The sequence below is a fragment of the Euphorbia lathyris genome, chromosome 1 (genome assembly GCF_963576675.1).
Source record: "Euphorbia lathyris chromosome 1, ddEupLath1.1, whole genome shotgun sequence".
NCBI lineage: Eukaryota > Viridiplantae > Streptophyta > Magnoliopsida > Malpighiales > Euphorbiaceae > Euphorbia > Euphorbia lathyris.
In genome coordinates this window covers 17,296,379-17,368,467 of record NC_088910.1, presented here as the reverse complement: position 1 = coordinate 17,368,467, position 72,089 = coordinate 17,296,379, and the positions used below count along the sequence as shown (strand labels likewise).

General features: G+C 35.8%; 4 protein-coding genes and 1 non-coding gene across 8 annotated transcripts in view; 3 read left to right on the top strand and 2 right to left on the bottom strand.

The window, feature by feature from the left end:
* The window catches only part of LOC136223278 (ABC transporter G family member 13), an 8,189-nt gene extending 2,482 nt beyond the window's left edge, over positions 1-5,707 (top strand). Inside the window, 9 exon segments of the mRNA XM_066011207.1 lie at positions 941-1,020; positions 1,663-2,002; positions 2,005-2,066; positions 2,101-2,271; positions 2,401-2,532; positions 3,150-3,437; positions 3,606-3,878; positions 3,967-4,074; positions 4,761-5,707. Of these exon segments, the coding sequence (XP_065867279.1) occupies positions 941-1,020; positions 1,663-2,002; positions 2,005-2,066; positions 2,101-2,271; positions 2,401-2,532; positions 3,150-3,437; positions 3,606-3,878; positions 3,967-4,074; positions 4,761-5,117 (1,811 nt within the window). The 3' untranslated portion in view covers positions 5,118-5,707.
* Positions 5,708-5,905: 198 nt separating this feature from the next.
* Positions 5,906-10,524, bottom strand: LOC136223271 (protein TRAUCO). Of its 2 annotated transcripts, none has more exons than XM_066011187.1 (2): positions 9,344-10,524; positions 5,906-7,231 (listed from the first exon to the last, which is right to left on the bottom strand). In XM_066011187.1, exons 1-2 carry the CDS (start codon positions 10,389-10,391, stop codon positions 6,966-6,968), a joined length of 1,314 nt encoding a protein of 437 aa, XP_065867259.1. In that variant the 5' UTR covers positions 10,392-10,524; the 3' UTR covers positions 5,906-6,965. The 2 variants fall into 2 exon arrangements, with proteins under 2 accessions (XP_065867259.1, XP_065867270.1); XM_066011198.1 differs by having other exon boundaries at positions 9,359-10,524.
* Positions 10,525-48,743: 38,219 nt separating this feature from the next.
* LOC136216229 (small nucleolar RNA R71) lies at positions 48,744-48,850 on the top strand. The gene has a single exon (XR_010683222.1). It is a non-coding gene; the product is annotated as a small nucleolar RNA R71 (small nucleolar RNA).
* An 11,089-nt stretch (positions 48,851-59,939) lies between these two features.
* LOC136223253 (NAD(H) kinase 1) lies at positions 59,940-67,601 on the top strand. Of its 3 annotated transcripts, none has more exons than XM_066011159.1 (13): positions 59,940-60,117; positions 60,909-61,077; positions 61,167-61,286; positions 62,526-62,710; positions 62,805-62,846; positions 63,144-63,257; positions 63,444-63,538; positions 63,682-63,788; positions 64,021-64,094; positions 64,202-64,280; positions 64,430-64,737; positions 65,493-65,829; positions 66,918-67,065. In XM_066011159.1, exons 1-13 carry the CDS (start codon positions 60,091-60,093, stop codon positions 66,998-67,000), a joined length of 1,740 nt encoding a protein of 579 aa, XP_065867231.1. In that variant the 5' UTR covers positions 59,940-60,090; the 3' UTR covers positions 67,001-67,065. The 3 variants fall into 3 exon arrangements, with proteins under 3 accessions (XP_065867231.1, XP_065867234.1, XP_065867232.1); XM_066011162.1 differs by lacking the exon at positions 66,918-67,065 and adding an exon at positions 67,452-67,601 and having other exon boundaries at positions 59,941-60,117; XM_066011160.1 differs by lacking the exon at positions 62,805-62,846 and having other exon boundaries at positions 59,941-60,117.
* On the bottom strand, positions 67,175-71,740 carry LOC136223263 (protein RETICULATA-RELATED 4, chloroplastic-like). The gene is made up of 8 exons (XM_066011174.1): positions 71,066-71,740; positions 70,116-70,184; positions 69,791-69,922; positions 69,635-69,688; positions 69,491-69,535; positions 68,344-68,483; positions 67,570-67,695; positions 67,175-67,492 (listed from the first exon to the last, which is right to left on the bottom strand). The coding sequence occupies exons 1-8, from the start codon at positions 71,630-71,632 to the stop codon at positions 67,426-67,428; spliced, it is 1,200 nt and encodes a 399-aa protein (XP_065867246.1). The 5' UTR covers positions 71,633-71,740; the 3' UTR covers positions 67,175-67,425.
* Positions 71,741-72,089: the final 349 nt, after the last annotated feature.

Here is a 72,089-nt window from a genome sequence, read left to right as displayed (position 1 = left end):
TCATTACCATGTTTGATTGACAAATAAAAAAATATGATGAAATGTAATTACCATTATAATACTTATGTTGATTTCATTATAATACTTAGTTAAATGAAATCGTAAAATTTTATTTACATAATTAAAATCAACAAAAAAAAACATGAAATTAGTATATAGTTTTCCGTGTTTTCGTAGGATTTTTTACATTTTTCTCGTTTTTCCGATTTCCATTTTCACCGTTTTTTCCTATTTTTCATTTTTCACTTTTTTGTTGTTGTTGTTGTTTGTTTTTTCGTTTTCAGTTTTTCTAGTTTTTGCGTTTTTGAGAATGATGAGAAGTGAGATTTAACAAATGAAAGGTTAGATTGAACTTTAAAGATAAAAATTAGGATTACATGCTTTGGATGTAATGAAAATTCAAACCATTTTTTATGTAATTTACAATAGTTGTTAAACAAAATTTAATCTATGGATTTCTCATTCCATTACATGTGCAACCAAACATGGCAATGACCCTTTAATGTAATGGGCATTCCATTACGAAACCCATTATGTTTTACCAAACGGGCTCTATATGAAACCTTAAAAATGATTTTCCAAAATATAAAACGGGTCAAATACATAAATATCATAATTAAGTACAAAATTACAACTAAGTCATATCATCAAATTTAATTCTTAATATGTCATTATTCTCTATATATTATGATTTTACACCATAATTTAAAAAAATCTAGACTACAATTCATAAATCATAAACACTAGAAAATATATTCTAGACTTTTAATTTATAAATTCTAATCTTTAAAATGTATTAAAAGTACTGATTTTACTAGTTTGATATAATCCAAACTTATGACTTGATATAGTTGTAAATAGTTTTTAAAACATGAATTTCTGTGTAATTTTCCCATATAAAAACATAGGGACATATTTAATGAAATCCATGGTGGTGCAGGTAGACTTTCAACCAATGTTATTATGACTGGAAATGTTCTAATTAATGGCAAGAAGAAAACAAATCTCTATGATGGAATTGTAAGTTTTTTTTTTTTTTTTTTTTAAGAATTGCAAGTTATTGTTTCATGACATAAGTACCAAATTTAATCCAAACATTTTCGATGAAATGCAGATTTAGACTGAATATATAAAATAGTCTAAATTTAATCCTAATGTTTTCAACAAATATCAATTTTAGCTCTATATTACCGAAATTTTAAAAAGACTAGTTTAACTGTTATTTAATTGTCACATCAGACTTCCAAATATCAATTATGTTTAAGATATTTAATGTGATACTAACACGGTTAAAAAAAACATGTTGAAATGCTAACAACTATACTTTTTTTGTCAAACTTTTTTTTTGTCAAACTGTTTTATATATTTACTGTGTATTATTAATATATAGTTACAAATATCCAACCAAAAATACATAAAACTGTTTCAATTTATCGACAAACTTGTTTGGAAGTGAGTTAAATAACAATCAAACCCGTTTTTTCAAATTTTCGGTAAGATAGAGCTAAAATTGATCTTCCTTGAAAACGTTAGGGTTAAATTTGAACCATTCACTACCTTAGAGCTAAATTTGCACTTGACAAAAAACGTTAGGGCTAAATTTGGTCATTATCCCTTATTTAATACTACTTTTTTGGTATATGAACAATAATTAAATTTCAGGCATATGTAACACAAGAAAATACATTGCTGGGAACTCTTACAATCAGAGAAACACTAATGTACTCAGCTCAATTAAGGCTTCCAAGCAAGATGAACAAACAAGATATTTCAAAAATTGTATCAGGAACAATCATGGAAATGGGTTTGGAAGATTGTGCAGATAGATTAATTGGAAATTGGCATTTGAGAGGAATTAGCGGTGGAGAAAAGAAACGATTAAGCATTGCTTTCGAAATCTTAATCAGACCCAATCTTTTGTTTCTTGATGAACCTACTACTGGTTTAGACAGTGCTTCCGCTTTCTTTGTTGTTCAGACACTTAGAAATATTGCTGCAGATGGTGAATTTTTCTGTTATCTGGTGGTGAAACTGTTTACTTTGGAGAAGCTAAAATGGCAGTTGAGGTGAATTTTTCGATTGGATTGACGGTCATTGAAGTTTGGAATTTTTTTCATACCAATGTTCTTCGGTGAAGCAGGATTTCCATGCCCGAGTAGGCGAAATCCTTCAGATCATTTTCTACGGTGTGTGAATTCGGATTTTGATCTTGTTACTACAACTTTAATGGGAGCTCAAAGAGTATGTTCAATTGTGTTGTGTAGTCTATAGGTTCTATATGATTGATATAAATAACGTAAAAATGATAAACATATCGTGTTAAACAGTTTACTTCTGTAAATCGTGTTATTATGTCAGAAACGTGACAAGCCTAATTTTAGATAATTTCTTGTAATCCAGGAAATTCAGATGCTATCAGATTCTTTGGGAAATTTACCAACAGCAGAGATAAAGGCAGAACTAATTAGGAAATACAACTTCTCAAACTATGCAGCAAGTACAAAGGCTAGGATTAAAGAAATCTTGACCACTGTAAGCATCACAGTATCAACTCAATCACAATGAAATTTTATGCATGCGCATATAGTGGAGTACGATTTGGTACAATTCGGGGATTTGAAAATCTCAATAATTGTATCTAATAAAGTCAACGGTACAATTTGGTTCGGTCCTAAAGAAAAAGTCGAACGGTTCAATCTGGTTTTGGATCTATTTTTTTGGATATTCGGTCTGGTGCCATAATCTCTAACATATTTACTCAACAATGGAATTTGAAAATCTCCAGAATTGTATCTAATTAAGTCAACGAACCAAGCCAATTCTAGATTTCTTTTCGGATATTCGGTCCGGTTTAAGAATCTCCAAGATCTATGCTCAGCTCTATATGCATATTCATACCAAGGCAATTCCTTTCGCAGGCATCTAATCTTTTGGATTTTTGTTTAATCTTTTCAACTTGACACATTAAACCTTTGATCAATTATAATTGCACACATTAAACCCCCCGGTGACTAGAAAAGTCAAGTTTAAACATAAAACGGTTAGCAAGACAGGCTTAATGTTGCACAAACCTAATAGAATACTAGATAAGGCTAAACATTTTCTTCAATGAAGCATTGAGCATATTGGGACTAAATTTGACATTGCAGAAAGGGCTTGAGATTAGAAGGAAAAGGGAGAAGCAGCAGACAAACTGGTGGAAACAGCTTTCAATATTGACAAAGAGATCATCCATCAATATGTGGAGAGATTTGGGGTATTATAGGGTAAGGATAGGCATATACATAGCATTGTCTATTTGTGTCGGAACCGTCTTCCACGATGTCGGAAATGGGTACACTTCCATCTTAGCTCGCGGAGCTTGTGGCGGATTCATATCAGGATTCATGACATTCATGTCCATTGGAGGCTTCCCTTCATTCATTGAAGAATTGAAGGTAAGCAAGTCCTAGGGGTGTCAAAACAGGTTCGCAGGTCATAAATGGGTCGTGTCCATTTACTCTGGTGATCATTAAGGGTCACCCTGACACGACCTGTTTAACAAGCTGGTTGATATGACCCAACTCATTTAAGCAGAATTACTCTAATCTGTGTTATTTAAGCAGGTATTTCACAAAGAAAGGCTGAATGGGCATTATGGTGTTGGAGTATATACTGTGTCAAATTTTCTATCTTCTTTTCCATACCTAATAGTGATGTCAATTTCCACATCAAGCATTATCTTTTACCTGGTGAAATTTAGGTCTGAATTCTCACATTTGGTGTATGCCTGCCTTGACCTTATAAGCTGCATAGCAACTGTGGAGAGCTGCATGATGACAATAGCTTCACTTGTTCCCAACTTTCTAATGGGAGTCATCGTTGGAGCCGGATATATTGTAAGATTTTAAGTCTGGCTTTTATCGCATCATGCCCCGGTTTCTGCCCTTTTTCTGGTCATGTTATCTCTTTGATGTTTGTTTCCAGGCAGTCCTGATGATGACCTCCGGGTTCTTTCGCTTGCTGCCTGATCTTCCCAAGGTCTTTTGGCGTTATCCGGTTTCTTATATCAATTTTGGCGCATGGGGATTGCAGGTAATTGCAAATAATGTTAAATGTTTCTAGCAATTCCTGTAAAACAGTCCTGCAAACAGTTTTGATAAGGTTAGCACACTTCTACAGTTTTAGTCAATGGAACTTAAGAGTTAAGAGTCTTGAATTTAGAACCCTTGGTCTAGAACTCGAACGAAAAATCTCCATGGAAAGTGTCAGAGATAATAATAAAAGTTATTCATATAAAAGCTATTTGTGAGCCTATTTATCGGATTAACTTTTGGGTCCATCGGTTCCTTGACAAAAAGCAACATAGATCATGCCAAAGGATAAGAAGAAATGGACATAGAGCTGGAAAACAAGCTAACATGTCATATTCGGGTAAGCTACACCCGTCTCAACTTTTCTGATTTTCAAGTTCAGGGGCCATCATGTTAAATAACGCCAAATTTGAGGAGTCATGGATGTATTTTACCCTGTTGCATTCACTACTTTTATACTATTGACCCTGTGTCACAGCTCTCTACAACCCAAAGATAGATGCAAACGACTAAAATACCAAATACATAATAGCTTTTGAAAGCCAAAAGAGTCTGTTTTTTCCCTTCCCTATTCTAATCAAGTTCCGCTATCTGAAAGTTTTGCAGACTGAATAATAGAACAGCAAGCAACAAGCTTCGTGCAGATAAAATGCTTTTTCCATCACTAATACGATAATGTAAATGCAGGGAGTATACAAGAATGACATGATTGGAGTAGAGTTTGATCCGTTAGTACCAGGTGGTCCGAAACTGCGAGGCGAAGATGTTCTCAGAGATACTCTTGGCATAAGTCTTGATCACTCAAAATGGTGGGACTTCATTGCTGTTATTGTACTTCTTATAGCCTACCGACTACTCTTCTATGCTATTCTCAAGTTCAGGGAGAGAATTTTGCCTGTCTTTCATAAGCTCTACACCAAGAGAACATTACAACATCTCAAAAAGAGGCCGTCTTTCAGGAAAAGTTCACCCTTTCCTTCTCAAAGGCACCGGAATCTCCATCCTTTGTCATCTCAAGAGGGTCTCAACTCTCCAATGCACTAGCAATGACACCAATTTGAAAATGTATTAGGAAACTTCAGCCACATCGGAAATGTTCACATGGACCTTAATGACCAAACGAATTTGGTCATTCACCGTTAGATCTAGGCTTATTAATAAGCCTAGATCTAATGGTGAATGACCATATACTACATAGTCATTAAGGTCCATGTGATCAAAACTGCAGCCACACATATTCGATCTTTCTCTAATATCTTTAGCAATAAAGTGTTCATGACTGTAACAGACCATGAAAATACAAAGAAATCCATGGGATACCATGTAGAGTAAGATGCTACATTGATATATTTTACTTGGGAACAATACACAGATATATATACAAGTAGTAGCTCCTGATATTACTCCTACAGTCAAGGAGACATACTGACCCTACTAGCAGCCTAAGCATGCCCCAACAGCCCTTCAGCAGCCTTAGGCATGTTATTCATTAATTACATTGACTTATACTCTAACAATTACATTGACTTATACTCTAAACAATGACCATTTGCACCAATAATGAACTTTATCACTTGCTTCAGTGAATGTGTTTTTATGCATCTGTGCAAGAAATTTATCAGGTACCTGATGACCATAAGCAGATCACGCGATAAGAGGAGGCGCACTTGAGTGTAACCTCTTTTTTGTTTAACTAATTCATCACAACTAAGATCTGTCTTTCCCAGTGCTGAAGCTAGAAAAAGTAATCAGGAGGCCAATGGACAAAAATATGTTTAAAATCAGAGAACTTTTTTTTGGGACTAAGCATCAGTGATGGTTAATTTCGTCCCAGATTCAATCCACCAATGCCAAATCAGTCGGTAATTCTTTTTTTTTTTTTTTTGTCCCTGGAGTCGGAGGCGTGATCCCCCTGTCCCTACGTCCCTGGTCCTTCCCATGATGTCGGTATATTCGGCAGACCCTTCCTGGCCTTATTCCTACAGCATTTCCGGCAAGGCGCCTTTCAAACTTTTATTGAGGGCATAATCTCCCTGAAGGAAGATTATAGTCCTCACTCGCCAAAAAAAAAGTCATTGATCAAACCTGACTCTTCTCTTTATCAATTGATCAGTTCATCAGTGTCTTCTGCCCCCCATTATCAAGCAAATGGTCACTGCTTCCCTATCAACAGAAAAGAAGTTTCGTCATGATGATTACTCTCTTGTGAAACAAGAAAGTACTTCGGTATATTAACAGTGACAGATCCAAAGGGGACTTGGGGGGCTCTATATTTTTTGGGTGCTTTTGCAAAAAAATATAAGGCTCCGTATACAGCTTCTATGGAGTTTTCTGGCGTTTTCATTGACAAGTGGGTGCTCAAGCCTCCATGGCTCCCCTTGGATCCGTCTTTGATATATATTCGGTTTCCCTGTCCTGCCAACCAAAATAGGGCCACAAACAAAACGTATTATTTGTACTATAACAAAAACAAACACACAAATAGTAAAGACCAGAATGGCTAAGAAAAGGAAACTTGAACAGCTTGTGACATAATTTCTGAAAAACCAGCTTCTATAAGGTCTGTGAATAAGCATCACATTTCAGGTGCAGAAATTAAGAAATACTGCCAGCTAATGGGACTACGAATAAACTCCAGGAATCTAATATCAAAACCTGCATTGATGTATCGCCAAACTCGTGCAACAGCATTGAATTGCAGAAATGAAAACCAACTTTTTTTCTATTTCAGAAGTAACTTTGAGTTTAGAATTCGCAGCAAATGATCTGTGAGTCCTAATTTCACTTACAAATTGAAACAATTTATCTATGAGTCCTAAATTTTCAGTAACTAAGTTACAAGGAGAACGTTGAAGTTGGAATGACCTCCGAACTCCATCAATATCAATGTGGCTATTGTTTGTTCTCATTGGACACACCGTTTTCAATCCGATTTTCAAACCCATGATAAGGAACTTCATACATAGCCCTAGGAATCGGACGCCCACCAAAGTCCTCTGGAAAAAATTCAAAGTCGGGACCAAAGTTGAACTTGACCACACAGTTCGGTTGATTTGGAAGAGTGTACATTGAAGCAGCAGGATAGTAACGACCACCATATAAATCCTTGAAAGCAGTGCCTTGACATATTCCATTTCTGAAAAACGATATCTCGCTCCCTGCATTGCAAAACAATACTTCTGTCAAGTAATAGATCATGACATCCAGAGCCTAAAGCTATAATTCAACAACACAGAAAATCAACATTAGTTCATTAACATATTCTGAAGGCTAAAACTTCATACTCAATGACAATAAGGTCCACTCAGATAGATGCACTTAATATAAAACCGAAAAAGGAACAGATAGAATTCGTAAATTGACGAGAGCCAAGGGAAGGAAAATTTCATCAGAATTTGGTGTATGAGATAGTATTCTAGAAACAAATGGAAGAGAAAATCATAGTTGAATTGAAGCGAAGTAGGTCTACTATTGCCACTGAACTTGAAGCAGACTGTAAATAAGATTAGCTTGAATATCCAAAACCCCATTGTGAAGTGACCTTGAATCATCTCCAATTACTAAACAATAAGCACCTGCACTTTTATGTGCATAGCTGAACTTCAGCTAATTAATGAGAATGCATGGTCGGAAAAAGCCAAGTCACTAAAACGCTAAAAGAAGTTGCAGGTTCACTGATACCATGTCCCTTACTGCTAGCAATTTGTCAGCTCTAATGTATTAAAGGGCGGCCCGGTGCACTACGCGTCCCCGCTAAGCGAGGGTCCGGGGAGGGGTCCCACCACAAGGGTGTACTGGGGGCAAGCCTTCCCCTGCCAATTTTTTTAGCAAGAGGCCGCTCCTAAGACTCGAACCCGTGACCTTTCGGTCACACGACAACAACGTTTACCGTTGCGCCAAGGCTCGCCCTCTCAGCTCTAATGTATTGTTGGATAAAAAAGACATGCCAAATCCGAGTATTTTAAGGAGAAGTGAGCTTCAAAGACATGCCAAATTGGAGTATTTTAAGCAGAAGTAAGCTTCAAAGACAGTGTTCAACCTCCGAAGCAACGAAGCAATCCTTCAGTCTTACCTCAAGCCTATATATCCGCTCAGGACCGGAGCCTTTGAATAGCACTTTGACCTCAACCCTGAAGGGATCGGTATAAGATCATGGGGACATCAGATAACACCCACTAATAATCTATTGCCATGTGGGTTGAAGGCAAAGAGCCAGGCCCCGCCTTTCGCATGAGACACTTAACCAAGTAGTAACTTTACCGCAAACAGATACGACGTGGAAACGCTAACGAAGAAGAGTTTCTGTGCAACATTGGTTTGGTATGATGACCTACAAAGCCTAAGAAGTGTGTTAGACACGCTTCTACATAAATTAGGCCGTCAATTCGCGGCTCCCCAAGACAAGATCACAGGCCAATAGACACCTAGGACCCACCAGACAATGATGATTATATTCCTATATAAAGTGCATTTATTGCTCAAGTAAGGACAGTCTGAGACTCTCGCATACTCTCTCTCTAATTTAATATCTCATACACTTAATATTCTTCCTCTCAAGCATTAGCTTAGCTATAATCTGAGTGCGAGCACTGGTCGATGGCCCTGTTCTGACTTTATTGTATTGCAAGTCAGGACAAAAACGACTAAACCTCCATATTGGCAGAAGATTACTGAGAAGGAAGTAATATTCCTCCCAGCAATGCCATTGGCTTTTCTTATTATTTTAAACCTGATAAGAAATTTACTATTCTTAATTCCCTATAATTCAGAGATGTAAATCCACCAAAAACCCTACAATTCTTTAGATTCAAAACCAAACCAGTATCATCAAATCAATAAACGTCCTCAATGAGAGTATTACACAAAGAATCAACAAGAATAAGGGAACAAGTCAAGCTAGCACCATAATCACAATTCGATAAACACTGATTTCAAATGCGACACATGTTCCACATATCAGATAACATCAAAACACAGTTTATAGAGACACAGACAACCCGACTGACATGACACAATTGACAATCATTACTTTTCTACCATTTATATCCTATATAACCATATCGCACGATTTTGACCCAATAATCCGAAATTGCCACCCTTACACAATAAGTCCTTGCCAGTTTATAAAGACACGGACAACCCGACTGACATGACACAATTGACAATTATTACTTTTCTACCATTTATATCCTATATAACCATATCGAACATATATATAAAAGATAACATAACACCATTTTAACCGAATAATCCGAAATTGCCACCCTTACCCAATAAGTTCTTACCAGGTATGATCTGAGGAGGATCCTCCTTAGCATCTGGAGCACAAACGTATCTCTGCCCTTTATACCAAACCAAACGTGGTGGCTTAGGAGTATACAAAGAACCCTCGGGCAAATTGATATAAAACCCAATCACATCTCCTTCCTTATACCCTTCTTCCCCATACTTCTCTCTCAATGCCTTATGCACTTTACTCCCATCAATATCTCTATACCCAAAACTATTACCATCATACCCAATTGGCGCCTGCAGGTCACCTTTCTGCGTCGACCACCCAAGACGGGTGTGCCCTGTCTCTCCCAGGCTCGCAATTTTAATTTCAAAGTACCATGCCCCTTCACAAACCCCTCTTGTAGCTCTCACCATTCTATACCCTTTTGTACTTCCGGCACTCAGTCTATCTTCACTCAATTCCACTTTCTCAGCTTTGAACACTTTCGACAGGCAAATTGTCATATCTGAGGAATCATCACTTTTATCTGGAAATCTAGGTACAGGAGTAATTAAAACTTTATCTTCAGCAGGAGTATTTTGGGGATTAGGCTTAGGTTTCTTCTTCCCTTTACGAGTAGATCTCGTTACCCAGACATTGTTATTGCTCTTCTTCTTCGATTTCTTTTTCGTCGTGGCTGCTGTTGATATCGGAGTTTTGATTTCGTTCGGTACATTGTTGGCGGTGGCGGCGTCGTCAATTGCGGCGGGTTCTTCTTCCTCTTGTTGAGTCAGAGACGAAAGTTGCTTTTGCTTTTTAGGAAGTGGTTCTTCTTCATCATCTTCTTCCTCGTCGTCTTCTTCTTCAATGTCTTCAAATTTAGGAGACTTTGGAGTGGTTGGGTCCGATTCAGAGAGCCCAGATACAAACTGTTTCGTCGAATCACCGTTTTGAGATATTTCCATGTCGTTCTGGGGTTCTTCTATGCCATTCCGGTGTTCATCAGGGTCAATTGAAACGGTAGACGGAGAGGGATCAAGGTTGTTCGCGGGTACTTCTGCTTCATCTTCTTCTTCTCTATAATTAGCTTGAAGAGACTCCATGAAAAGATGTATCGTTCAAAATTTTACTCTTTCGTCTAATGGAAGTGTATTACCCTGGTTCGGATTGGATTTTGACAAACAGAGGAGGAGGGGGATGAATTCTGCAACGGGAAGAAGGGCAATTGATGGGCTTTCGTCTTCAACCTTCTCATTTGGGCTCAAAACTTATAAAAAATAGAATTAAACCATATTACAAAAATTAATTTTTAATATCTCATTACTTTTTAATATATTTTTATATTCTAATTTATAAATTTTAAATTTTAAAATATAGGATTATTCTAAAAATATAATATAACCTCTAATATATAAATTTTAATTCTTAAAATATATTAAAAATAATAATTTAATTAATTTAATATGATTCAAATTATTATTTAAAATAATTGTAAATAACTTTTTAAAACTGAATTTCTTTATAAATTTCACATAATAAAAAAAAACTTACGTACATAGAACTCACAATTGTTGAGAAAATTTACACGTCTTATAGTGATTTGATTTTATATCAAATACTATAAATCTCACGCTCAATATATCGAGAACAACATAAGGGTGTGCAAAATAATCAACCCACTAAATATAATCAATCCAACCCAACTCAATCCATATATTTTTATGGAAAAATTACACAGAAATTCATATTTTAAAAACTATTTACAACTATATCAAGTTATAATTTTCGATTATGTCAAACTAGTAAAATCAGTACTTTTAATATACTTTAAGGATTAGAATTTATAAATTAGAAGTCTATAATATATTTTATAGGGTTTATGGTTTATGAATTGGAGTCTAGAATTTTTTAAGTGGGTTACTAAACCTAGCCACTAATTTATACTTCTAGCCCCGTGAATTACCCGAACTACCCTTTGCACTAAATTTGAAAAAACTCAAAACCTCTCAAGAACCCTATACGATTTTTGCTCAAATCCGGACAAATTAGTGAACCGAATCATGGATGGTGACAGAAACCGTAAAGGAAAAGCTAAAGTGGTAAGATTTACCGCTTTATTTCGTTGATTTTTAGATCGAAATGAATCTGTGGGGTGTTTTCATAAATTCGCCGGAATCACAGTCGGGCGTATGAGAATCACGCCCGATCTGCGGTTCGGGCGTATGAGTATCACGCCCGACCAGTGGCGCGGGCGTGATAGCCACATGCCCGCACCAATGGTAGGGCGTGATACGCATACGCCCGAACCACTGATCGGGCGTGATGCTCATACGCCCGCACCACTGATAGGGTGTGATGTTCATACGCCCGACTAGTGGTTCAGGCGTGATTCCCTTACGCCCACGTTGTTTTTTAATAAAAATTTATATTATTTAAAATTTTAGTAATTTAGTGTAATTTTATAATTTTAGTTTAATTTTAGTATAAATTTAGTATAGTATTAGCATGATTTTTACAATTTTATTAATTTAGGGTAATTTTATAAATTTAGTATAATTTAGTATAATTTGATTATAACTTTAGTATAATTTAGGTATAATTTTATAATTATAGTATAATTACAATTATTTACAATTGTATTAATTTAGTAGTATTTTAGCATAATTTTATAAATTTAGTATAATTTACATTATTTACAATTTTATTAATTTAGTGTAATTTTTTTTTTGTAGACGGAGCGGCCTACTAGGGGCGGGAAATCCATCCCGTCATCTGCTCGTCGTCTAGATATGGACGGCGAGGATGATACACCACGGCATACGAGATTGTGTGGTATTGATTTTTCCGGTCGTAGGCGGAGAGGGGCTGCGACGGACCAGTTGAGGAGGCGATCGACTATGGAGCAGCCCGATATTGATGGATCGGAGGGGGCGACCGATTATGATGACAGAGAGCCTGATAGCGATTCTTTTCAGGAGTACCTGGATGTGGCAGCCGGCAGTGCGACAGTCTGCAGTTGCACATGATCGCGAGGTTGAGGAGAGCGATGAGCAGCCGACCCCGGGGAGACAGCCGATCCAGCGCGTAGGAGGTCGTTTTGCGAGTACATGTATTTTTTATAATTTTAGTATAATTTTAGTACAATTTTAGTACAATTTTAGTATATTTTAGTATAATTTAGTATATTTTAGGATATTTTAGTATAATTTATTATAATTTTATAATTTAGTATAATTTTAGTATAATTTTAGTATAACTTTAGTATAATTTAGGTATAATTTAGTATAATTTAGTATAATTTTAGTATAATTTAGTATATTTTAGGATATTTTAGTATAATTTATTATAATTTTATAATTATGGTATAATTTAGTATAATTTTAGTATAATTTTAGTATAATTTAGTATAATTTTAGTATATTTTAGTATAATTTAGTATATTTTAGGATATTTTAGTGTAATTTATTATAATTGTATAATTATAGTATAATTTTGTATAATTTTAGTATAACTTTAGTATAACTTTAGTATAATTTAGGTATAATTTAGTATAATTTAGTATAATTTTAGTATAATTTAGTATATTTTAGGATATTTTAGTATAATTTATTATAATTTTATAATTATAGTATAATTTTAGTATAATTTATTATAATTTTATAATTATAGTATAATTTAGTATAATTTAGTATAATTTTAGTATATTTTAGTATAATTTAGTATATTTTAGGATATTTTAGTATAATTTTATAATTTTCAGGGACAAGCAAACGTCCCAAAACTAGTGAGGACGAGAGCTGGGTAGTTACTGCACCGGTTGGTGGTGGTCCCATTGATGGTTCCGTGATTCCTAGTTTTCTAGGACATGTTGCCTCACGGATGTTGGGATGAGAGATTCGGTCGTTTCTGACATGCTACAACAGATCATCAGCATGCCGAGATTTGTGTCAGTGGTTTTCTGGTGCGTCACCCGAGGTAAGAATAATATAGTGTGTCAACATTTATTGTAATTTGTATTTTTAACTATAAACATAAAAAACATTCAGTAATTGTATAAATTGTATGTGTCATTTTACAGCTGAGGGAGATGATCGAGAGGACTGGTTTGTCTCACCTTCCACAGGCCATGTTTAAGAACCTCGACACTCCGCTATTGACTGCGTTCGTGGAGCGGTGGCAGCCCGATACGAACTCCTTCCACATGCCGTTCGGGGAGATGACTATCCAGCTGCATGATGTGTGGCAGATTCTTCGGATCCCGATCAACGGTCCGATGGTGTCCGAGTCTCCCCCTACTGACGGGCTTCATGCCATGTGCATGATGATGTTTCGGGTGAGTCAGGTTGAGTTTCTGTTGCCGACCCGACATTTATAGGGTGGTGGAGGTGTATTTGTTGGGGCTGTACAGGGGCTTCTCACCGAGGGTAGGGATGACGCTACTCGGGCCACAGCGTGGATGTGGTTTATGCTTGGATCCACTCTGTTTGTTGACAAGAGTGGAGATAGGATTAGGCCGGCCCATCTTGCTGAGGTTTACAGCGGTGTCAGCGGGGCAGCTGGACTATCATGGGGGTCTGCTACACTAGCCATGTTGTACCGGCAGCTGGGGATAGCGAGCAGAGGAGACTGTTCAGGTATATGCGGATGTTTGATCCTACTGCAGGCATGGATATACGAGTATTTTCCGGTGTTCCGGCCGCATAGAGGAGCTCACTTGATCCGACCATGCCCATGCACTGAGATAGGAGGTCGGGGTACCAGGCAAGACGACCACCCGACTAGATACCATACGCAGGCAGCTGGACCGTATGACGGCGGCAGAGGTATTTTATAAAATTTTAGAATTAATGTAAGTATTATTTATAGTATATTATTATTTTTTATTGAGTATTATTTTTTTTCAGGTGACGTGGTTGCCTTATGGTCTTGTCCCCGATGATGATCGGCTTCGAGTGTCATACGCCGGTTGGATACGGTGTAGAGACATCGTCGAGCCGTATATGCCCGATCGAGCGCTGCGACAAATCGGATATACTCAGCCTATCCCAGCTGAGCGTATTAGACCTGATAAAGCAGTACGACCATAGAGATATATAGCGTATAAGCTCACGCATTCCTTAGTCACAGTTGAGGATACCTGGCGGAGATTTCCATCGGCTCGGGGCATTGATCGGAGGAGATGCCGACCAGTTGGATACGATCCCACTGCTTGTGATCCTGCTTATATGGACTGGTATAGGCGATATTCGCATCCCCATCTCCTTCATGCACCACATGCTGGACCGGTACAGCATGCTCGCGCCAACAGCGAATTTGTAAGTTTATTATTATTTAATATTATTATTTAGTATTAGTTTATATGTGTTTAATTTTTAATATTTATTTTTTTATTATTTTTTTTTTGCAGTGAGTTAGCTGGTTGTGGCGTGTCACCCAACTATCGGCTACCCACCGATCTGACGAGGATGTTCCATGCATTAAGAGGGAGATGGATGAGTTTATGGATGCGTGGCGTCGGACGAGCTGATTTTTTGTTGTAGAAATTCATACATTTAAACACTTTTTGTTGTAGATATTATATTTACTCTTTTACGTTTATTAATGTTTATTTTAATTTTTATGTTTTTAAATTTTATTTGTTAAGTACAATTCTGTAGTTACGGGCTTAACGGCCTATTTACGGGTTTAACGGTCTATTTACGGGTTTAACGAACTATTTACGGGGTTAAAAAGCTATTGTTTTTGCCAATCTGACACGCGGGCGTGTGGATATCATGCCTCACCGCGTGGTCGGACGTGATAGCCCCACGCCTCACCGCGTGGTCGGACGTGACAGCCAACTGCCCGACCTTGCGGTGAGGCGTGTAGAGATCACGCCCGACCACACGGTGAGGCGTGGGGCTATCACGCCCGACCATACGGTGAGGCGTGATAGACACACGCCCGCGTGTCGGGAGAGCAAAAAAATAGCTTTTTCCTCCCCAAAACCCATGAAAGGGTAATTTCGTCCTTTCACGGGGCTAGGGGTGGGAATTTGGGGCTGGGTTTAACAACACCCATTTTTAAATTATAGTGTAAAATCATAATATATAGAGAATAATGATATATTAAGAATTAAATTTGGTGATATGACTTAGTTGTAATTTTGTATTTAATTATGATATTCATGTAATTGACCCTTTTTTTATTCTAATGGTTTTATCCATGAGTTGGATTGAACCCAATCCATATAAGGGATTGATTAATTGGGTCGGATTGAATTGGGTTGAGTTGGTTTTTAATTCAAATATCTGTATGTATTTTTTTATTCTTTTATTTTCCATTTAAAAACAATTTTATTACAAAAATATTATTATAATTCACATATTAAACTAATGGAAAATGAGAAAAGAAAAAGTGAAAACAGAAGAAAAAAAATTAAAATATAAAAAGATGGAAAAATATATGAAAAATTGTTAAAATGAAAAAACGTGAAAAACAATAAAAACGAAAAAAAAAAACGGAGAAACTTGAAAAAATGAGAAAAACAGTAAAAGATTAAAGGTCAGCTACTAAAATCGAAATGATTACAGTTTTTGTAATGCTTTTTTACTTCAATTAAACATGAAGTTTTTAGTTAACTAGTTGATCCCTTATTCGCTAATAAGTTTGTTCCATGTGGCAAAAAAAACCTCATTTAGTTAGTTATTAAAATCAGTAAAGCTATAACTTTAATTAGTAAACTAGCAAGAGACTCGTGCTTTGTACGGTAATTTTTTTTCATAATTTATTAAATATTAATATTTTTAATATAAAAATTGAGAAATGTATGTCAATATACTATTTACAAATGAAGCTGGTCTGTAACTAGAAGATAGAAAATGATTGATAATGCATCACAATTTCAGTACATCACCGAACTGCGGCTTTTAACAATGCCTTTTATTATTTAGATTTGTCCCGAAAAGGGAATGCAGAACATTTTGATTCACTTTGTGGTTGTTTGGTTCAAATGAGAGAATCAACCCGTTTTCATCATTTTTTTTTCAAATTATATAATTGGGTATGTTGTAAATAATTAACCTATTATTATTAAAAATGTTTCAAATATCACGCATTAATAAAAAAATCCAAAATATCACTTCTTGGCAATGTTAATATGAACTACAAGTACCATAAAAAAAATAACCAAAATAAGTTACATGGCTACAAAACATAAGTAATAGAAATAACAAAATTCAAACTAAAAAATATCCAAAATAGGTTATATGTCTATAAAACATAAGTCATAAACATAACAAAGTTCATACTAAAAAAATATATGCAACCTACTAATCTTTCTAAGAATAATGACACTTTGATAGCTGACAGACTTCAAGTATTTCTATTTCCATTTTCACTCAGAAGACGTTTGACATAATTGACTTTCAAAGTATCTGGACACTTAGAAAAACCAAGAGTTTGTGTGGTTGTGCGGTCAAAATTTCAACTACTTATCACCTACATACTGCTAACGTTCATAAGCATGTTGCTCACATTCATCAGTACGGGCATTATATTAGCCATGGTTGAAAGATGTGCATCCATGTCTTTCATGAAACCTTATAAGCTAACTACTTCAGAAATACTAGCACTGTCACTTTGTTTTTTACCTCTATCAGGCTTAAGTTTTCTCTCTCTTCAGTTTCTTTAATGGAGGGGCAAAATTCGTTGTTTGGAAGGCATTACCACTAGTGGTAGTATCTTTCTCATCACTTGAATCAAGCATAACTTGAGCGGGATCAGTTTTTTCCATATTAAGAATCGCATCAACAAAAACCTTCAGCCAATTTCTCTATGGCATAGTCCTTTCCATAAATCTCCATTAAAGCATTCAAGTGAGGAAAATCTTGTTCATGTAATTTTTTTACAGTTAGGATGCGCCTAACAATTTAACAAAAGAAATTCAAATAATTAATTATAAATAAACACTTATAAAGAATCACTTATATAACTAATACAAAATAACCATACCTTGCAATACTCATTGTACACCATTCTCTCCATAGAAATCATATTCTTCTCATCATCCCACTTGAAACCACTTACATTTAGTATTTGAACAATATCTCTAAACTTGGTAACAAGTGTTTTAAGCCTTGAATCGATGTGTGGTGAAGCTTTCAAACCACAACCAGGAAGGGCCTTCCCAATGACCTCCTCTAAGCGAACCATATATCCATTCCTAAATTCATTTTCACACTTCCAATGTGGATCAGTAGCTAAGTCGGACAAAGAAGCTACAAGAGCTTTATCTTCTTGTGAAGTACAAAAACGTTTATTTCTTCCTCTTCCACCCCCACTTGAAATGCTTTCATCCATCCTACTAAAACATGAAAATAAAACAAAGTAAGAAAAGTTCAAATAAAACATACTAATACAAGTCTACAATAAGGAACTAATACAAATCCAAATACAACAATATAGCAAAAGTTCAAATAAAACATACTAATACAAGTCTACAATAAGGAACTAATACAAATCCAAATACAACAATATAGCAGAAGTTCAAATAAAACATACATATACAAATCTAAAAAATGAACAAATACAAATCCAAATACAACAACACTGCAAAAGTTCAAATAAAATATACTAATACAAGTCTAAAAAGGGAATTACTACAAACACAATACGTTCTAAATATAAAGGGAAATCACAAATTAGACTCAATGATTTCTAGCTCTCCAATTGTTAAACATGTTTTAAGCCAATGAATTTCTGAAATTTGTCCATAGGTCAGATACATTAATGGAGGTTATTTACTCCTCTCCATCATCTTCATCACTAGCTACCATCACCATCACTCTCAACCTCTTCAAGCATTCCATCGTCACCAAACGATCCTTGGGGCATTGATCTTTTTACCAAATTATATATGTAATAAAGCACATGCAAGCATAATGTGACCATGTGTTTCTAAACTAAACCAAGAAGGGCTTCGAAGAATCCCCCAACGTCCCTTGAAGAGCCTGAAGCATTGTTCAATCACGTTTCTAGTTGATGCATGCCTTTAGTTGAAATACTCCTCCACGCTTTGAGGTTAATGATGATCATTATTCCACTTTCTAAGATGATAAAGATGTCCTCTATATGGTGTAAGGAATCCTTCTCATTTAGTATAGCCACCATCACATAAGTAATAATGACTTTTACACAAAAAAAAAAACTATTTTATTATACACTCACTTATTTAAGTTTGACTCAATAAAAATACATTTATCAATAAAATTACCTTTTGGCACTTTTAAACCATTAGGTTTAGAGATAACACCTCGAAGAATATGACCATCATGTGTCGAACCCTCCCAACCAGGTAAGACATACACTACAAGAAAAATGCGTTTTACCAGTGGAAAAATTTGTCGGTAATCCACCAATTTCTATCGGTAATGGTGATTTCCAATAGATTACAAACGGATTTGATTTCGCTGGTAAAAGGCTCGTTGGTACCGCATACCAACCAAAAAATTCTTTCCGTTAGAGATTTATTCCAACGCAAATTTGGTTGGTAAATTCTGCTATTAAATTTCTAATACCGACGATTTATTTACGATGCATTTTGGTCGGTAAAAATATTTTTCGACGAATATTTACCAACACATTCCACTGGTAATATTATATTTTTTTATTTTGTATTTAATTACAGAAATATTACCAATTACTATTTACTGACGAAATTTCGTCTGAAAATTTATTTTCTTTGCAATATGATAAATTATTATTATCGTTATTATATATTTTTAGAATGAAATTTACCATAATTGACAATAGTGCAATGTTACTAAATAATATCCATAAAACTGTGTATAAAAAAATATATCCACAAAACAAAACTGTATATTCAATCTAGATAAAAATATAAAAAATCCTACTGCATCTATAATAAAATCTAAATGTAACTATATTATGTTTAATCTAAGATAAAATATATATATATATATATATATATATATATATATATATATATATATATATATATATATACCTTAGCTATATAATTTAAGACAAAACCATATATATTAATTAAGTTATCTATTCTCCGTCTTCATTTATAGACTCAACATGATTGGATGAATGTTGTCCATGGTACTCACGTAACTCGGCAAACTCCAACTCAAATCGGACTATAATACTCTGCAAAGATCCTAGTTATTCTCGCATTTGCACCTCTAAATCATCTTGCTTCTTTTTAACTTGCTCAATCATTTGAGGCGTTACACCAAGATGAAGCTGACGTGAAGCGCAATCGCCATGTTGCATCCCCTCATTAGGTTGCTCTTGACTCTGTGTCAGAACTTGCAAAATCTGATTCAACCTATCTAACTGTGATTGCAAATGGGAATGCACATCAGAAGATTCTGCTGAAGTGGATGCGCCATCTGTAGATGAACCCTGGGATAAAGTAGATCTGTAATATCTACAAGTAGCATCACCCAATCCGTAAAGTTGACCCTTTTTGTTACGTCCTCCAGCAACTTGATAGTAAGTGCTCAATAAGTTTTCTGCCTTATATCTTTCACTTTGAGCACTTGCAGCTACTGCACGAATATATTCTTCCTAAAAAATAATGAATTTCTGTTATAATAAGCATATATGTTGTATATACTAATTAATATCACAATTTAGCAAGAACATGCGAAAATAGAGAGTTGTTTTCCTTGAAACATGGAAACAACCTTAAAGATAACTATAATTTAGGCAATTTAGGTAACTACCCCAACAGCTTGTGCATGAGCATCTGACCAAGAAGTACCATCATGGCGCTTCGTGTGAGTGTATGCAAATAACTCACCCGCAGTAGGTACACGTCCAAGGAGTGCTGTCTATAAAAATGAGAGCGGCGTATAAAAAAAAGATATCATAATGTCCATATACTTCAAGATAACATAAATAGCATGTAAACATTTGTTGTACACTCTATAGCACAAATATAATTAAAATTTTGTTGTACACAAGAGCATGTAAAAATTTGCTGTAAGATAGCACAAATAGCATGTAAAAATTAGCTATACAAGAGCAACCAGGAAAATGAAAAAATTTGTTGTACACAAGATAACACAAATAGCCTGTAAAAATTCACATTTATGGGAGATTGCTAATAGTAGGCCATTCCAGATTTAAAAATTCACATTGACAGTACCAAGCCCATAATTCTCCATTAACATGTGATAGGAACCCTTCTTCTCACCCATCTATCACCATTTATCATTGACTAGTATTCGAGTTAAAGGAACTTAATGGATAAGTTCACAATTGGTCAAAATAAAAAAGGCTAAAATCATCCATCTAGGTAAATTACACAAGCCACTGCACTTAAAAAAATGAAAAGATGTCAAAATATTACTAAAATTTAAGAGGATAACTTGTTCAAATAAGGGAAAACTTGCCAAATATTAGCATTGTTTTCTCACAACAGCATTCCCATCATGTTCAGCCTAATGACTAAAAATAAGAGAATCAACATAAATAAATAAAAACAAAATTTTACACATCCACATGTCCTTTGACGCCTACAAAATCATTTGAAGTGACCTTATCTTTTCAAACTACAAGCACACCTGATTGTTCATTGCACAACTGAACTCTCACATATGTAGCATCTATATGAACAAAACATCATTCTGTTATAATTTTGTAACAAACAACATGTCCATATAATGACTTACCAAGCAACCTGTTATAATCATGTAACAAACAACATGTCCATATAATGACCATTTAATGAAAGGATAATAACAAATGAACACTTATGCATGTAGAAAACGGAACTAGAAACATTGTACAAGGAAGTAGGTACTTTATTTTACAACACGCTTACTAGGCATTCCAATGTTTCAGAATGTGAGATTGATCCTCCTGTATATATGGCTGCAGCAGGTTGTGTGACATCACCCCCACGTCTATTGGATTTACAGCTCCTATCATATTTCCATCTCCTCTCGGATTGGGAGGTCCTATGGGATCTCGTTCTCCTTTCGGATTTCCAACTCCTCTCAGATTAGGAGGTCCTATGGGATCTCCTTCTCCTATCGGATTTCCAGCGCCTGTCGAATTTCCAGCTCCTATCATATTTCCATCTCCTCTAGAATTGGGAGGTCCTATGGGATCTCCTCCTCTTGGATTTCCAGCTCGTATCGGTTTTCCAACTCGTATCAGATTTCCAGCTCCTCGCCTAGGATTTCTTGCTCCTGCAATTAAAGACATATCAAATTAGTTCAATTAAGGAGATAGTGCGATCAATTTTTCTAATTAGAACCATAATATCATTTTTTCTTAACCAAAGTAGTTTTCACCAGTAATCCAATTAAAAAAACTTTATAAATTGAAACACCAATTTATAGATTCCAATTAAACCTCTAATGATTAAATTACCATTTTGAATATGTTGTAATGACGGCTCTATAGCAGTAGCTGAAGGTGTTGAGTTTAGAGGAGAAGAAGCATCTCAGGCTCTGATAGTTGGAGCTAACGATATTTTATAATAATGAGTACAGTTATGTAATATATCCATAATTTTTAACACAAATTCAAGTAACAATATACAAACGAATTTTTTTCCTTGTCTTGTAATCCATCCAGTATGTACAGAAACATGACCATAATACCCACAAAATTGAATTACCATTCTGAATATGGTGTGATGACGGTTCTAGAGCAGTAGCTGGAGGTGTCCGGTTTGGAGGAGCAGAAGCAGTTGGAGCTCTAATTGATGAAGGTTCGGAACTAGGAGATGGGCTTTGAGCTAATTGCATATTACATGTCAATTTGAGCTAATTGCATATTACATGTCAATTTTATAATCATCAGAGCAATTTGATAATGAGTAAAAGAAAATAAAAAAAAATTGAAAAATTATCCAAATAACAATACTTACATGCTCCTGGAGAACTTGTAGGAACAGTCCTACCACTATCCAATATAGTCTATACACCTTGTGCCAACCAGTCGGGTAGAACCATTTGACGATACAAAGGCGGTAAGCGTGGTCTATGAACTCTATGAGATGATCTAGGGCTATGTTCATCCGAGCTTTGATCACCAGATTGTGAAGATCCATGATCTGACATCCTGTATAGATCGTTTAATAACATACTTTCACAAGTACATGTGAACATAGCTCCTTTCATCAATAATGTTAAAGTTCCAATAAAAGAACACTAATTCAAATCTAAAATACAATAATGCATTAAAATTGACAACATAATCCAAATCAATCATTATTCATAATAAAAAAGACGAAAAAATGAGAAAGAGAAAAAACTAATCACAATCAATATCTTCGAGAAGGTCCTCATTATCATCTGATTCATCCTCGGAACCAGAGTTGAATTCAAAATCCTCTTCTTCGTCATTCTCTTGTTCTTCCAATTCTACAAACTCATTTCTCGTAACATGATTCAAGCATATTTCATTCATCTTCTCTGGTAAAATGTTGTTTTATTGTAGGCAAATTAAACAAAATTAAGGAACCAAAACGAAAGAACAGTATGCAGTATTACTTATGTCTAACCATAAACAAGGATCGAGTAACAAATACCTTAACAGCAGGATGTTCTAAAGCTGAAACAAACATTTCAACACATTAACAAATAATTAATTAAGAAGCATATTATTATTTTAATTGTTGTATTTTAGTGAGTGAAGATGAGTTCTCAAACAATGTGGAAAGTCATTTTCAAAAGTTGAAGTAGTGTTGGATGCAGAGATGCATTATTTGAATAATGATGGCATTGGTATATATATCATTATTGGAACCAAGTTCCAACACACACTTGAAAGGGTAAACTTTAATAAGCTATCATGCCATTTTCTTTTCTTTTCAAATAAAATAATAATTTAACTCAACATTATAACTTTAATTAAAAATGAGAGCGTAAAGTTGATTGAGTTCTTTTCGTAGAATTAATGATAAAAAAAAATAACTCTTGAAATTCACAAATTTTGAGTCTCAATTCAGCCCTGTACAAATTGTGGTTTATCAAAATGACCTATGAAATTTTAGATATTAAAATTGATTATACCAACTTGAGAGATGAGTTGGTATCTAAAATTCGATTTGAAATAAATTGATTTTGGCTGTCAACGGTATATAAGTTACATTTTGATCTCTAATTCCCTTTTCATAGCTCTTTGTTGTTTTTTTACTCAAAACAGTAGAATTAAAATATTTGGCTGGTATAGAAAATCTGATAACTATTTCGGGAAAAAAAAATTAGGAAACTTCTACTTGCAACCAATAACTGTAAACATCAAATAGCTAATACCAATAATAAACTTTAAATATCAACAACTCAACTAAACATGTTTAGAATGGCAAAGGGAAATAAAGAAAGAGAGATTTAGTAGATCTAAAATTGCATAATTATAGAAGGACATTGAGAGTATTAATTATTTATTTATATACCAACTAATTTACCAGACCTCCTTAATTTTATATGTCAACTACTAAGTTATTACCTTTAGTCCAAAATCAAATAAAGCACAAGTAATCTTCTGTGTATTCAAATAAAGCACCAAAATCAAAAACCACATAACTGTAAATAAAAAAAAACACATTAGAGAACAGAATTATAAAGATATAAGACCTCAAGCTAGAACACTAAAATCATAATACAAGCTTCCAAGTCCGTGAACACACATGTCCCAAAAGAAAATGATGATACTAACTAAGAAATTGTGCTTCATATTTACTAAATCTTGTGTAATAGCATCATCTTATTCAAATTACTTCATAATCAAATATACTCTAAACCCCAAATAAGACTAATGGAGGAAATACCGATTGAGGATGAAAATCCCTAAACCTATTAAAAATTAAACCGAATCCATTCAATTTTAAGAAGCTAATAACTCACATGTGAAGAACACTCCAACGCTTTCTAGCACACACAACTTCTTCCCTCTAACAAACAACCAGATTCTTCCCTCTAGCAAATAACTGGACCAAGAAAAACAAAGGAAACTAGAGCTGTAATTAACAAAAAAACCAAATGAATAATTAGAACTGAGCAGTAATTGATAATAACGAATTGAGAAACAATGGGAGTGGAGAGGTAAGGGTAAGGGAAAGAGATCAAATCAAGGAGAGGAGAGAGTAGGTACGTGTTTCAGAGCAACCATGGGGGAAAATGGAGAGTTGTAAAAGGGAAAAAATGGAGAGTCGATTTGAGAGAAGGAGGAAAGGGGGGAAAATTCCCGCTAATATCAATTATTTTTTATTAAAATAATATTTTTAATTAATTTATACCCCAACGGAATTTCATTGGTGTTTAAAACATTGGCTGCTATTGTCACCAGCGGATTCCAATTCGATACTATTCTGTTGGTGAAATTATAAATTACCAACCATATTTAATTTCGCTTCTGTTCCGCTAGTAATCACCGGCGAATTTGGTTCCGCTGCTATTCCGTTGGGGATCAGAAGCGGAATTCATTTCGCTAGTAAAACGTTGATTTCTAGTAGTGATATATAAATTCCATTTCAGATGAGCATACTCTTAATGCATTCATTGCAAGGTTACATTTTCTTGCTCGATATTTAGATCGATCCTCAAAAGATATATTTACACTAATCATTATACCATCAAGTGCACCTAAACAGTTCTACAAAGAAAAAAGCATTTTAGATCATATAATTCTTCTACTATCTTTATGTAACAAAAGTTTGCTTACTGTACCTTAAAATACTTCCACCTATCATCATCACGACCCTCTATGGGAGTAGGTTTCTTAAGCAACATACCATGTATCTTTAAGATTGCCATTAAACAAGCATGAAATTGCCTATTGATGGTTTCACCACTTCTATAATAATAAAAAGAGTGCACCAAGCATTCTATTCTTTTTATAGTGAGCTAGTGTATATAATAAGCCTTCAACAATCTCCTCCAAACACGCATTTCTTGTTAATCCACCAACATCTTTAACCATTTCAAGAAGTGCACCAAATGTTTGTCAATTAATACGAAGAAGGTTCTACACAAAGTGTCACTTTCACTAATCATTCTATTCAAGTTATACAATCTCATTTTTCTTCTAGTTTGTTTATCTTGTGCTAGATGTTGAGAATTATATAGTGTTTTTTTTATAACAGTTTATTATATCAAATGTAGCAATACAACACAATTAATTAACGTAGCTACGAATCTAATGAAGTCGTAAACTCTTCTTCTTCTTCTTAAAGAATGATCAATATATGTCATTTCTATATAAAATAATATCATCAAAACCATGTGAAGTTATATAATATCACTAAAATGAAGTATAAAATGAATGTGTAAGCTACTTTACACAATAATCCCAAACTCAGTGATTTTTTTTTCAACAAAAGTTATATAATATCATATTAAACTATTCAAATACAATTTACTATAATTAAGTCACAGTTCATACATAGAAATTCAACTTCCTCAAACATTAAAATACAATTTACTACGATTTATAACTTGAAATACCGCTGCCAATAAGATATGATATATATAAACACGGAAAAGTTATTACATCGAAACGTCCAAATGATTTCTAAATTCACTTTCTCAATGATTTCTACTTTCTCAATGATTTCTACTTTCTCAAACACTACACCATGTATTCATTATTTTATGCATTTGACTAAAAATTGAAATAAAAAATTTCTCTTACCCTAAGCATTTCCATTGTAACCAAAGAAGCAGAAAAATTGAGTCGCACGTCAACTGGGGATCAAAGAAAAACAAAATTAAGTCAAACAATCTAAATTCGAATACTTATCTTATAGTCTGGTGAACAAAGAAGCGTTAAATTGGTGAAAAAAGGATAGTGTTGGAGGAGGGATGTATTGTTTTAAACGTGTGTAGGAGAATGAGAAAGAAACAGAATTCAAAACCCAAAGAGAGCTAGGGTAATGAGTGTAAGAAAGTTTGAAAACTATCCAAAACTAAAAATAGATAAATGATTTTATTAATTTGACGAGACAAACATTAAAAAAAAGAAATTAAAGTACATCATTTTTTTTATCCTTTCTCAAAAACCCCTAACCAAACGCCCTAAAAGTATATAATTGTTTTACCCTTTTTCGAAAACCCCTAACCAAACGTCCTAAAAGTACATCGTTCTTTTATCCTTTCTCGAACACCCCTAACCAAACGCCCCGAAAGAAAAGTTATTATAATAAGAAAATTATAATAGTGAGCGTATAGTAAATATAGAATCATTGACCGTTGACTAATTCAAAAGTCAAATATAACATGCCAAAAAGGCTTTAGGTCTTTCTTCAATCCTACAATAGATTAATTGGTGAACTTCCCCGCGTTTTGCACTATTTCTCTTCTTAGTCTTCCTATTATTTATATTTCTTTTATATTATTACACAAATTTCGACTTTTTTTTTTCATTAATATTTTGGTCAGTTAAATTTATAGAAAAGGTAAAATGAAAAAACATAGTGATTTTGCAAATTTACATTTCAAGAATTGTTTTTTTTTTTTTTTTTTAATAAAGAATTGTTTTTCTATATAATAAAAAAGATTTATATTTCTAAATATGTTTCTTAATATGAGTTTATTTCAAATAAAACTACGTGGTTTTACATTTTTTATAGATTGGTATCCGTTGTTGGCAAAATTTTCATTTTTTAAATTTGATCAATAACTATCTTAAAATGAAAACATTTTAAGCAATTTTAATTCTTCAACTGTGTAGATTTAAGGTCATTTATGTTTTATTTATTTTTTTGAGAGCAAAAATTAATGTTTAGAGAGAGAAAACTCTCAAATTGATGATTTTGAAAAATAAAAAATGTGGTTCCATAGAAAATATGATACTAAACAACTTTAATTCTTAAAAGGCCTAATACACAAATAACCCCCTAAACTTGTTCAAATGTTGCAACTGCCCCCCTCAACTTTCAATTGTAATAACTTACCCCTTAAACTTGTCCAATTGTAAAATATAACCCCAAATTGGAAATTTTTTTACCCCGTATTTGAAGCAACCGTAAAAAGTTTTCCCAAATTCGCATCACGCCAAAGATCTGATTATCATACTCCACGAGTGTTGCAGATTTTGTATTTCACGTGTTTCTTCAATTGCAGTCCATGTCAGCAATTTGGGGTTGTGTTTTACAATTGGACAAGTTTAAGGGGTAAGTTGTTACAATTGGACAAGTTCGAGGGGTAAGTTGTTACAATTGAAAGTTGGAGGGGGCAGTTGCAACATTTGAACAAGTTCAGGGGGTTATTTGTGTATTAGGCCTTATTAAAAATTTTCATTTTGAGGTTATTATTGGCCAAATTTGGAAAATATGAAAATTTTACCAACCATATGTACTGATCTGCAAAAAAAAATGTGAAACCACAGAGTATTTATTTGAATTTTTTTTTTGACAACCAAATAGCATATATTAAGAATCAAGAAGAAGCATATTACAAATAAAATCAGGGGGTACAGAAAACCACTCACCCCGATGTAAAGGTAAAATACTACTTCTAGCTAACAAATGAGCAACAGAGTTTGCAGAACGACAGACAAAACGAATAGAGCAATTAAAAGACTCGTTCAAAGAAAAATGACAATCATTGGCTAAGGCGTTAAAAGGAGATGAAACCTGTAACGGGCGGGCCATAGACTGTACCACGATCAAAGAATCTGATTCAATGATTATATCCTTCCATCCGCGGTCTTTGATCCAACTAAGAGCCTCTCGGACCGATAGCGCTTCAATGAACGATGCATCTTGATAATTCTGCAAGGATCCATTTTTAACCGCAACAAAACTGCCCAACTCATCCCGAACAATACACCCAAACCCAGCCACATTCTTGTCTACAAATAACGCACCATCCACATTCAATTTTAGGAATCCAATTGGAGGACGCTGCCACACCTTCAGGCTTGGCATAGCCGGACTACCAGAAGGAGAAACCGACGCCTGCGCTTTCTTCCAGGCCTGTAGGAATGAAACAGCCGAATGGAACAAGATCGAAGCTTGTGAATCCTTCCGATTCCACACAATGTCATTTCTATAACCCCAAATAATCCACCATAAGACCGCTACAAGCTCAACAAGCTCCATCGGTTTAGAGAAGATCCACCCCCAATAATCAAAAATGTTTTGAAATTGGGTTCCCACATCCCCAATAGGCGAAATAGTCCAAATAGCTCGAGCCATAGTACATCTGAGAAAAATGTGATACGAATCTTCCACCGCCCCATGACAGAGCTCACATAAATCTGAGATAGGAACCCCTCGGGCTTTCAGCGCGACTTTAGAAATTAATCCTATTAATATTGGACGTACATCCACACGCGAATGCCTATTGGACTTGAAGCGTATATAACACAAGTTGTCTCACTATGTGTTCAAGTTTAATCTAATAAATAAATAAGGTTGTCAAGAATCGAACTCTCGACCACTTGGTTTAAGATGCTCAGGTGCATAAACTAATTAAACTAAAAGTTTAAACTGATAGTTAAGTCTCAATAATAGCTTTTATATTAGTATCTGACACTGCCAACTATACGTTGAGAGAAAAATAAGAACTTAACAAAATAATATGAATAACGTGTTACGTTTCGTTTTTAATGACTAAATTGATATTATTTTATAAACATTTTGTGGATGGAGTTTAAATTAAAACTCTCAACCTATTTTTTTTTTATTATTATTATTATTATTTTACCTACGTAATGTGATTAGAAAGAAAGAAAAAAGAATTAAGAAAGAAGTAATTAGTGGGTAACATGTCACAAGGACTTATTAACTGATATGTATTGGAAAATATATATGAAAATGTTCTGAAAAGTCTCTTGTGAAACTTTCGTTTTCATCAACTACCCACTGTTTTGGGTCTTCGTCACAATTTCTAATGGTCAATGGAAGAATCTATCCCAAAAAAAAAATAGTAATAATAAGAGGGTCAATGGAAGAAGATAAATTGTATGAAATCTTCAAAGCTTCTACCATATGAAAATAACTAATTATTAGTGGGAGTAGGAGATGGGTGTACAAGGAGCTCTTCCGCATAGGGCCCTAAGTTTAAAGGGGCTCAATTTTTTTTATTATTATACAAATCTAAATAAATTATTGTTATTAATTATTATGTGAAAAATTATGTGAATATTAATTTATCCAAAAAATTAACGCTCTAAGCGTCTTAAGGGACCCAATTTTTATTATTATTATACTAATTTAATTATTTTTATTATATTTATTATGTTAAAAATCAAGTTAAAAGTATTTGTGTTTCATTTTGTAGAAACATTATTATTATATAAAAGTATTATTTTTTTTAATGAATATAGCCCAATTTTTTTTCATTTAGCACATGCCCTAAAAATGTTTAAGACGGCCCTGATTATTAGCATATATAAGTGGTTAAAGTATTGGATCAGTCGATCAGAAATCAAATTTTATAGATGAGAATACAACTGTGATTAAAATACTTGATGGGAGAGTATCTTCCGAGATTGGATTAGTCTGGGTTATCGAACCAGAATACTCACTACAAGAAATCACTCTTTTTGTGGGGAAACTCCAGTGGGATTCAATTGTGATGAATTTTTCGTCACATAATGTCACTCATCAGTGGCAAAATATATATTCCCCATAACATATATATTAATTGTGGCGAATTTTTCGTCACACATTGTCATTTATTAGTGGCGAGATAATGTGTTCCTCACAAATTATGGTTTTCTGTGACGAATTTATTTCCCACAACTAAATATGAAACCAAATGAAATATTTATGTGTGACGAAGTAAATGAAATGAGTGGGGATATATATTTCGCCACAATAATAATATCCAATTGTGGCGAAATTGAAATTCGCCATAAATACCTATTGTGGCGCCTATAGGATGGCGAACTGAGGACGAACTCCGATTTCGCCACTAACGGTTTTTGTGGCGAAATAATAGCATTTAGTGGCAAATTATTTCCCCACAAAACGCACGATTTCTTGTAGTGACTAAATAATTAGACAAAAAAAAAAAAAAGTAATTATTGGCATTTGTAGATACACTCAATGGACCATGTTCCCTTAAAAGTATTTAGGGATGTAAATGGAGTAGGATGAGGTGAGACAATTTCACCATCACCGTTGCCATTTAGATGGAGAATTCTCATCTTTCATCCCGTTTATAAAATGAGAAAAAAATTGTTCCGTCCTAATGGAGATCCTCATTCCTCGTTACTCAAATTTAAATAATATTTTTTAGTGAAATTTAATTTTTTTTCAGTATAATACAATTAGGTAAATATAATCTAAAAAATATTAATAAACTTAATAAAAAAATGCATCGATCCTAATTCAAAAGTAATACATCAATTTATCAAATATAAAAATAAATAAAAAAATTATTCAAATTTAACATATAGAAATCATAAAAAGTTTGTATATTATTCTAAAAATATTCATGAAAAATCCTCGTGAGAACACGGTGGAGATGGAGATGGATCCCCATACCATAGAGTGGGATAGAGGTCCTCGTCGTACCTATTAGGGTTTAGTGTGGATGTTGGAGATTCTTGAACTGGACCAAATACCATAATAAAAAGAATCAAAATTGAATTGAATCATTGATTTTTTCTTTAAGACTGAACTGAATTGTACCGTTGTGTTAATTATGTATAATTATAGAGATTTTCAAATTCTTAATATTAGTGAGTAAATATGTTGAAGATTATAGAACTGTTCCATTTCGGCCTCCTCGGGAATTTTTTTTCCATCCCCACCCCCATAGAAAATGTAAACAGAAATTAGTAGTATTTCAATGTTCAAGAATGCAATGGACCTCCGTCCACCCTTTCTTGTATTGTACCTTGGGTTGTTGGTCAATGGTCATTGGAGATTTTTTTGGGTGTGTAAAACAATCCCACAAATCTTGTCCTATTGATTACTTTCCTTAAATAATTAAAGATTTGAAAAATCTGCAATTTGCAAGAAATAAAATAACCAAAACTCAAACTTTTCTTGCAAGAATAAATACTGATTAAATTAATAGAAATTTTGTTTATGAGGGGGCATACAGAATTAGACCATTTTTGTCAAGTAAGCCAAAATAATAACAGATAAAAAAAAAGCATATATTAGTTTCTGTATAAAATATTCAATTCAGTCTTTAACAGTTTAAAATATTATTAAAAAATCAAAAGGAAAAATTATCTATGTAGAAGCTGGCCCTTGGTCATGATTTATTAATTAAATTATCTTTAGGAGCAAGTTCCATGCAGGAAAGTACAAACTGAAATTTGATTGAAAAAAAAAAAAATGATGGAAACAATGACAAATGTGATTTTTAATTTGTTTATACATATTTTTTTTTTTTTGGTCAAAACACGATGACATCCTGGAAACGATCCTGAAAGGTTCGCATCTAATCCGATCACTAGTTGGTAGACATTTCAAATAAGTGGGATAGTTGGCCTAAAAATTTAAAATTACTCCATGACCAGAATGAGGTTCAAACTCTCAGGCCATACCACTTGACTAAGGGCCCATTTTTTTTTTTTACTTAATGTTTGCTGTTATGGTTTGCTGTTGGAAAAAGCTGTTTTTTTAAAAAACAGGGATCCTCTGATTTTTTAGAAGACTACTGTGTAAAATGCAAACAGAAAGTAACTAACCAAACACCTACAACTCTCATTTTGAAGTGAAAAAGCAAACATGAGCATGAAAATGAGCGACCAAACACCCCTAAATCTCTTGGATTTAATTTGTTTATATATTCAGCCAAAGGGGTTTTTTTTTAATGAACCATAACTTTATTAAGCACTAAGAGAAGCATCTCGAATTAGGCTGCTTCCAATGGATACATGAATAGAATAATGAATAAAATAATTAGCATAGGAACGTGCATTTCGTGCCAAAACATGGATCGCATCGTTCGCTAACCTTGAAACAAAACACACCGAGAATCTAGGGTGGTTACTTAGTAGTGATCTTTCATCATTAATCACATTGCCATACTCCGTGGGATCTCTAAGTTGCATAAGAATGCAATCAACTACTAGTTTAGCATCATATTAAAAAACAATGCTTTGATAGCCTAAAGTTCGAGCCCATTCTATATTTTCCTTCAATGCAATCGCTTCGGCGAGTTTGACCGACACCACTCCTTCTACATGTGTGCTAAATCCTATGAGGAAAGCTCCCGCACTATCACGAAGTACATTCTTCTGCTGTTGCGCTAAAAAAAACAGGAAACTGTCATTTGCAAAGAAAAGGTGTGTAACACTAGGAGCCCCAGGGCATATTTAACATCACTTTATGAAACCTTCTCTTTTTGCACTGCTGATAAATTGTGAAAGGACCTCAGCATACAACATGAAAAGATACTAAGAGAGTGGATTTCCTTGTCGAAGTCCTTTCCCCGGCTTATAGGGCCCAACAATATCATAGTTAACTGCAAAAGTGCTTACACATAGCATAAGCCACTCAATCCATTGTACACAAAAGCCCATCCTACTCATAGCTTCTTTCAGGTTACCCTAGTCCACTCTATCGTAGGTCTTGATAATGTCAATTTTTAGGGTCACTTCACCTTTTGCCCATCTATTCTTCCGCTTTATATAGTGGATTAATTCAAATGCTATATGCACACTATCGATTAGGGATCGACTAGGTACAAAGACTGACTGACTTTCAGAAATAACCACGGGTAAAATTACCTTAAGCCTATTGGTAGTGAAATGGGTCTCAATTCAGTCATCCTCCGAGGATTCTCACATTTAGGGATAAGTGTTACAATAGTAGCATTTAGGTGTACATGGTATTTGTTGGTCCTTTATAACGTAACAAGTTAGTTCCAAGGGGGGGTAGGAACTATTTAAAATTTTATTACGTTAAGGCTGACTTCTTTTTCTTTGAAAAAGGATAACACAGCGCGCTGAGTAAATTAAGACACTAGCTTAGTCAACTGGTGACTAAGTCAGCTTCTTTCTTTGAGTCAGGAGATAACACTTGAGTCTATTCCTGAACTCGGATACTCAATGTATACAACTCAGCGTGACCTCTTTACTTGGTCAGTTTTGTTTAAGCAAGCAATATATATATATATTAAGGAGTTTAAGGTTAGAAAGATGTTACTCAGCAGATTTATTCAGGTTCGGCCTTTGAGCCTACGTCCTGTCCCGGGAACACGTTCCGAGCTTTCGAATTCTCTACTGAGCTCTTTAACGGTAGAGCATCAAACCTTTTACAATTTAGAAGCTGAGTATAACAAGAGTACCTTCCTCTATACCTGTACTCACTCCTAAACTCTCGCTGAGTACTATAACCGAGTACTCAGCCTCTCCTTTCTAATCTCTAGAAATGATAAAGATTTGTCCTAAACAACAATTGCTAAGACACTTTAGATGATTGAATAATCACTCTAGACTTTTACACGAAAGATATAGAATTTGGTGTAAGTATTTGCTTTGCTTTTTTTCTCGCAGAACTTTGAGTAGAATTTTGGTCAGCGTAATGGCTTGATAAAGTTCTATGTTAAATGAAGCAACTGAAGGGCTCTATTTATAGAAACGTCTGAGACATCAATCATTTCGAATTTCAAAATAACCGTTGGAGGGAAACGGCTTCCAGTCGTTGTCACTCAGTCTTGCTCAGAGCTCTCAGCCAATCACATTTGAGTATCTTCTGTCCTCGGTCAGCTTTTAGTCAGTTCGGCAGAATGTCTCTCCATTTATGGTAAGGTCAACTAGACAGCGTCCTGTGTCTTCTGAACTTTACCCAAAGTGGAAACACTTTGTCTGGAAGTTGTTCTTGCTCAGCTGCTGTCTTGTACTCTTTGTCGATTCAACTCAGCAGCTTCATTCCAAAGTTGTTCAACGAAGGTCTTCTAGATCCTTCTCCCGCTGAGTTGCGTTTTGTTCATAACGACAGCGTTTTGCACACGCGGGCCGAGTGATCTTGATCTTTTTGACTTGGGCTTTGACTTCCGTATTGGGCTTTAAGCCTTTTAGTCTTTATGTCTTATAAACAATTTAACTCAACATTGAACAAACATATTAGTGTAATAAATCAAAGCATTTAAACTTAGTGTGTTTAGAATATATTTAATTTTACTTAAATAATTTTGTCAAATCAAAATCATGTGGAAAGGTGTTTCAACAAACTCCCCCATTTTGATGTTGGCAAAACTATTCAGCGAGGAACTCAGTGTTGAGCTCCCCCATGATAGTTGACCTATTATTACTTAGCAAACTCCCCCGTCAGGGTTGAGCTACTGACTTAGTTTTACTCTAAACATTTTAAGGTTTAATCGAGTAAGTCTAAGGTCAGTTTTCAGATATAGGTCAGCTCATGGAACATATTCTATTTTACTCAGTGTTAAGCGGAAGATTTAACATTCAGAGGGCGCTGAGTATTCATTTTGTTCAATGGGTCTTATGAGACAGTGTTTTATAAACATACAAGACAATGTCAAACATATTATCAGCATTGGATACAATCAACAAGTATTATAAGCATTAAACATAGTTGATGTTTTTGAAGATACATAATAACATAATACTCAGCATCGTATGAGATAAATCAAGTTTGGATAAAAGATGCAAGTATTATATTGAAGTAAAGTGGTCAGCATACATAGCAAAAGATGAGCATAAATGAACATAGAGACTACAGACTAAGTAAAAAACTAAGCCTAGCCTATTTCTACTTCTTCTTCTTTTGCTTAGACTGACTACTTCTAGGAGCCTCCTGCTGAGTTCTAGCTTGTTCTTTCTCCCCCGTTTTGTCAGCATCGGGAGGAGCATGAATTCTAAAGGAGTCGGTTAAGACTGCGACGGTCAGTACGGCGGACAGCTCCTTAAGTTTGTCGGCACTTTCATTAATGTCGTCAAAGACAATAACTCCTTCATTCAAGACCTCTGTTGGTATGCCGAGTTCAGCAGTGCTGAGCAGGCTCAGTATGTAGGCTTGAGACTTACCTACCCAAGTAATTGTATCTGACAGTGCAGCAAAAACTTGATGAAAGGTCTTCAGCAGTGCTGAGTCATAATATTGACGCTGGATGTTGTTATGACGCACATGGGTGAAGATCCTTTGGGAGTTGACCAATATCTCATTTTGCTTCATTTGGTCAGTGTCCATCTCTTGCTTATTCAAGTTCAGCAGACGAACTGCTTCGCTAATTTGCTCCACCGAGCATTGAGAGTAGGAAGCCAGCTGATTGTTGGTCTTGGTTTGCTCAGTGTGAAGCTGGGCAAAGAGCAACTTAACTTCATCTGAAGTTTCATACTGAGTGTTCGCAACTGACAAGGTCTGGAATTGGCCTTGAAGAGTGTTAAGATGTTGAACCGTTGTCAGTTGGAGCTCAGCCAGCTTCGATAGTGAGTCCTGTTTGGGCTGATGTGATTGAATTGTGATCATATCACTTAGCAGATCCTTTAGTCCCTTAACTTCATTTAGAAGCAGAATGACTTGGGACAGCTGAGCTGATGTAGTGTTAGTAGACCCAGCAGTAGGTTCAGCATGTTGATGAAGATCTTTGATCAATGACTGCACCGAGTTAATTAGTTGTCTGCCAAACTTGGTGGCATGCAGATAGCTGAGTGATCCTTCATCATGTTGCCTAGTTTCCTCAGTATGACCAGTTGGTGGAGGAGTCAGAGTGATGACATGGTCAGTGACTCGAAGAGGGTTTTCAATCTGCACTTGATTTTCTGGAAGAGATGATTGATCGGCAGGAGTGGTGGTCGGTGAAGTAGTAATCCTAATGCTGTCAGTGATGACAGGGGCAGGAATGTTCTGTGTCAGCACAGTGCTTGGAGCAGCAGTATTGACGAGAACTTGCTCGATTTGGCTTGTGCAGTTGGCGGAAGCATTCAAGTCGGCTTGTTTCTTTTGTGAAGAAACAGAGGCTTGCTTTTCAAGAGAAGCTTGTTGAGAAGAAGGGGTTTGCTTACTGAAAAACTTCAGCTTAAGAGAAGAAGGATCTTTAGTCGGCTTTTGAACAAGGAGGTCAATGACAGTTTTCTGACTTGCCTTTACTAATCTTCTTCTGCGAGGAGGAGTAGGGTCAGCTTGGATAGATTCTCCTGAGTGAGAAAGAGAAGTTTCTTCTTGATCAGCATTGGGCTGGTCAGCTTGTTCTTGTACTTCATCAGCAGCCAACTCAGTATTAGTTGGCTCAGCAGCTTCCTCTTCACTTGCTGTCTCCTCAGCGTCATCCTGATCACTTTCTTCTTCTTCTTCTGCTTCCTCATCATCCTGATCTTCGTTATCTAATTCTTCTTCCACTTGAGTGATGAACTGATCATCTAGTTGTACATCATCGTTTTGATGCTCAGTTTCAGTTCCCTGACACTGTGTGAAGTGAGAGTCACTTGGATTAATGAAGTCAGTGGGGATAACATCAATGGGGGTCAGCTCTGAAGACTTCTTCTTCTTCAGAGGTTGCTCAGCAACATCTACTCTTTCTTCTGTATCAGGCTTATCTTGCCTGCTTCTTTTCTGAGCTGACTTAGGTCTCTCCTGACCTTTTTGAGAAGCTGACTTTAGCTTCTTGGCCTGAGGCTCAGCATTCTTTGAAGGAGTCCCAACAGCTTTCCTTTTGCGGGCAGCTGGAGCCTTTGTCCTTTTGCCCTTCTTTGGGATAATTGTCTCCTCATCAGCCTCATCAGCATTTTTGGCTTTCTTAACTGGTTGGTTATACTTCAAGGCACGCAGCGCAGTAGCTGTTATCTCAGAGCCTTGGGCCTCAGTTTCCTCGAATAGATCAATTTGATGGTCTTTGAGGATTCTGGTTATGAGTGAGCCCAGCCTTAAAGTTCCAGTGCTCCTCTGGAAGGCAGCAATTAAGAAAATTGGCATATTGATGGGCTTGAAAGTCAGCATATGCCATATGAAGCATTGCTCGAAATTTGTCGCTGAGCTGGTGCAATTAATCTTGGGGTAGATGTAATTGGTCAGCAGGTAGTGTGCCATCTTTTGGTGCTGGCCCATTGATGAACTTGAGATTTCTCCAGAATGGCCAGGGGGTTTGCAGAAGGTGGCTTCGTACCCAGTTCCTTCATGATCACCAGTTCTCCTCAGCTTTGTTCCCTCATTCTTCAATTTCAGCAAATTGGCAAGGTAGGTAGGGTTGATAAAGATTATTTTCTCCTTTACCACGGTTACTAGGTAGTCCTGGTTATCATCAGCAACCCGCAGATTATGGTAAAATTCCCTTACTAGGTCAGGGTAAGTGGGATCTCTAATTGAAAACAGCTCGGTCCAGCCATTCTTCGATATCCATTCACAGAATGGTTGCTCGGTTGTTATAAAAGCCTCAGAGAACCATCGTGAGAAGTCTATCTTCCACTCTCTAACGTCTTCGAAGACTTTAGTGTAGGTTCGGACCTTGGTCGGTTTTCCTTTAGAGGAGGTGGCTTGGCCAGCTCTTCCTTTGCTCGGTGTAGTGCCCTTAGTCATTTCAGGCGGAGTAGTATGCTTGGAAGGTTCATCGGAACTGGTCTTGGGGTGACCGGCACCGGAGATATTCACGGAAACCTTAGTCATAGTTTCAGAGAGGGATTTGGAAGTCTTGAGAGTTTTTAGAGAGAGAATGCTTATGCTTGAGAATTCGGTAAGTGTAAAGTGATAAAAATGGGGATTTGCCCATTATTTATAGCGGTGAAAAGTGGATCTTATCGAATCCATATGTCAGTTTTACCTTGGGATTGTCAACCGACAATGATCCTGGCTTTTATGACACATTCGGCGCATACGTCATCCTAGGTGGCTATTCGCGTGCTCTAGCATTAAATGCAACGGATCTTATACTCAGCGTTTAGAATACTAAGCGTTTTATATTCTGAGTGGTCAGTTTTATACAAACGGATGATTTCTCAGTTTGAGATAACTACTCGGTGCCAATGTTTGCTCAGTGTGTGATATTCATTCATTTAGCATTAATCACTCAGCATACATCTATTCACTCAGCGAATAATAGATCATTCAGCATGTTAATTCACTCAGCATGAATCTATATTAAGAGCTGGAATTTACTGAAGAGGATTAAACATACCAATGGCTTCTCTCAGTATGCTGAACTGTTCACGAGCCAGTGGCTTTGTGAAGATATCTGCAAGCTGCTCATCCGTTGGGACATAGGTTAGCTTTATCTCTCCCTTGAGTACATGGTCTCTGTTGAGCGATTTCCGCAAGTGCACGGTATACGCTTGTAGTAATAAAAGATATCGATCCCACAGGGAACGCTTTTTTAACAAAACTTATTTACAATCGGTTAAATTTACTTTTAGGTTTATGATATGGAAAAATCGTTTAATCGGTTTTGGTTTTGAAATAGCTAGAATGAGAATTAGATTAGAATATGAAGATGTTAGAAAATATCTGATTAAAAATGAATTTGCAAAACAGGAACGTTTTAGTATTTTAGAAAAGTAAACAGGTATATTTGTTTGCATTAAGCAAAGAAACAACTTTAAACTTTGTACGAATTATAAGGATGAAATAAATGACGGAACCTCTAATTAATTGGCTTTGAAAGCGACAAAACCCTTATCCGGGATAATTGCCCTTAACCAAATTAAAACTCTACCGAGATAATAATTTGCCTAAGTGTTCAACAAAGTTTCCTTGTAAAGATTTTGGATTAAATACGTTTTAATGAAAACACCAGCATCAATCCACTTCGGCTCATTTACCAAAGTGCTGCATAAAAATCTATCGAATAGAACGGACTTTATTAGATGAAATATAAATTGATACAAGTTTACAGAGAACATGGAGCATTGAATTCTTCGACGGCGTGCAAGTGAACGGGTTGTCAATTCTTTCCTTGGGTTTCGTTCGAGTTTGTCAGGCTCAGGGGCGAATCCTCTACTCAATCTTCTCGCTGAATCTTCGTAATAGAGACTGGGTCGGTCTACTACCAAAATGAAAACTAAACTGGAACAATGTCTAAACGCTACTGAATTTGTTATTAATTTGTAAACAATGTGTGTACATCATATTGCTTTTGAACAGAATCGAAATCTAACTTCTGAATCACTTGATTCGGAATTTCTACATAAATTCTACACTAATTTCTTTCTTCTACACATATCACACATTCTTTCAACTCTCCATCAACTCTTTATTTATAGATGTTGAAGAGTCTTGATCGAAGTGTCGTGTCCGTTGTGAAGGATCGTGTCCGTTGTGAAGGATCGTCTTTATCCACCCGAACGATCGCGTTTCGTCGAAAACGAAAGTGTGTAACTAGGCTTCTAAATCTCCTGCTCGTACCGAGAATTATCAAATTCACTACCGAGAATGGGGGAGCATCAATTGTAATTCGGACGAAGGGTAAAATGGCTGAAGGACGCGTGTCGCGACCGTGAAAAGGGGAAGCCGCGGTCGCGGCACGGAGCATTTTTCATTTTTTCGCTCTCGTTCGTGTCCTCGACTTGGCGTTATTAATTTTCGTCGTCTTCGACTCCTTTTGTAGGGCTTTTCTTCTATTTTCGAGCTCTTTTTACTCCTATTTGGATTTTACCAAATATTTATGTACCTTGCATGAAAGAAACATATTCGAAAGTAAAAGCTTTCTAAATAGGTATAAATAGCATAAATTCGTAGCAATATTGATGTAATTATTGATAATATTTTAGGTATATTTTGGGCTTAACAAATCTCCACACTTAATCTTTTGCTAGTCCCGAGTAAAATTTCACTGAATTTATTCTCTAACTAATCTCTTTATGAAAATAAAACATATATCTCTGTATTATCTTTTGAATTAGTTAAGCCGAAAAGACTAACTTCGCATGGCAAATTTATACGCAAAATATCAAACTAACTTAGTATAAATACGATATATCATTCGTCTTGTATTTCCAATTTTTGTATTGACGCATTCGGGACAATGTATAAGCACGCATGTTATTGAGTTTTTCCGTCTCAAGGCATTTCAAAGCACAAAATTTTCTTTTCCAAACCTAAACTAATATATGAGATATATTATATTTAAATAAGTACTTGAACTTTAATTTATTTGCTTGGTTACGCCCGAAATAAGGGTGGTTTCAACCGTAACCTTGTACGTATATATTGCTTTGTGTTTGCTTAAGAGGTACCGACCATGCCATGGGTGGACGCAATCGTTACTTTAAACTTATACACGCTTTATTTTTGAACGTTCCTTCCATACCTCGATTGTGATAAGGGTGGTCGCAACCGTGGCCAAAAGTAAACGGTACTTAATTTTCTTCCCTTTCATACCTCGATTGTGATAAGGTTGGTCTCAATCGTGGCCAAAAGTTAAGAATTCAACTAATTGATTAATTAACATGAATTATAAAATTATAAGTTGGGAAAAAGAAAAATAGCACATTCATCCTATATTGACTTAAAATTCAACATGTATTATGGCTAAAGTTTCCTTAAAAACTTCAATTGGTGTTAATGTAAGACGAAATCAAACCGAGCTAAAATTGTTAGTTCAATTTAATGCCTATAAACCTAATTGAAAATTTAAAATAAGATTTATTCTATTATGAATTGCATGATATAAAAATAGAGATCGAAATAAAGAATTTATTTACTTAAAATCATTCACTCGAGACAATTTTACTTAAAATCGTATCGGAGATTCGTGAAAAATTTGAAAATATATTACCCGTATAGAAATATTATTTCTAACGATAATGATAACCTAAACAAATAATCATATTAACTTATAAAATGTTAAGTTATGTGTTGCAATTTATATATGTGTTGCATTTGCATGAATATCATTCGTTGCGTTTATTATTTGTTTTGCAAAATAAAATCTTTGTTGCATTGATTCGTATTTGTGTAGAAATGGATATATGTATGTCTCCTCCCACACTTAAATTGGACCATGTCCTCATTGGTGCAAAAATAATGGAGAAAACATAAAATACGAAATAAGGCATACGGAACAAAGATTGAAATTGAGCAAATTAAACATTCAACATAAAAGTAAAAATTGTACCAAACATAAGAAAATGAAAATTGTACCAAATTATAACAAGATAAAAAAAATAATGAAAGGAAAACAACCTAAGCATGAGGTGGTGAATCGGGAGGTGTAGGTGACGTCTCCACATTGCGGCGTCGGAAAAAGGAAAGCATCCGATGCCGAGTCGATCGATGTTCACGCCTCAAAAGGTTGAGGTTGTCATTCATCACCATATTGTTTTCAACCAAATCATCAATTCTTAAGTTCATTTGACGGTTGTTGGAATTGATTTGGTCCAAAATCCTCCGCAAATCTACCGAATTATCCTCCGCTTGAGGTGCTTGGGGTTGTGAAATGGAAGTGATTGAAAATAGGAAATAGGATAGAAATTGGAGTGAATAAATTGGGAAGAGGAAAAGTAGATTTTTGGGGAAGAGTTTAGAGTAAGGGATTGGGTAAAAATAGAGGTGATGTGAGGTTTGTGTAAGAGGTAGGTTTATATAGGGTGATTAGGTTTATGTATAGGTAGAATAGGAATAGGAATATGCAAAAATATTGGCAAAATCGGAATCAATAGGGCAGAAATCACGCGTGTCGCGACCGCGAACGGCAAAGCCGCGGCCGCGGCACGTGAATTTCAGGCAAATTTCGCCCTGAAATCTTACCAAAGTTGCTGCTCATACCGAGAATTTCTTAATTCTCGGTAGAGAATTGGGTAAGATGGCCAATTTTGGTGCCTTTTGACTTGGTTTGTGCATTTTTTGTTGTGGAATGGTTCCTGAACTTAATATTAAGTGTTCCTGTACTTAAAACTAAAATAAATGACATTAATTGCAAGGAAAACCAAAGGTTTAACCTTAATAAATTGAATTAAAATAAATTTATTATGAAGAATTAATGAAACTTAAATGTGCATTTATGCATATAAGTTAAGAGAACCACATTAAATGCATAATAAGGGCATGTTAATACATATTTAATACATGAATTGAATTGATTAAATGTAAACTTAATTCATTGAAAATAAATTGAGTTACAAAATAAAATTAAACGTGGATAAATGTGTGGAAAAATAGAAAAACATATTTAGTTCAGGTGAATCCTTTTTATCTGAATATGAGTAAGAATAATGAGAGATCCATATGAGAATATGCTAAGTATAGATAATGGATCAAATGGATAATTCTAATAAAACATATGTACAAAATAATGAAAACAAACCAATAATTAAAACAAAACAAAATATATACACAAATAACAATGAAAAACAGAAACTATTCTACATATTCATCCCTATCTAACGGGATATTTCTGGCTTTAATACGATCAATTTGAAACTGCACGAAAGTTTCACGTTCCGGTGCAGACAAAAATTGAGGCCCTGCTCGAAAGACACGTTTCACAAGTCCTTCGTGCTCGAGAAATTCATAGTCAATTGTTGGGAAGAATTCATCATCACTCCAGGGAACATCAATAGTACCCTTTGAACCGAGAATTATTCAACAGATTATATTGTCGAACCCAATCTTCTTATCTTTGGATCGAGAAGCGGCGACAAGACCTTCCATCAGAATTTTGGAAGAATCCACTGCATTGCCCTGGAATATATCTCCAAGAACATACAAATCAATGTTACGGACCACACTACTGAATGTGCGCCCGAATAAACTGTGACACAGGAATTTGTGTAAATACAGCATGGAGTTGGAGCGAAAAGAGTGATTATAGGCGAGTTTTGAATTGAATCGCCAGAATCCAGTGAGCATTCTCCAAATGTCTGAGGATGTCATGTCTCGTCCAGGATGACGTTTGATTGTATCCCTTGGAGGAAAACCAAACCAAGCATGCAACTCGGGATAGCCAAAAGTGAAGATTTCTCCTTCTCGACGAAAACTGAGACGTACTCGGCGTTTATTAGTAAAACGAACGGTATAGAAGAATTCGAGTATCCAGTCGCCTATTATTGGAAATCGTATTTGGGCGAATTTTGTCCACCCTAGGCGCTCCATATAGCAGCTCATGTCATCAGTAATGCCTAATTGGCTATTAAGAAATTCATCCATATACAACATTCGGGTGAAGAATTTGTAACGGTGATTCCAATAACGTCTACCTTCATCGTGGTTGAAGATAGGGAAAGGCGCCCCATATCGCTTGGATAAGTCTGGGCGTTTGTTGATTGAGGCAGCATTGTGCCTAGGTGATTTGTATTTGGTAGGCATAGTGCAAAAGTTAGTGTTACTTTAGCAAAGAACGGTATTTGTGAAGAAAAATCAGAGTTCTGACAAAGATGAAAAAGAATTGTAACAGAACTTGAATCCTCTAAGATTAATTTATAAGAGTTTAGGATGAAAAGAGGTATTGTTTTAATTGTGAAAAGGTATAATTTGTACCTTTCTGGAATGAAGAAACTTAATGTTTCAATTGCCAAGAGGTTCGTCGAAAGGGTGAGAGTGTTTCAGGCCTGATAGTGCAGGAAACACTCGTGTCGCGACCGCGAATGGCAAAGCCGCGGTCGCGACACGCTGATTTTCATGCGAAAATCAGGCATCAAAGCCACCTCCTGATTCACGGTAGAGAATTTAAAAATTCTCGGCATGAACAGAGAAATTCGAACCTGTTTGTGACATTCTTAAATGAAGGGATTCTCGGCAGGGAATTCTAAATTCTCGGCAGAGAATTACCTGAAACTTCAAATTCATCTTAATTTCCTAAAAATCAAATCTAAAATTATGAAATATAAATATTTTATGTATTTAAATCATAACATAAAGTTATCTAATAAAAATGGCATTTTGAAAATAAAATAAAATAATAATAAAAATAAAATAAAATAAAATAAACAAAATCATAAAAACAATAAAACAAAATAAACTGTGTAAAATAAACTGAGTAATTTATACGTCAGATAATCTTGTTACGAACTCAATTCCAAGTTTGGAAATATTTTCGTAATAGATTTTACATCGATTACCATTAACCTTGAATCGAACTCCGGTAGGACCTTCCAGTTCTAAAGAACCGTAATCAAATGTTTTGACGACTAAATATGGTCCTAACCATCTGGACTTAAGTTTTCCTGGAAATAAACGAAGTCGTGAATTAAATAACAGCACTTTATCCCCAACATTAAAGTGTTTAACTTTAATTTTGGCATCGTGCCATTTTTTCATTTTTTCTTTATAAATCTTTGCATTTTCGTAAGATAGATGACGTAACTCATCTAACTCATTTAAATTGAGCAAACGTTTCTTACCTGCTTGATGTAAGTCAAAGTTAAGTTCTCTAATAGCCCAATAGGCTTTATATTCTAATTCGACTGGCAAATGACATGCCTTACCATACACCAAACGGTACGGAGTCATTCCTATTGGCGTTTTAAATGCAGTACGGTATGCCCATAACGCATTATTGAGTTTAGAAGACCAATCTTTTCTAGAGGATGAAACCGTTTTCTCGAGAATCCATTTGAGTTCTTTGTTTGATATCTCCGCCTGACCATTTGACTGAGGATGGTACGGCGTTGATACGCGGTGGCGTACTCCATATTTTTTCATAAGCGTTTCAAAACTCTTGTTTATAAAATGAGTACCACCATCACTAACTATAACTCTTGGACAACCAAATCTAAAGAATATATCGTCAAGAAAATTAACGACAACCTTAGAATCACTCGTCGGGGTTGCGATTGCTTCAACCCACTTTGAAACATAATCAATGGCAACTAATATGTAAGTTTTACCATTGGAAGGGGGAAAAGGTCCCATGAAATCTATCCCCCACATATCGAAGACTTCAACTTCTAATACGGTTGTGAGGGGCATCTCATCTTTCCTTCTTAGATTTCCTGTTCTTTGACACTTATCACAACGAGTAATAAATGAACGGACATCCTTAAACATCGTAGGCCAAAAGAAACCACTTTCAAATATTCTAGCTGCTGTCTTGTTAACTCCATTATGTCCTCCATAAGAGCTAGAATGACATTCTGACATTATGGATTCAAATTCATTTTCACCAACGCATCTCCTAATTATCCCGTCACCACAAGTTTTGAACAGAAAAGGATCTTCCCAAAAGTATTGTTTAATATCGAAGAAAAATTTCTTCCTTTGGTGGGAATTTAATCCTTCCGGAATAATATTGGCTGCGAGATAATTAGCAATATCTTCATACCAAGGTGATATGAAACTTTTCATTTGATAGAGATGTTCATCAGGGAAATCATCTCGTATACCGATAGTTTCATCTATAGGACCGTTTTCATCTTCAAGTCTCGATAGATGATCGGCGACAAGATTTTCAACTCCCTTTTTGTCTTTAATTTCTATATCAAATTCTTGCAATAATAAAACCCATCTAATTAGACGTGGTTTTGCATCTTTTTTAGCAAACAAATATCTTAATTCTGTATGATCGGTATAAATAATAACTTTTGAACCTAATAAATATGACCTAAACTTGTCACATGCAAAAACTACGGCTAACATTTCTTTTTCTGTTGTGGTGTAGTTTAATTGTGCACCAGACAATGTGTGACTTGCATAATAAATGACATGAAGTTTCTTATCATTCCTTTGACTTAAAACACATCCGACAGCTAAGTCACTTGCATCACACATAATTTCAAAGGGTAAATCCCAATCAGGTTTAGCAATAATAGGTGCACTGACTAAAGCAGTTTTCAATGTTTCGAAAGCTTTAACGCATTCTTCATTAAAATCAAAGGTTGAATCTTTCATGAGTAAATTAGTAAGCGGTTTGGAAATTACAGAATTTTTTTTAATAAATCTTCTGTAAAAACCAGCATGTCCTAAGAATGATCTTACTCCCTTAACAGTAGTTGGAGGGGGTAATTTTTCTATTACTGAGGTTTTTGCTCTATCTACTTCTAATCCTTTTTCAGATATTTTGTGACCTAAAACAATTCCTTCGCCAACCATGAAATGACATTTTTCCCAATTTAATACCAAATTTGTTTCTTCACACCTAGACAAAACTTTATCCAAGTTTTCTAGGCACGAATCAAAAGAATCTCCATAAACTGAAAAATCGTCCATAAAAACTTCCATGATATCTTCAATGAAATCATTAAAAATCGCAGTCATACAACGTTGAAATGTTGCAGGTGCGTTACATAGACCAAAGGGCATTCTCCTATATGCAAATGTTCCGTAAGGACATGTGAAGGTTGTTTTATCTTGGTCATCCGGGTAAATGTATATTTGAAAGAATTCGGAGTAACCGTCAAGAAAACAGTAGAAAGCATGACCATCTATCCTTTCGATCATTTGATCAATGAAAGGAAGAAGAAAATGATCTTTCCTAGTTGCTTTATTTAAATTTCTATAATCTATACAAACCCTCCAACCAGTGGTGGTTCGTGTGGGTATTAATTCTCCTTCTTCATTCCTTACAACTGTTATGCCTCCCTTTTTAGGTACACAATGGATTGGACTAACCCATTCACTATCCGAGATAGGGTAGATGATTCCATTGTCCAGAAGTTTAGTAATCTCATTTTTTACTACTTCTTTCATATTCGGATTTAGGCGTCTTTGCCTATCCGCTTTAGGTGGCTTATCTTCTTCTAAGTGAATTCTATGCATTACAATACTTGGATTAATACCTTTTAAGTCAGAAATTTGCCAACCCATACTTCCTATCCTACTTCTAACAACTTCTTTCAATTTTTCTTCTTGAACTTGTGTCAACTTGTTAGAGATAATTATAGGTAGAGAATCGCCTTCACCTAAGAAAGCATACCTCAAATGACCTGGTAATTCCTTAAGTTCTAATTTAGGTGGAACTACAATTGAAGGCGGAACTGGTCCATCTTCTCGAATCAAAGGTTCTGGGTCCTTATCTTCTAGTTCCTCACTCATTATAGGTTCTATTATTTCTTCTTTTTGAACAATGTCATTTACACATTCTTCAATTAAATCAAGTTTCATACAAGCGAAATCCTCCATAGGATATTTCATCGCTTGATTCATATCAAACTCAATCTTATCATCTCCTATTCGTAAAACTACTTTCCCTTCCGACACATCAACTAGAGCACGTCCCGTGTTCATGAACGGTCTACCAAAGATTAGCGGACAATTTACATCATAAGCAAAATCTAAAATAACGAAATCGGTAGGAAAAATAAATTTGTCAACTTTAACTAAAACATCCTCAATTATACCGTATGGTCTTTTAGTGGTTTGATCCGCTAATTGCAAAACCATATTGGTATGTTTGATGTCTTCTTCTAAGCCTAACTTATTAAAAATAGATAATGGCATCAAGTTAATGCTTGCTCCTAAATCACAAAGACAACTTGGGAATTCTATATCTCCCAATTTACACGGAATGGTAAAACTCCGGGATCTTTGAGTTTTGTGGGCAAATTGCTTGACACAATCGAACTGCAATCTTCAGTTAGTGAAATGGATGAAATCCCTTCCCAACTGATTTTCTTTGAAATTAAATCTTTGAGGAATTTTTCATAGTTGGGAATTTGCGTAATTGCATCCATAAACGTCAAATTAATATGCAAATTCTTAAGTTTGTCTAAAAACGTTAAAAGTTGTTTATCATAGTTCTTGTTGCGGACTTTGTGTGGAAAAGGTGGTTTGGGTACAAAAGTTTTTGTACTAGAGTCAATCGGTGCATCTTTTTGTTTTAATGTATCTTCTTTGGGTTTTGGTAAATCAGTTCCAGGTAAAGTCGAATTTCTGGGCATTTCCGGGCCTAAGTAGTTTTTTCCTGAACGAAGAGTGATAGCCTTAACATGCTCTTTCGGATTTTCTTCCGTATGGCTTGAAAGACTTCCCTCTTTGTGGGATGGAATTGATTTAGCGAGTTGTCCAATTTGAATCTCCAAATTTATGGATGCTAGATGATTGGTTTTTAATAAGCTGATCGAATTTATTCTCGATCCGTTTAAAACCATCGTCGTGATTACTTATTTTTCCGCTCATCGCATCAATGAATTTGTCGATTTTAGAAGATAAGGTGCTAATCGTATCTCTTGATTGATTTTGATAATTAGTAGTACGATTTTGATTAGCATTAACATTATTATTGTTATTATCTCTCCAGTTAAAGTTAGGATGATTTCTCCATCCAGGATTATATGTATTGGAATAAGGGTTATTAGTTTGGTTTTGCCCTTGGACAAAGTTTACCTGTTCAATTTCACTCATACCTTCGTAATCCACATCCGTTTGGATTGGTTGACCATTAGGATCACACGGTGCCATAAACCTATCAATTTTGTGCGACAAGGCAGAAAATTGGGCTTGCAACATCGCTACTGGATCAAGATTCACTATACCTTTAACTGATGATGTTGTTGAGGATGATGGTTTCGCTACTGGTACGTGTCCACGTTCCGCGGGCCACATACTGCTGTTGATTGCCATTTCCTCCAAAAGTTCTCTCGCTTGGGCAGATGTTTTCTTCATGAATAACCCTCCAGACATAGCATCCAATGAACCTCTAGTTGTAGGATTTAGTCCATTATAAAATGTTTGCATTAAAAGTTCAGCGGGCAATTGGTAGTGTGGGCGTAAACGTTGAAGTTCTTTAAAACGTTCCCAAGCCTCATAAAGAGTTTCATTATCATTTTGAGAAAAAGATATTAACTCTTTAATGACTCTTGCGGTTTTTGCTAAAGGGAAAATTTTTGATAAAAATGCTTGGGCTAATTGCTCCCAAGTCTCAATTGATGCGGCTGGCATAGAAGTTAACCATTCTTTGGCTCGATCCTTCAAAGTAAAAGGAAAAAGGCGAAGTTTGATTGCTTCTGCAGTCACATTTGTAATTTTAAAAGTGTCACAAATTTCTAAGAAATTTGTCAAATGGGTGTTAGGATTTTCGTTAGGTAACCCGTAAAACGTTACATTATTTTGCAACATATTAAGCAACGCAGGCTTAATTTTAAATTGATTTGCATTGATTTGGGGTCTAACTATACCGTTTGTTACACCGGCCAATCCTGGCCTAGCGTAATCCATAAGTGTGGCCATAACTTCTGGCTCGGTAATTTTAGTTTTTATTGGGGTTTGGTTTTTCTTTTTCTTTTCTTTCTTGTTCTTTTTAAGGGTTCTTTCAATTTCTGGGTCAATAGGATCTGGTGATGTGCCCGAACTTCGAGAACTGTGCATGAACTTGAAATTTCACACGAACCGAAACTACCTACAAAACAGAATTTGAAAAATAAATATGTTAGTAATTGAAAATAAAAAATATAAAAGTTTGAATAAGTATGAATAAACCTAGATTCGTAATAAAACACGAAAAATTTAAAATTTTGTCAAAAATTTTGGCGTATCCCCGGCAACGGCGCCAAAAACTTGTTGAGCGATTTCCGCAAGTGCACGGTATACGCTTGTAGTAATAAAAGATATCGATTCCACAGGGAACGCTTTTTTAACAAAACTTATTTACAATCGGTTAAATTTACTTTTAGGTTTATGATATGGAAAAATCGTTTAATCGGTTTTGGTTTTGAAATAGCTAGAATGAGAATTAGATTAGAATATGAAGATGTTAGAAAATATCTGATTAAAAATGAATTTGCAAAACAGGAACGTTTTAGTATTTTAGAAAAGTAAACAGGTATATTTGTTTGCATTAAGCAAAGAAACAACTTTAAACTTTGTACGAATTATAAGGATGAAATAAATGACGGAACCTCTAATTAATTGGCTTTGAACGCGACAAAACCCTTATCCGGGATAATTGCCCTTAACCAAATTAAAACTCTACCGAGATAATAATTTGCCTAAGTGTTCAACAAAGTTTCCTTGTAAAGATTTTGGATTAAATACGTTTTAATGAAAACACCAGCATCAATCCACTTCGGCTCATTTACCAAAGTGCTGCATAAAAATCTATCGAATAGAACGGACTTTATTAGATGAAATATAAATTGATATAAGTTTACAGAGAACATGGAGCATTGAATTCTTCGACGGCGTGCAAGTGAACGGGTTGTCAATCCTTTCCTTGGGTTTCGTTCGAGTTTGTCAGGCTCAGGGGCGAATCCTCTACTCAATCTTCTCGCTGAATCTTCGTAATAGAGACTGGGTCGGTCTACTACCAAAATGAAAACTAAACTGGAACAATGTCTAAACGCTACTGAATTTGTTATTAATTTGTAAACAATGTGTGTACATCATATTGCTTTTGAACAGAATCGAAATCTAACTTCTGAATCACTTGATTCGGAATTTCTACATAAATTCTACACTAATTTCTTTCTTCTACATATATCACACATTCTTTCAACTCTCCATCAACTCTTTATTTATAGATGTTGAAGAGTCTTGATCGAAGTGTCGTGTCCGTTGTGAAGGATCGTGTCCGTTGTGAAGGATCGTCTTTATCCACCCGAACGATCGCGTTTCGTCGAAAATGAAAGTGTGTAACTAGGCTTCTAAATCTCCTGCTCGTACCGAGAATTATCAAATTCACTACCGAGAATGGGGGAGCATCAATTGTACTTCGGACGAAGGGTAAAATGGTTGAAGGACGTGTGTCGCGACCGTGAAAAGGGGAAGTCGCGGTCGCGGCACAGAGCATTTTTCATTTTTTCGCTCTCGTTCGTGTCCTCGACTTGGCATTATTAATTTTCGTCGTCTTCGACTCTTTTTGTAGGGCTTTTCTTCTATTTTCGAGTTCTTTTTACTCCTATTTGGATTTTACCAAATATTTATGTACCTTGCATGAAAGAAACATATTCGAAAGTAAAAGCTTTCTAAATAGGTATAAATAGCATAAATTCGTAGCAATATTGATGTAATTATTGATAATATTTTAGGTATATTTTGGGCTTAACAGTCTCTAATGAAGTGATGTCTTATGCTGACATGCTTCATCCTGCTGTGTTGAATTGGGTTCTTTGATAGATCAATTGCACTCTTGTTGTCGCATTTGACCTCAATTGTCTTTGTTTGAACACCATAGTCCTCAAGCTGCTGCTTAATCCATAGGACTTGAGCAACACAGTGTCCAGCAGCAATGTACTCAGCTTCAGTGGTAGACAAGGCTACTGACGCCTGCTTCTTGCTGAACCAGGATACAAGACAGCTTCCTAAGAAGTGACATCCTCCAGAGGTGCTTTTTCATTCAAGCTTGTCTCGTCCATAGTCAGCGTCGGTGTATCCAACAAGTGTGAAACAATGAGTGTTCGGATACCATAAACCTGCGTTCACTGAGCTTTGCAAATATCTAAGGATTCTTTTTACAGCTATATAATGAGATTCCTTAGGGTTAGATTGATATCTAGCACAGTAGCATACTGAGAACTAAATGTCCGGTCTACTTGCTGTTAAGTAAAGTAGAGAGCCTATCATACCTCGATACAATTTGCTGCCTACCGACTTACCATTCTCGTCAGCACAGAGGACAGTGTCAGTGCCCATAGGAGTAGATATTGGCTTGCAATTTTCAAGATCATATTTCTTCAATATCTCCTTGGCATATTTAGCTTGACTGATGAAGATGCCATTTTTCCCTTGTTTGATTTGAAGTCCAAGGAAGAAGTTGAGTTCTCCCATCATTGACATTTCAAACTCAGTCTGCATTTGCTTGCTAAATTCCTTGCACATTGACTCATTAGTAGCACCGAAAATAATATCATCCACATATATTTGAGCCAGCAGGGTATCTTTACCCTTTCTCTTAATGAATAAGGTTGTATCGGCTTTGCCTCTGACATAGTTTCTAGTCAGCAGGAAACTGGTCAGCCTCTCATACCAAGCACGTGGTGCTTGCTTGAGGCCGTACAGAGCCTTTTTGAGTTTATAAACGTGGTTTGGGAATTTAGGATCCTCAAACCCTGGAGGTTGATTAACATAAACTTCCTCGTTTATAACTCCATTAAGAAATGCACTCTTGACATCTATTTGAAACAGTTTAAAGTTCATATAACTTGCATAAGCGCATAAAATTTTAATAGCCTCTAGTCTTGCCACTGGGGCAAAGGTCTCACCGTAGTCAATACCTTCTTGCTGACTGTAGCCCTGAGCTATAAGCCTTGCTTTGTTCCTGACTACATTTCCTTGCTCATCCAGCTTGTTGCGGAAGACCCATCTTGTTCTAATGGTCTTCTGACTCCTTGGATAAGGCACTAACTCCCATACATCGTTTTTTCTGAATTGGTCAAGTTCCTCTTGCATTGCGCTCATCCAGAATTCATCTTCCTCAGCATCAGCGAAGTTCTTAGGTTCCTGAACTAAGACGAAGGCTACGTTGCTGAGGTATCTCCTGAGTTGATTTCTTATCATCAGGGTATTCTCGGCGGCATCAAGAATAGCACTCTCTGAGTGTCCTCTTGGTATCCTTATCTCCTTTGGTAGATTGATGTCTTCTGCTGTCTGTGTTTCAACAATCTCTGCAGGGGTAGACTGGTCAGTGAAAACAATTTGAGGTTCACTTTTACCTTTGGTCAGCCCTTGAGGGAATGACTCAGCGGCTGTATCTTGATCAGCGGGTACTGAGTGTGGATCATCCTCGGTCAGCGGCAGATATCTTCCTGCAGGTAGGGGTGCACATGGTCGGTTAACCAGTCCATTAACAAAAACCATTAACCAGTCCATTTAATTCGGTTAACCATATTTCGGTTAATATAAACTTCGGTCGGTTAACTTATATTTCGGTCGGTTAATCATTAGTGACTTTTCGTAGCAAATATCACTTTACATCTATAATTATTCACTTTAAAATAAATATATAATTATTTAAATATTAAATAAAAATATGTAACTTCAAATTTAATTAACAAAATTGCCAAAACAAATAAGTTTTAAGTTATTTTGATATTTTTAACTTAAAAATTAAATACAAATATGTATATTTATAGATTGATAATTAAATTTCTACATATATTTATACTAGTTTTATGTGCATTAATACATAATCGGTTTATTTTTCGGTTTCGGTTAACCATCGGTTTTTAAAATAAAAACCGTAAACTAGTCCATCGGTTACGGTTAACCTATTTTTCGGTTTGGTTTCGGTTTCGGAAATCGGTTTTTCGGTTAGTTTTGTGCAGCCCTACCTGCAGGGTTAGTTTCGTCGAACTCAACATGTACTGACTTTTCTAAAACTTGAGTTCGTTTATTGAAAACTCTGTATGCTTTGCTGTTTGTTGAGTAGCCTAAAAAGATAGCTTCATCAGCTTTAGAGTCAAACTTAGCTAGGCTATCTTTGGTGTTTAAAATAAAACATTTACAGCCAAAGGCACGAAAGTATCCAATGTTGGGCTTTCGTCATTTCCAAAGTTCGTAGGGGGTTTTCTTTAGTATAGGTCTAACAAGAGCCCTATTAAGAATATAGCACGCTGTGTTAACAACTTCTCTCCAAAAGTACTTTGGAAGCCTATGCTCACTCAGCATTGTCCTGGCTATTTCAACCAAGGTTCTGTTCTTCCTTTCAACAACCCCATTTTGTTGAGGCGTCCTAGGAGCAGAAAAATTATGGTCAATGCCGCTGGCTTCACAAAATTCAACAAACTGTTGGTTTTTGAATTCTCCACCATTATCACTTCGGATGTGAGCCAATTTTAGGTCTTTATCATTTTCAAGTTTTCTAACCAAATTTGAAAATGTCTCAAAGGTCTCATCCTTGCTACTCAGCAAGATGACCCAAGTGTACCGAGAGAAGTCATCTACAATGACCAAGGAAAATCTTCTTCCACCCAGACTCAGCGGCTGGACTGGACCGAAGAGATCCAAGTGTAGTAACTCTAACGGACGCTTAGTTGAGACAATATTTTTACTTTGAAAAGATTGTTTGGTTTGTTTTCCAGCTTGGCAAGCGTGGCATAGTTGATCTTTTTCAAATTTAAGTTCTGGCAGTCCCTCAACCAATTGCTTTCTTGCTAATTTGGCCATGAGGTCCATGCTTACATGACCAAGTCTCCTGTGCCATAGCCAGGAATTTTCTTCCTTTGAAACTAAGCATACAGTTTTTGAAAACTTTTTCTCTAAGTTCAGTATGAAGACATTATCAATGCGAGGGGCGGTTAAAATTAACTCATTGGTTTTACCCTCGAATATTTTACATCCAGTGTCATCAAATATAACTTTTCTTCCATTGTCACATAGCTAAGCTACGCTGAGTAAGTTATATTTGAGTCCGCTGACTAGGGAGACTGACTCAATAGTAGGATTACCTCCAACGGTTCCTGACCCTACTATCTTACCCTTTTTGTTGTCTCCAAAACTTACGCTTCCTCCTCGTTTACGCTCAAATGTGATGAACTGAGTTTCATCACCAGTCATATGCCTCGAGCATGCGCTGTCAATATACCACATCTTTGACTTCTCAGCACATCTCAGGCTTACCTGCAAAGTAACTAGTTACTCTTAGGTACCCAATTCTTTTTGGGTCCTTGCTTGTTAGGTTCAACAGGTAAAGCATCATATTTTATTTTATGGCGACATACTTGAACAGTATGGCCATTCTTTCCACAGAAGTCACAGCTGACCTTCCGTTTAGGATTTCTCACTGACTGGTCAGCACCCCAGTGCTGAGCGTGCCAACACACCTTTGTGGTGTGTCCTTTCTTCCCACAGAAGTCACACTGGACTTTCCGCTGAGGATTCCATCTCTGCTGACCAGTACCTCGGTACTGAGTATTCAGAGGAATATTTCTTTTGTTTGGAACCTTTAGTTGGTTCTGGATAGTTGTGACGTCCTTTCTTAGTTTCTTAGAATCTGATTGGACTTCAGAGACAGACTTATGTATGATCTCCATGTTATCATGCAAAGTTGAGTTGTCCTAAAAAAGGAATCTGAGGTCACTCAGCTTGACCTCTTCAACCTCGTCACAGCGCCTGCTGAGTGCTCTAACTTTCTTATTACACTTTTTGACAAGTGTGTAGAGATCACTCAGGGCATTAACCATTTCATTTCTGAGCTGGGGTAGTGATATTACCTCATTTGGTTGCTCCTTGTCATCAGATGCAATGGAGGGGTCAGCATGCTCAGAGATGCATGGCTCAGTAAGTTCGTCAGCCATAAAACAGATCTTTGCTGACTCAGTGGCATCAGCTTCTGATGATGAAGACTCATCACTGTCGCTCCACGTTGCCACCATTGCCTTTTTGCCGTTCTTCCTTTCTTTCCTCAGCGTGGGGCAGCTTGACTTGATATGGCCAGTTTGATGACATTCAAAGCATGTAATGGGCTTTGAGTTGTCCTTCTTGTATTTGCTGTCGCTGGACTCAGCTTTATACTTATCAAACTTTCTGTAAGGCTTCTTAGAGTATTTATCATTCTTTCTGAACAGCCTTTTCATCTTCCTGGTGAACATAGCCATCTCCTCATCATCTGTTGAGCTCCCATCAGTGGAGTCAGCTTTCATGACAAGAGATTTTTGTTTCTTGTCTTCAGACTTTTCCTTCACCTCGAAATTTTTCATTGAGATCTCATGGGTCAGTAGTGAGCCGATGAGTTCATCAAATTTATAGGTGGTTAAGTCTTGAGCTTCCTCAACAGCAGTCTTCTTTGCTTGCCAGTTTTTAGGAAGACTCCTAAGAATCTTATTGACTTGTTCTTCCTCAGTGAAGATCTTCCCCAGTCTCCTGAGCTCGTTGATGATGTTTGTAAACCTTGCATTCATGTCAGAGATTCCCTCATCATCGTTCATTTCGAACAGCTCGTATAGTCTCATCTGCTGGTTCACCTTGGACTCCTTTACTTTGTTGGTTCCTTCGTAGGTGACCTCCAGCTTCTTCCAGATCTCTTGCGCTGACTCACAACCTGATATCTTATTATATTCTGCAGCATCAAGCGCACAGTGAAGCATATTTATAGCCGAAGCGTGATTTTGTAGCTTCTTGAGATCATCCTCTGTCCATTTGGCCTCAGCTTTGACAACTATTTGGCCAGCCACAACCTCAACAGGAACAAACGGGCCTTGGACTATTGAAACCCATGCACTCATGTTTGTTTCCTGAATAAAGTTTTTCATCCTATTCTTCCAGAAGGAGTAGTTAGACCCGAAGAATAGGGGAGGCCGAGTAATGGACAGCCCCTCAAGTAAGATCTGAGTTGTCTGGTTTCCTGGGAGAAACCGAGTGCTGTTTTCAGCCATAGTGGGGATCAGCTCAAGGTAGTTAAACCTTTCACAGTGAGCTTTTGGGCTCTGATACCCCTTTTTGGTCCCTTATAACGTAACAAGTTAGTCCCCATGGCATATTTAACATCACTTTATGAAACCTTCTCTTTTTGCACTGCTGATAAATTGTGAAAGGACCTCAGCATACAACATGAAAAGATACTAAGAGAGTGGATTTCCTTGTCGAAGTCCTTTCCCCGGCTTATAGGGCCCAACAATATCATAGTTAACTACAAAAGTGCTTACACATAGCATAATCCACTCAATCCATTGTACACAAAAGCCCATCCTACTCATAGCTTCTTTCAGGTTACCCTAGTCCACTCTATCGCAGGTCTTGATAATGTCAATTTTTAGGGTCACTTCACCTTTTGCCCATCTATTCTTCCGCTTTATATAGTGGATTAATTCAAATGCTATATGCACACTATCGATTAGGGATCGACTAGGTACAAAGACTGACTGACTTTCAGAAATAACCACGGGTAAAATTACCTTAAGCCTATTGGTAGTGAAATGGGTCTCAATTCAGTCATCCTCCGAGGATTCTCACATTTAGGGATAAGTGTTACAATAGTAGCATTTAGGTGTACATGGTATTTGTTGGTCCTTTATAACGTAATAAGTTAGTTCCAAGGGGGGGTAGGAACTATTTAAAATTTTATTACGTTAAGGCTGACTTCTTTTTCTTTGAAAAAGGATAACACAGCGCGCTGAGTAAATTAAGACACTAGCTTAGTCAACTGGTGACTAAGTCAGCTTATTTCTTTGAGTCAGGAGATAGCACTTGAGTCTATTCCTGAACTCGGATACTCAATGTATACAACTCAGCGTGACCTCTTTACTTGGTCAGTTTTGTTTAAGCAAGCAATATATATATATTAAGGAGTTTAAGGTTAGAAAGATGTTACTCAGCAGATTTATCCAGGTTCGGCCTTTGAGCCTACGTCCTGTCCCGGGAACACGTTCTGAGCTTTCGAATTCTCTACTGAGCTCTTTAACGGTAGAGCATCAAACCTTTTACAATTTAGAAGCTGAGTATAACAAGAGTACCTTCCTCTATACCTGTACTCACTCCTAAACTCTCGCTGAGTACTATAACCGAGTACTCAGCCTCTCCTTTCTAATCTCTAGAAATGATAAAGATTTGTCCTAAACAACAATTGCTAAGACACTTTAGATGATTGAATAATCACTCTAGACTTTTACACGAAAGATATAGAATTTGGTGTAAGTATTTGCTTTGCTTTTTTTCTCGCAGATCTTTGAGTAGAATTTTGGTCAGCGTAATGGCTTGATAAAGTTCTGTGTTAAATGAAGCAACTGAAGGGCTCTATTTATAGAGACGTCTGAGACATCAGTCATTTCGAATTTCGAAATAACCGTTGGAGGGAAACGGCTTCCATTCGTTGTCACTCAGTCTTGCTCAGAGCTCTCGGCTAATCACATTTGAGTATCTTCTGTCCTCGGTTAGCTTTTAGTCAGTTCGGCAGAATGTCTCTCCATTTATGGTAAGGTCAACTAGACAGCGTCCTGTGTCTTCTGAACTTTACCCAAAGTGGAAACACTTTGTCTGGAAGTTGTTCTTGCTCAGCTGCTGTCTTGTACTCTTTGTCGATTCAACTCAGCAGCTTCATTCCGAAGTTGTTCAACGAAGGTCTTCTAGATCCTTCTCCCGCTGAGTTGCGTTTTGTTCATAACGACAGCGTTTTGCACACGCGGGCCGAGTGATCTTGATCTGTTTGACTTGGGCTTTGACTTCCGTATTGGGCTTTAAGCCTTTTAGTCTTTATGTCTTATAAACAATTTAACTCAACATTGAACAAACATATTAGTGTAATAAATCAAAGCATTTAAACTTAGTGTGTTTAGAATATATTTAATTTTACTTAAATAATTTTGTCAAATCAAAATCATGTGGAAAGGTGTTTCAACAGTATTTACCCCTATTAAGTCATCCAGAGCAAGCTACAAAAATGTCCCTATTAATTAAATGCCAATAGTGTTGGAAAAAACCTGGATTTAAGCCATTCGGTCCCGGAGATTTGTCAGTATGCATATGATTAATTGTAAGAGTGAACTCTTCAAAGGTAAATATTTTGATTAGCTCCTCATTCATTTCAGCCGTAACCGTTACTGGCAACACATTTACAGCCTCATAGTGACTACCAACAGTTCCTCGGAATAGCTGCTCAAAATAGGATTTCACCACTTCGCCCATACCGTATACATCAGAGATCTCAATATCGTCCTCATCGAGCAAACTCAAGATCACATTCGCTTGCCTCCGCGCATTGACACTAGCATGGAAGAATTTCAAATTCAGATCTCCATCCTTCAGCCAGATAATCTTTGCCCGTTGACACTAGTAACTTTGCTCTTGCTCAAGTAGAACACCAATAACTTTAGTCTTATTCTGAGCGGCGTCTCCTCTTATCGTCGAAGGACCTTGGTTTTTGCTCTCCTATTTGTGAACTGCTGCTACTGCTTCTTCTTTCATTGAGGAAGAAAGAACGCAACAAAAGAAGTAGTTTAAAGAAATGATACATATGTATTTTCCTTTTTTCTTTAAATCAGAAATGAAAGAAACGACATCGTTTTATTCATCTCTAACCTAAAAAAATATAACACAGAAAGGTTGGAACTCCTGCCCCATCTTTCTTCCCAAACACCATGGCTAGGGGTGCACATGGTCGGTTAACCAGTCCATTAATAAAAACCATTAACCAATCCATTTAATTTGGTTAACCATATTTCGGTTAATATAAACTTCGGTCGGTTAACCTATATTTCGATCGGTTAACCATTAGTGACTTTTCGTCGCAAATATCACTTTACATCTTTAATTATTCATTTTAAAATAAATATATAATTATTTAAATATTAAATAAAAATACGTAACTTCAAATTTAATTAACAAAATTTCCAAAACAAATAAGTTTTAAGTTATTTTGATATTTTTAACTTAAAAATTAAATACAAATATGTATATTTATAGATTGATAATTAAATTTTTACATATATTTATACTAGTTTTATGTGTATTAATACATAATCGGTTTATTTTTCGGTTTCGGTTAACCATCGGTTTTTAAAATAAAAACCGTAAACTAGTCCATCGATTACAGTTAACCTATTTTTCGGTTTGATTTCGGTTTCGGAACTCGATTTTTCGGTTAGTTTTGTGCAGGCCTAACAGCCATGGCAACTGCAAGTTTAACTAGTAGAACATCCCTACGGGTATTTCGGCATCCGGAATGTCAACCCTCCCTGCCCCTAGCTCCGCCCCTACCTAATATCGAAAATCATAAAATATCATTTTATCACAATAATTCTTAAAGTATTAAAAACCGAAAACACTTAATTTTTTTTTAACTTTCCCCTAAATATAATTAGAAAATTAAGTCACATTTTTTACAAATCAAAAAATGGCGGGGAAATTTTGGGTCACCTAATTTATTAGTATTAGAAAAACAAAAAAGAAAGAGACGTAAGTTGTAATTTATGAAATTTTATTGCACTCCACAGCGGGTGTTTTCCGACCTGCCACGCGTTACAGTAGGACCCTATCAAAATGAGACTTTCTTCATCTATTTATTTCCTCTAAATCCCCAACTTCTTTTCTCTCTCTCTCTCGACATGATGAATTAATTCCAACTACTATTTCTCTCTCTAGTCCCATTTTCGTTTCATGTGCGGAATCTCTTAACGGCTTTTCCCTTTCCATTCCCTGCATCGGTATCTCCGATTTTCAGTAGCCACTGAATCATGGCTCCAAGCCACTTCAATTCTACTGTATGTATCTTTTTTTGCTGATTTTTCTGCTTCATTGACTTTTATTGTCAGTTTGATTGCGAGTTTTGGATCTGTTTCTGACCTTTTTTTTCATCTACTTGAAAAATGTTGCCAATGGTGTGACTTGCGCATGTCTTTGTTTCTTTTTTTATTCGGATGATTTGCACAAGCTGACTTGTTATTCATGTTTCATTCTTCAATTATAGTATCCTTGAGGTTTGGGGAATGATGCGAAAGTGTGCTTTTGCTGGTGAATTAAATTTTGATTTTAGGAGTAGTTGTTTTGTTTCTGTTTTCGGTGATGGATCATAATTATGAGACCGTGGACTGGTGGAGGTAGGTGGGGTGAATCGTATTAGGTTTTGATTTTCACCAGTGACGTTAATTTTGGAAATTATTTATGTTTCAAACGTGTTAGTCATTTCGTATGTGAGAATGATGATGCAGTTGTTTGTTGGTTGATCTCGTCCATTAATTGCATTGATTTCTTTTCAACTAGTCAATTTGTGTAATTGATTGAAAAGTCAAGTTAGTTGATTTTCTCAGCTTCAAAAGGTAGGTCACTGAAGGACCGGAATGTCACTTTTATTTGTTTGCTTAGAAATTCTCTGTTTCTAATTTGAAAATGATTATGTATAAGTTTGCTATGGTGTAGTAGATGGTCGAATGTAATTATGGTTAAATCAGAACCGTGTGACTATGTATGCTTGAAGTTCTGTTATTTTTTCTCATTGGTCAGCTACCTAGTATGTTATATTGTTATGCTAAATGATATGCTTTTTGTTTGATAGGATTCTTGTGCTAATGGAGATGCTAGTTTTTCATGCTCAGAGCCAGAAAATGGATTTACTGATTCTCTTTCTCTCTTCCATTCGGAGAAGGCAGTGCAGGAAATTCTTCAACAGACTCCAGTTCATGGAACTGACGACCATCTTATAGAGTTCTCAGAGGCCCTAAGAAGTATGCTTGTATATAACTCTTGAGTTTTTATTCTGTTACTGGAATTATGTAATGTACCTTTGAAGCTGACATGCAATTTTACACTTTAGCTGTTGCCAAGGCGTTGAGGCGAGCTGCTGAAGGAAAAGCTTCTGCCCAAGCTGAGGCTGCTGAGTGGAAACGTAGATTCGAACTGGAGAGGGATCGAAACCAACATCTGCAGCGTAGAGGTTTCTAATGATTAAATAAACATACTTAATAAATAGTACTATCAGATGAGTTTCATGCAGTTAGGTATCTTATGCATGACTATTAGGTGGAAACTCGAAATGAAAAAGCTTCTATGACAACAGAGAGAATTATTTCATGATTCTTTATTAATTAGTTGGAGATTATTGTTCCAATAGCTTTGATTTATTGAGTTCCCTATGGATCATGCTTGTTTTTTTTTTCGACACCTTGGCTGGATGTTTCTTACCCTATGAATTTTTCAGCAACTTTCTACTGATTTTAACTACTTTACTGAATGTGGCAAGCAATACACTGTAGATTTTTTTTTTTCTCAATTTGGTAAGTTTTAAGTTGTGTCCTTTGGCTTTTTGCTGTCTAAGACACATTCATTCATTTGTTTCTAGTAATGGAATTTCTGCCACTACTATTATTTCTATCCAGCGCCGGTCCTGACACTATGAGCCCTAGACTAAGATAAGAGGCCTTCTTAAAAGAATGTATTTGAAAGTTCAAAATAGATTCCAATAAATGATAAATTAAATATTTCATTAAAAATTGTTCGATCATTATTTGTTTCGTATCGATATTATTGGGCAATTGGGCCCAGCCATTCATCCTGGGCCCTAGGAGGTCTCACTCCTCGCCTAGGCTCAGGGCTGGTGCTGTTTCTATGCAGTATTAAATCACTTTCCGTCCTGTTTTATTTCTTTAACACCTTTACTGGACATCCCATTTGATCCTAACCGACAGTAAAACTGCTAGTAGTGGCTGTCTATTTTTACTGCACATGGCAAGATTTTGTCGTTTGCTTAATTCAGTTTGGAATTTGATCATCATGGTGTCGTGTATTCTTTGCCTTTTGCGGGTGTGGATGCCTTCATTCTATTGACATTTGTGTCTAGGCCATTGAAAAGTTTTGGCACCATATAAAGTTTTTGCTTTGAAGCTGTTATTGTGTCAGCATCAATATTGTCTTGTTTTGTTAACTCCTTCGCAGGTTGTTAGTTTATATGCTCAAATTTTTTGTAACTTTCTTTTGATGCTAACCAATTAGAAGTGGTAGTCGTTTCTTGCACGTGGCAATAATTTGTTGTTTGTTTAATTTGGTTCTTAGTTTGATCATTACATGTCTCTCTCTCTCTCTCTCTCTCCAAGTGTGCTTTTTTTGGGGGGTTAAGAGTTCAGAACCTGTCTTCTCCCATTTTAATTAAGCAGGAATTATATTGCTTGTGCTGCAGGGGACTGTAATGGTGGGTTTTCTGAAGGGAGGACAGAGGGCTCGTCCAAGCCACCTGTGGTCTTTAATCACACAAAAGAACAATCAGATAATTGCTATTTAAATGGGATTTGCTCCCATGAAATTCTTCAAGATGGAGAGAATGATCTTGATTCCAAAACGGTTAAGAGTAGGATGAAGAGGAAGGTAATTTCTCATACGTGCCTCTCAGCTGCCTAGCTATTTAATTTGCATTTTGACACTGCTTATTGTTTGATTGCATACATCTATATCTTTCTAGGTTAACAGCATTACATGTTTGGATGGAAACCCCCAAGTCTTGGTAATTTTTATTAACATTTCTTGAGGTTTCCCATATCCTATCTAGAACTTAGAAAGGATATTTTGGAAGGATTTTATTTTTCCTTCTTTTCCTTATATTACTTCTATTATTGGTTATATACTTGCATTTCATTTTTTTTTCTAATTTTATATTTACTGCTGCTTTTCAAATCCACTGTGCGAAATGTGATAACTTCCTTGACAAGTGAGCTGTAGTAATGGATTTCGATGATATCGCGTCATGGGCTTGAAAAATTATAATGCTTATTTGAATTCCATTTTTTCTATCCTGATACAGGCATCTTTTAAACTTTCATGGTATTCCAAAGGTGAAGATAGTGATCAGCATAAACATGATGTTGTCTCTTTTGACAAGGGAAATATAACAACTGCTGAGCGCAGCAGTAAACAGGTATTACCCCTTCAAGGCCATAAGCATTTTGTATTTTTTTCAAGTCATACTGTTAAGTATTACACCGGAAAATCTTACGAAATATATATACCTTATATGACCTGCTGAGAACATTTATACCTTTGTCAGGATCAGTATATTTGGGGCCCCCTTGTATATATCTAATCAAATGCTTCTTTTCTCCAGATTTCCTTGAAGTGGGAATCTGACCCACAGACTGTGCTTATTTTTACCAAACCAAATTCAACTTCTGTTCGAATTCTTTGTACAGATATGGTCAGGTGAGAATACTAAAATTGTTTTCTTCCCTTTTATGTATATGTGTTTGGTTGGAGCTTGGTTAATATTATTATTTTCAACTAATGCTTGCATACCATTGGGCAAATTTTTCTATATATCTAAAATTGTCAATTTCCATTATCAGATGGTTGAGGGAGCATAAAAAGTTAAAAATTTATGTTGAGCCTCGTGTGAAGCGTGAACTTCTGACAGAATCATCTTACTTTGACTTTTTGCAAACGTGGAAAGACGGTAAATTGTTGAATATTCTTACTTTTTGAATCTATGAGCCAACTTGTTCATATTGTTTTTAATATTCTTCTTCATATCCTCTTTTGGTCCATAATCCTAATATATAATCTTTAAGGACCCTATGCTAGGTTCTGCAATTGCAAAAAAGGAAATAAATTTCTAATGCACAATGCCTGATAACTGGTTTCCTCAAAATGGATATTATTTATGAGTTCATGAACTTACGTTGCAGACAAGGAAATTTCTTTACTACATGCAAAAGTTGACCTCGTGATAACTCTTGGTGGGGATGGTACTGTTCTTTGGGTATGTGCCTTTAATTCGATCTAGGTTAGCTGTACATATATAATGTTCTTTCCTCCTAATTTTTTTTTTTTTTTGGAGAACTTACCATCTGCTTTCTCCATTTTCAGACTGCATCAATGTTCAAAGGACCAGTTCCTCCGGTTGTTCCTTTTTCGTTAGGTTCTCTTGGCTTTATGACACCATTTTGTATCCTTAAAGTTTTCTAGTGAAATTTCCTTAAATGTGAAAATGGTCTACAGCTAATACTGGCTTGGTTCTCAAAGGAGTTATCATTAATTTAATGACACGTTATATTTCTGATGTCTGACTCAAAAGTATTCTTTAACTGTTCTTAGATAGTGAACATTATAGAGATTGCCTTGATTCCATTCTCCGGGGTCCCATTAGTATAACATTACGACACAGGTTGCAATGCCACGTTATTAGAGATTCAGCAACAAATGAGGTTGAAACTGAGGATCCTATACTTGTCCTAAATGAAGTTACAATCGACCGTGGAATATCATCTTTCCTCACAAATTTGGAATGCTTTTGTGACAACTCCTTTGTGACATGTGTGCAAGGTGATGGGTTGATTTTATCAACTACTTCTGGTAGCACAGCATACTCTTTAGCCGCTGGAGGTTCAATGGTGCATCCACAGGTAAATCCAAATACCTATTTTTCCTTAAATAACTGTGTTTCATTTCATGTGATAGTTTACTGATGAAGAAAACAATGCACTCCTTAGAAGTAAACCTCGGCCAGGATACTTGAATTATGATATTTCTCATCTAAGCATATGAACCAGAATTTCCTGGTGAAGTACAGTGCCAACATAAGCAGAAACCTGCCGGTAGAATCACATATATTAAATGGTGTAGATAAGATTCAATTTAAGAATTAGTTAAATGTAGAGAGCGTTTAAAGAATTGGTTAAAAATTCATTCGCATCCAAGGACAAGTTTTTTGAGAGTACATCTAATGGTGGTCATTTGACTTGTGTCTAGAGAATTTTTTTGCTTCGAGATTGAAAAGGAACAATGAACAATGTCCTTCCTACATATGTTCACAAACTTCTTCTCGGTGACGTTTCAAATGAATATCTTTGTGATTGTCCCTGCTTTGTTGATGTATTGTTCCAAATGATTAAAAAAAATGGTTTTCATCTAGCAGCTATTGCTAGAGCTTGTACTGGAAGTTATTCCTTCTTACAAACACCGAAACTTTGATTTTAAAGTGTTTCACGTTTCCGAAACGTTTTGGAAACAAAAACGCTCAGAAACTTGTACGTCAAGTTTCTATAATTTAAAAAATTAGTAAACCCGTTTCTTAAAATTTTGAAACTCGTTTCCTAGGATGTAATGTGTTTTCAGAAGTGGATTGATGATAATTTAAATGCATATTCTGCTATTGCAGGTTCCGGGCATCCTCTTCACACCAATTTGTCCACATTCCTTATCATTCCGCCCTCTGATATTACCCGAACACGTAACAGTCCGGGTACAAGTCCCTTTTAACAGCAGAAGCTCTGCTTGGGTATCCTTCGATGGCAAGGACAGGAAACAGTTAGCTCCCGGTGATGCACTTGTATGCAGCATGGCACCTTGGCCCGTGCCAACAGCATGCCAGGTCGATTCTACCGACGACTTCTTCCGTAGCATACATGAAGGTCTTCACTGGAATCTAAGGAAGACCCAATCGTTCGATGGCCCTCGGGATCATCAACATCCCGCTCAACTTCTTCCCGATGACAGTAAGTAATTATAGCTCAGCTGATGAAGAAAGATGATTTAGTTTTTATATGCAATATTGTAGGATGTAAAATTCAAAATGTAGCAGATATGTGACACTATTATCTGCAGATGATGATGAAAAAAATCAGTGGCAGTAGGAATGTATAATATAAGACCAAATTGCCCTTGGAATATGATAAATAGCCTTAAATTAATTGAATAGATACAGGAAAAACCTAGTTGTCAAAGTCTTCCTTAGGGTGGCTGAATTGTATTACTTGGACCAGCTAGAGTGTTAGAGTTGCTTAATTTTTCTGTTGTTCACATAAAAGCAATTTTTCTTATGATCTATGTTACAATTAGTCCTATTCACTGTCCCGGATATCCATCCAGCCTGTTTCCAATGGATCGGGTTTGTAAACCTTTAGTTTATAAATTTTAATTCTTAAAATATATTAAAAATAATAATTTACTTAATTTGATATAAATGAAATTCTTACTTGATATAATTGTAAATTTTTAATTTTTCAAAAATGAGTTTCTATATAAATTTCCAGAGTGGGTCTGTGAAGTTCAGTCCAAACCTCTCAGTCTGACCCATGAATGTACTGTGCTTAACAAAATTTCAATTTCCACTCACCAAGTATTGTCTATATTCTATGCACAGTGGTGGAGTTAGGAATCCAGGTTTCGAAATCAAGTAAAGTTAGATAAATGGAACTGAGGACAATTTTTTAAAGTCCAGATGCGAGCATTTTTTTTTTGCTCTCGCATTTTAAAATTTTACTGTTTTGGTGTGTTCGAGTAAAAAGTAAAAAATACTTAACCAATTCAACCGTTAATCAAAATTAAAGAGATTGTCAAAGCCCGTGGACCCAGAAGATAGATCTGCCCTAGCTCATAGGCCATAACCATTTTCAGCCTATTTCAGAGTTTAAATGGCCAACAACTTCAGCTAAAGATCCTCTCAATCACATAACACACGATTATGACACTTCCACCCTTCAGACTTAAATGGCCACCAATTTCAGTTAATGCTTCTATCAATCACATAACACAACCACCTTTTTAGACACCTCACTAACCAGCTTTCAATCTGTTACAACAGCCCATTCAGGAAATCAATTTCTTACAACCTATGTTGGAGCTTCCCCTCCTAACGCCTACCGGAAACAGAAACCATTCTGCTGATTCCATCACCGCAATTCAGATCCTTCCTCCGAGACAGTGTTTTATCAAAAACAGATCTGGTTCAGGTAGCGTTCTGGTAATCATGTATTGCATAAGATCGTGTCTGAAAGCTGAAGGGATTGCCTAAATGCAGTGAACAAAAAGGAAATACATTTGTGGACACTGAAACTAGAATTCTGTGAACCAATGCCGAAGATATTCGAATTATAGAAAAGAAAAATGTACATATACTTTTACTTCTTGCTCTATATATGTTGTTTCCAACAGTTCAAATTAGAATCCTGATAAAACATATCTGGAAATGATAAGAAGAATCGACTAATTCTGACGTATGAAGTTTCCGAAAAGAAAAGAAAGAACTTGTATTTCAGCATCCATAGCTCCCACAAAAATTGAATTGATTATATTTTCTGGATTGATAAAAATTAAGCTAAGACCTTCTGTTCCTCAGGAGCCTTCTGAAGTCCTATCAAGCGAGCGTAATCGACCCACCTGATGAATCTAGTTGTCAATATCAGATACTACAAATAAAATTTAAGTTCAGAGAGTTGAAAGGTATGAATTCTTACAACAATGAGCCCAAGTATGTGTTGCCCGTTCGAACAGCAAAACAAATAGCACTAAGCATAAGCTTATGCTGGTGTAATAGAGGCTCCAATATCCGCTGTTCGATGACGCCAGCAAGTATTTGATACCTGTTCAGCAGAGCTCATTCATCAGCACAACCCCATAATGCACAGAAGACCCTCAAAAGCAGAGCTATCATCATGCAGCATTTTTTGCCTTTGTGCTACGGAAACTTTATTAGCATATATAGTTTCTCTCTTATTTTGAACACAATAACAGCACTGTATTGCAAGGAAACTTTGATTTTAAAGCGTTCTACATCACATTTCTGAATCCGTTCGGAAACCAAAATGGAAAAAAAAAAAAATCTTTCTCCCACCTATTGTGACTTGTATGTTTTTTTTAAGTATGTATATACATACTAAACATACATTCTTATAATTTTAAAAATCTATAGATGTATCCATATACTTTTTTAGTTACACCTTTCCTTTCCGTCTTCTATATATTTTAGGAATGTCGTTTCCCGTTTTCCATTTTCACGTAACGAAGCAACAGCATGTAACCAATTCCATCAAGGAAACCAAAAGTTGAAATTCCTCTTGAAGATTACATGTTCACAAGAAGTGATTAGCCATTCAAAACCAGCCATGAGCTACCCGAAACTGAGCATGAGAATTCGTTTTATTCCCTATTATTGGTTCCACGTTGATTTTTTTTTTCTTTGGACCATCATAGAAATTATAATGCATGCAATAGAAAATCCAAAATCATACCTGAGGTTACTAGAAACTGCCATATAGATACCATAGGCAACACTTGTGGACAAAATAGGCACATTTTCAACTTCACCAGCTGAAGTCTTATCCACAGCCTTCCTTGCATTGATCAATGCATTTGTCACAGCTGTACCAACCTAAAACAAAAGTAAATTGGATCACATGCTTGCAGGCTCAAAAGTGGAACAACCAAATAAGTTTCTATAAAGAAATCACTGATTCTGCAAAAGATAAGAGAGAGTAGAACTAAGGCAGTAAGTAGAGACAGGGCAATGCAGTTATGTGATTCCAGCAAGAGTTAATACAGCACAATACTAAAGCAAGAACAGGATGAGACGGATAATAAACATATTACCGAAATAAATATTGTATAGGTCTAGGTGTGTAAAAGTGGGTTGTCATTGTCATAATTGTGTTATGTGATCAATGTATTCCACATGATTATAAATGATATAAATGCAACAGAAATGAGAATTGTGTCAATCAGGTCATGTCAAGTGGGCTGTCTCTGTAAATGGTGTTGTCGTGTCAAAAATTGACAGCACTATCTGAAGGTATTATGTACTCTAGAGTCCTAAAATCTGTTTCTGTTATACTTATACAACCATCACTCAAGCTTTTTAATTATAACAAAATCTCAATGCCCTAGAAACAGTTGTCATTTACAAGCGAAAGATACAAAGTCATGCCATTTTACGAAACCAATAATTTTAGAAAGGGATTTTCTACTGAATGGGAAAAAATGGCCTTGATTTTTCTCTTTCTTACTTCTTGCAAGTTGGGGATTAATATAAATGTTCACAGTTGTTTTAAAAAAAAAGGGCGGCCCGGTGCACTACACGTCCCCGCTGAGCGAGGGTCCGGGGAGGGGTCCCACCACAAGGGTGTACTGGGAGCAAGCCTTCCCCTACCAATTTATTTGGCAAGAGGCCGCTCCTAAGACTCGAACCCGTGACCTCTTGTTCACAGCTGTTTAGTTTTGGGAATTTCATTGATGTCATTTTGAGTCAAATCCTTTTCGACTTATCTTGATGGCATCTCAGTTAGATCTTTCATGTTATGGAATGAAAGGGATCTGCCATATGCAATTACAGGCAAATTAACATGTAAACATTAGTTAAGTAACTTAGCAGTAATAGCTTACCAGTGACGAAGCCGTGCCTACAGCAAGTAGTTTTGCTCCATTTCGCTGAGCAACAGATAAATAATTCCGGGTTACTTTTGGGACATTAAGGAAGAAATTTAGATTGATAAATAATAATATACATAGTATAAATTAATTGCTTACCACAATTGCACCTATTCGCTGTAATAGGGAATAGGAAGTTCCAGCAATAGCAATCTACAAACAGGATTTAGAAAACAGAGTTATCTCAAGTCTCATCTATAAAACGCCAGAAACAATAAAAGCAACCCATGAAAGTTTTTGACAAAAGAAAAAAACCTGAAATGCATTATCAGGGCAACTATAGAAGTACTTTGCAATAGGTCCTGCACCACCTCCAAGAGGTGGTCGGAGGGGAACAGTTGGAGCAGGAAGATAAACAAGCATGAAATCTGCAATTACGGCCATCACCTAAAAGAAAGATAATTCAAATTGAGCATAAAATGTTCAATAAAAAGTGCAGGATAATAGCTCCATAATGTACTACAGGCAAAACCGCAATTTTCAAGTGCCAAGCTTAGGAAATACTATAGGCACTATGAAGAATATAAGATGAAAAGTTTGAAGAGAGATAATATCAATGGAAGCTGTTATATGGCCTTACCACATCAGCAAAAACAATTTCCAGCTCGTTGAAAAAATTCTCTTTGCGACGACTATACTCTGCAGCAGTCTGAACAAAGAGATCATATTAACATTAAGTTTCTGATGATAAGGTAAACTATAAACATGTGAAGGTAGATAATAGAAAAGAGACACAGACAGAGAAAGCATTACATGAAAATCAATTCAAAGATAAAGCAAATACAGAAATGCAACCGAAAGGTGATTAATGCCAACCTATGTTACAGGGAAAGGGACAAAAAACCCGAAACAGAATAAAAAATCGGAAACTGTATTTATAGAAAAGGAAACTGATATGAGAAATCGGAAAACGATATTTTAAAAGAACTACATGTAAATAACACAATAGAGGAGAAAAAAGAGATCTCTTCATTTTGAAAGCTTGTTAAAGATGATCTAGAAAATATTAAAGATTTAACATATGATTAGCACTAATCCACTTATGAAAACACATTGATCACACTTATATCATAACTAATTCTGAAAACACATTACATCCTAGTAAATGAGTTTCCAATTTTAAAAGACAAATTTCTAAAAGTGACCTGGAACACTTTCTACAAGTTTTCCAGAGTTTCTGTTACCGAAACGTGAAACCCTTTAGCATCAAAGTTTCAGAGCAACATAGATGCCAACAAATCTGCATATCATCTCACCACAAGCTATTTTTAATCAAAATTGTAAAAAACATTAATGGACAAATCCAAAAAGGAAAGTTTCTGAATGTAAAACCACTATGAAACCTTTACCAAATTCTGAAAAAGCGATTCTATTTAAGCATGCATTCCTCATTGAAAGTAACGAAGAATCAAGACTTAACAAAAGCACACATTCAATTTACTCTATTCATCAAAAAGAGAAAAAGATTAAAAATCCAAGTGCATTTCCGTTTGAAATTCGAATAGCATGAAAAGAAATTAAGAACCGAACCTTAGTAAATACACCGACGCCACATTCGATGCCGATTTTAGCGAGGAAGAGATCATCAGCCAACAGCCTTTCTTTAAACCCACCGAACTGAAGCAACCACCGCAAAAATCCAGTCTTCTCCAAGTCTAGAAACCTCGAAACCACCGCCCCAGGAATTCTACCTCCCTGGATCGCAGCTACCAAGTCTTTCGGTAAACTCTCCAAAGGCCGATCAGCTTCAGCCAACACCATCAATGCCTCCTTCCTATTCCGATCACCTGCATTATCACTATCACCCTTCCCATCGCCGCCGCCGCCGCCACCACTGCCGCCATTGTTACTATTATTGCTACCTCCGCCGCCAAAAGGAGTGTTGATGTCTAAGCTATCATTTCCAGCGGAGAAGGAAGCGGAAGGGGGGAAAAGGGGGAGAAGAGTGGAATGGTGGAGACGGAGGGAGAGAGGGGAGGAAAGACGGAGACGGAGAAGTGAGTGAGAAGGAGAAGAAAGGAATTGGCGGTGGAGATTGAGATTGGGATTGGAATTGGAAGCTGGGAGAGAGGGGGAGAAGGAGGCGGAGAAAGCCATGAATGGAGGCGGAGAAGAGAAGTAGGTGAGAGGCGGGTGTGAATGAAATGAAATTTATATAAGTTGAGAAAAAGAGAAGACAAACACAACAGAGCAGAGTTTCCTTCTTCTCTCTGATTTTTTAAGGAATATTTATAAAAATAAAAAGAATGTGTAAGTTACAATTTTAGCCCTAGCACATTGATTTAGCCTCTAAATATCTTAATTTTAATTTTTAGTATAAATATCTTTTAGAGAAAGAAGACCTAAAACTCTCTTCTTCTTTTTTAGAAAAATAAATTCTCTTCTTGTTTATGAGTTTCTTCCAGCCTTTACAGAAAGATAAATCTTTGCTTTATATATTTTTTAATTAAATTTAATAAAAAAATTATTATAGTTTTTTTCGTATATATCTCTATATGAATATTAATGAAAACGTAGAATCTCCGTGTAACTCCCCGTCGGGTGCTTCTCTTGT

Coding starts and splice junctions, on each gene's coding strand:
- LOC136223271 (XM_066011187.1), bottom strand. CDS start 10,391: ATGGAGTCTCTTCAAGCTAATTATAGAGAAGAAGAAGATGAAGCAGAA. Junction 7,232..9,343: donor ACCTGGTAAGAACTTATTGG/GTAAGGGTGGCA, acceptor TTTGCAATGCAG/GGAGCGAGATATCGTTTTTC.
- LOC136223253 (XM_066011159.1), top strand. CDS start 60,091: ATGGCTCCAAGCCACTTCAATTCTACT. Junction 63,539..63,681: donor CTTTGTACAGATATGGTCAG/GTGAGAATACTA, acceptor TTCCATTATCAG/ATGGTTGAGGGAGCATAAAA. Junction 64,095..64,201: donor GGGATGGTACTGTTCTTTGG/GTATGTGCCTTT, acceptor CTCCATTTTCAG/ACTGCATCAATGTTCAAAGG.
- LOC136223263 (XM_066011174.1), bottom strand. CDS start 71,632: ATGGCTTTCTCCGCCTCCTTCTCCCCCTCTCTCCCAGCTTCCAATTCC. Junction 69,689..69,790: donor GCCCTGATAATGCATTTCAG/GTTTTTTTCTTT, acceptor TCCTGTTTGTAG/ATTGCTATTGCTGGAACTTC. Junction 68,484..69,490: donor TAGGCACGGCTTCGTCACTG/GTAAGCTATTAC, acceptor CTTTTGTTTTAG/GTTGGTACAGCTGTGACAAA.